The sequence below is a fragment of the Paroedura picta genome, chromosome 2 (genome assembly GCF_049243985.1).
Source record: "Paroedura picta isolate Pp20150507F chromosome 2, Ppicta_v3.0, whole genome shotgun sequence".
In the NCBI taxonomy this organism is placed as follows: Eukaryota; Metazoa; Chordata; class Lepidosauria; order Squamata; family Gekkonidae; genus Paroedura; species Paroedura picta.
The window spans coordinates 183579580-183649748 of NC_135370.1; the positions used below are offsets into that span (position 1 = coordinate 183579580).

At 50.9% G+C, this 70169-nt stretch overlaps 1 protein-coding gene and 1 long non-coding RNA gene across 3 annotated transcripts; both read left to right on the forward strand.

Moving 5' to 3' along the window:
* Positions 1 to 17331: 17331 nt before the first annotated feature.
* On the forward strand, positions 17332 to 24038 carry LOC143830938 (hemojuvelin-like). Of its 2 annotated transcripts, XM_077324135.1 has the most exons (4): positions 17332 to 18266; positions 18514 to 18671; positions 19666 to 20168; positions 22800 to 24038. In XM_077324135.1, the coding sequence occupies exons 2-4, from the start codon at positions 18578 to 18580 to the stop codon at positions 23418 to 23420; spliced, it is 1218 nt and encodes a 405-aa protein (XP_077180250.1). In that variant the 5' UTR covers positions 17332 to 18266; positions 18514 to 18577; the 3' UTR covers positions 23421 to 24038. The 2 variants fall into 2 exon arrangements, with proteins under 2 accessions (XP_077180250.1, XP_077180251.1); XM_077324136.1 differs by lacking the exon at positions 18514 to 18671 and having other exon boundaries at positions 17333 to 18266.
* A 10486-nt stretch (positions 24039 to 34524) lies between these two features.
* Positions 34525 to 36175, forward strand: LOC143828866 (uncharacterized). The gene is made up of 3 exons (XR_013227946.1): positions 34525 to 34619; positions 34735 to 34814; positions 35971 to 36175. It is a non-coding gene; the product is annotated as an uncharacterized LOC143828866 (long non-coding RNA).
* Positions 36176 to 70169: the final 33994 nt, after the last annotated feature.

The window sequence follows — 70169 nt, forward strand, 5'->3', positions numbered from 1 at the left end:
ACGTCAGACACCAAGCAGTAAATGTGGCCGGGGAGCCGGGACATTGCATCCATGCAAACAAGCTGTTTCCCCAAACAGAATTTGGAGACAATGGCCCTTAGATGAATTCGATGGAAAGGTATCTTCATGCATGTGCTACTGTGTTCTGCTGAGTAAATGAATGAATGATGCCACTCAAAAAAAGAAAAGAAAAAAAAAGAGTTGGTTCTTCTATGCTGCTTTTCCCTACCCGAAGGAGGCTCAAAGCGGCTTCCAGTCGCCTTCCCTTTCCTCTCCCAACAACAGACACCCTGTGAGGGAGAAGAGGCTGAGAGAGCCCTGAGATTACTGAAGAAGAAGAGTTGGCTCTTATATGCCACTTTTCTCTACCCGAAGGAGTCTCAAAGCGGCTTTCATTCGCCCTCCTTTTCCTCTCCCCACAACAGACACCCTGCAAGGGAGGGGAGGCTGAGAGAGCCCTGAGATTACTGAAGAAGAAGAAGAAGAATTGGTTCTTATATGCTGCTTTTCTCTACCTGAAGGAGTCTCAAAGCGGCTTCCAATCGCCTTCCTTTCCTCTCCCCACAACAGACACCCTGTGGGGTGGGTGAGGCTGAGAGAGCCCTGAGATTCCTGCTCGGTCAAAGCAGTTTTATCAGTGCCGTGGCGAGCCCAAGGTCACCCAGCTGGTTGCATGTGAAGGAGCGCAGAATCAAACCCAGCTTGACAGATTAGAAGTCTGTACCCCTAACCACTACCCCAAACTGGCTCTCACAAAGCCCACCAAGCAAACATTGCACATCCATATATTATGTACCTGAATGCTGTCTATGGGAAAAGGGATGCCAATTCCTGTTGGATGCCAACCCCAAAGCTACAAATTGTTTGGCGTATTTTGTGCAATTTCTCTGCGACGTGTAAATGGACAAGAGCTGAAAGAGCTGAGTTACGATGCAGCAGACTCCTGCGACGAGGACCTTAATGAAGTGGAGTGCCGGAGAGTTCTCTGCATGGAAGGCTCACTATGGAGCACCTGCAGTCGAGGTCAGGGTGAAGTGCGGGTTGCCAAGGGAACAGGTGTGAGATAAATAAATAAATCACGGCCTGAAATATTCCTGACCATCCAGGCGAATTAGTGGGCCGAAGACAGAATGTGAGCCATGGCCGACGTGGTCAGAGGTCCCCTTTCAGACTTCTTCCACCCAGCCAATGTCTGGCCCCAAGGAGGGGGAAGGTCACCGACTGGCTTTTACATTCTGGTCACTTTTATTTCAGAAAGGACATTGCGCAGAAGAGAGGAGCAAAGGGGACGAGGGGGTTTAGCCCGCCTACTTAAGACTTACGGATCTGTCCAGATTCCTGAATGCTCTGCAGGATCCAGTACCTCTTAGGACCTTGTTGGTGGTGCTGGTGAAGGACTCCCTCCACAAGCAGCTTTCAAAAGAACTGAATTATAAAAAGACTCATTAGGAAATGGGAGGAGGGCCTTAGAACCAAGGAGGAATATAAACAAATAGCCAAGGCTTGTAGGGAGGGTGTTAGGAAAGCTAATGCTCAGTATGAGCTCAGGCTAGCAAGAAATGCTAAAAACAACAAAAATAGTTATCTTCAAAGTAAGGAAAAGAACAGGGACATGGTAGGACCGTTGCGGGGAACAGAGAGTGGCATTGTAACAGGTGATGAAGAGAGGGCTGAATTGCTCAATTCCTTCTTCTCAGTCTTCTCTTGTGAGGGGAATCATGGCTAAACCATTTCATGTGATGAGGGATGGGGGTTGAGGCCTAGGATCATTGTACGGGTTGTCCACAAACACTGGGTTTCTTTGATTTTTTATTTAAAAGCTGCCGTGGAGGACGCTGACTCTTTCAGCCACAGTGCGAACTCTTGCTGCGTATTTAGTGTTCTCAAGATCCTGGTTGGTCGCTTGAGTTAGGCTTGCCAACCTCCCGACCTTCCACCCTGATGGGCTGTTTGCTCCTCAAAGACTGTTTATGCACTGGAGGTTTCATGCCAAGCTGCAGGCTGGAGTTTTAGTTGTGGCAGGTTGCCCCACCTCTTCCTGCACCCACCCGGGGGAGCATTTGGCCTGGGGTGCTTTATCTGCCCCTGATTTGTGCTCCTGCACAGGAGCTGGGGCACTGAAGTTCCCAGTGCATAAACCAGGGCTAGTCAAATTGTGGCCCTCCAGATGTCCATGGACTACAATTCCCATGAGCCCCTGCTGGCAGGGGTTCATGGGGATTGTAGTCCATGGACATCTGGAGGGCCGCAGTTTGACTACCCCAAACAGTCAAAGACAGGATCCGCAGGGCCTATATGCATAATATCCATGCATATAGAAACGTGTGTGCATGCCTCCAGGGCCTATTCTGCACACACAGGATAATGCACTTTCAATGTGCTTTGGCAGCTGGATTTTCCTGTGCGGAACAGGAAAATCTGCTTCGAAAGTGCATTGAAAGTGCATTATCTGTTGTGTGCAGAATAGGGCCAGGAAAGAGAAAGTCCTCTCCAACTGCATTCCATCTGCAAAGATGGCCACACCTCCTGGTGGTGAAGAGATGCCCACAGCACTGGCAGAACAGGAAGCCGGCCTTTCCCTTCAGAACGGGAAAGCAAAAAAGGACACAGATGAAGAAGAAGAAGAGTGGGATTATGAAGAGCCAGGGCTGACTGGGGGCCGAGCATTAACGTTCCTCTTGGTGCCTCCGCCTGAAGAGAAATACAATTGACTTTTATTACCCATAAAAAGAACTCATCCTTTCCAGTCGTCATTTCTCTCCAGCTCAGCTTATCAGTTTGAGAGAATAAGAGGAGCCCTGCTGGGTCAGACCAGGGAGGGTCCATCCAGTCCAGCATCTGGTCTCATTCAGCCAGTTCCTCTGGAGGGCCAACCACAGGGCAGAGAGGTCAGTATGCCTTTTCAAGGGAAGTGTCTGCGATTGTGCCTTCAGTATTTCCCTTTTGAAAAACTCCCAACTTTCTTGGACTTCCATCTCCTTGAGTTTTTTCTGACCACAGGATTCTACCCAATATTAAGTTTGTTAAAATTTGCTCTCCTGAAATCCAGCCTGTATGTGTGACTACGGACAGCTTTTCTCTTTCCCAGGATCATAAAATCCAAGATCACATGGTCACTACTCCCAAGCACACCCACAACGTTTACTTCATCAACCCGTTTTTCCCTATGGGTGAGAATCAAGTCCAAAGCAGCAGACTCCCTGGTTGCCCCTTCCACTTTCTGGCAAATGAAGTTGTCAGCAAGAGAAGTCAAGAATTTATTGGACTTTTCATTTGTAGCAGAGCTGGACTTCCTACAGATATCTGGGTAGAAGAAGAAGAGCTGGTTCTTATATGCCGCTTTTCTCTACCTGAAGGAAGCTCAAAGAGGCTTACAAGTGCTTTCCCTTTCCTCTCCCCACAACAGACACCCTGTGAGGGAGATGAGGCTGAGAGAGCTCTGAGATTACTGGAGAAGAAGAAGAAGAGTTGGTTCTTATATGCCGCTTTTCCCTACCCGAATGAGTCTCAAAGCGGCTTCCATTCGCCTTCCCTTTCCTCTCCCCACAACAGACACCCAGTGGGGTGGGTGAGGCTGAGAGAGCCCTGAGATTACTGAAGAAGAAGAAGAGTTGGTTCTTATATGCCGCTTTTCTCTACCCAAAGGAGGCTCAAAGCAGCTTACAGTCACCTACCCATTCCTCTCCCCACAACAGACACCCTGTGGGGTGGGTGAGGCTGAGAGAGCCCTGATATCACTGCCCGGTCAGAACAGTTTTATCAGTGCCGTGGCGAGCCCAAGGTCACCCAGCTGGCTGCATGTGGAGGAGCACAGAATCAAACCCGACTCGTCAGATTAGAAGTCCCCACTCCTAACTGCTACACCAAACTGGCTCTGTGTCTGGCATGAATCAGAACTCTGTGAGGGTCAGCGAAGGCCCAGGTAAGGCCGTACTGATTGTCTGTCACCACACGGACACAGCAGGGGATGTGCAGAGATGGAAAGGCAGCAGATTTCTCAACGAGGGATCAAAACACGCTTCCCCTCTGTGCTCACGGTCTTCTGCCCGCACTTTCCCATCCGCAGGCATTTCAGGGGCCGGGTAATGGGCACAGCTGTCTCCTCTACTTAGCGTACATCTTGAGGTGCCACAATAGAAAAATAGCCAGGGAGGTGCGCGCCATGAATACCGATGCGCCCGTTTTTAATGTTCCATAACCACATAAAAGAAAATCCTGGCAAAGATATTTAAGAGGTAACATTATAGACAACCTCACGGATTTCATTTCTCTCCCTGCCTTTGATAGCGCCGGGGCCGATAATTCGTGCACAATGATGAGATTTTTGGGGGGCTGGAGGACCTGGATCTCCAGTGGAAAATATTGCCGCCGAAACACAAAATAATATTTTCATAATTACGCTGCCTCCGGAGCCCCCCTGACAGCTGCTGTTTTATCTTTGTCTCGTCTGTTATGGAGTGGGATGAAAAAGCTTTGGGTGAAGCCACGGTCATTACCTCGGTGCTGCGTTTCACTTTGTCCGGATGAATAATTTTTTTTTCAGAACTAGAGCTGATGAGGTGGGGAGTGCGAACAATAACCCAACCCCCCCATACAGCCAGCTGCTGTGCTAGAACAGAAATACTTTCCAGATTTAGCAGCCGATTTCCATTGCTTGCCCCTTGGAGGAGGGATACCCAAGCGGGCCGAAAAAGCGGGAGCAGATTCATTATCGTGTCGTCCAAACAGAACTGGCCAGGTGTAAAGGAAGAGGAGCAGCCCAGCAATGAGGGTAGATGGATGCCTTGAATGAACCTCACGGCCTTCGCAGAGCGCAGGAGGGCTCAAGGCAGCTGTGCAGAATTATTGCGGAATCCGCAGTTCAACTTTGGGGGCCTCCGTCTCCTCGTAGTCCCGGGATCGGACCGTGGTGGAGAGGCGAGAGCTGACTCTCATTTTTCTTTCACTGTCAAGTTGCAGCCGACTTTTCCTGGCTCCCGTCCGGTTTTCAAGGCAAGATATATTTGCCTTTGCAGGCCTCTGTGTGGCCACTGCTGCTTTCCTTGGTCGTCTCTCATCCCAGACTGTTTCCGCACCAGCTATATTGTTTGGATGGGCAATTTAAAAGGGTTGACTTTTTCATCCATTTCTGCGCTAAAATTTGGGTCTTCAGATGCAGACCCGAATTGCCTCCTCGCTTGTCCCGCAGGACTCCCCAGGAAACCGGATTTCATCTTTTCAAATGGGGTCTAATCGGGGCCTGGCCGATGCAGGAATGCAGGCAATTTGGTTTCTCCTGTGCCCATCATTCTGAGTCGTTTGGGAACACCCATTTCCTTGCTGCCGCCTCCCTTCTCCCCTCCCTCTGTTAAAAAAAAATCTGCTTTTTTGTTTTTAAAGAGGGTGGTTGCGTTACAACGCTGATTCTAAGTTAAAAAAAACAGTCTTGCAGAGCACTGTTATAACGTTATAACACCCCATGCATGTTCACGAGGTTCAAACTGATTGGGCCATTTAAATATGAGTATGGGTTCTTCCCCATCCCTGTGTAATCTGGATCTCCCCCCCCCCAGGGGCCAACCATCGTCCCTGGATTTGCAGTTTCTTAGTCACAACTGGGAATGGATGAAACGAGGAATGAGGGCCAATAAGAATGGTGCTGTTGCCCTCTTGATGAGAGCCAGTTCTGTGAGAGCCAGTTTGGTGTAGTGGTTAGGAATGCGGACTTCTAATCTGGCAGGCCGAGTTTGATTCTGCGCTTCCCCACATGCAGCCAGCTGGGTGACCTTGGGCTAGTCACGACACTGATAAAACTGTTCTGACCGAGCAGTGATATCAGAGCCATCTCAGCCTCACCCGCCTCACAGGGTGTCTGTTGTGCGGAGAGGAAGGGAAGGCGACCGGAAGCCGCTTTGAGCCTCCTTTGGGTAGAGAAAAGCAGCATATAAGAACCAACTCTTCTTCTTCTTCAGTAATCTCAGGGTTCTCTCAGCCTCACCCACCTCACAGGGTGTCTGTTGTGGGGAGAGGAAAGGGAAGGCGAATGGAAACCGCCTTGAGACTCATTTGAGTAGAGAAAAGTGGCATATAAGAACCAGCTCTTCTTCTTCTTCTTCTTCTTCTTCTTCTTCTTCTTCTTCTTCTTCTTCTTCTTCTTCCTCTTCCTCTTCCTCTTCCTCTTCCTCTTCCTCTTCCTCTTCCTCTTCCTCTTCCTCTTCCTCTTCCTCTTCCTCTTCCTCTTCTTGCTGTTTTATTTTCTGTTTACATTTAGTATGTTCTGCTGTCGGCAAGAGGGCATAACTTGCCGTCTTATGGGGCTAATGCACTTGAAAGCATGTCCTCGAAAGCTCATGTCTTGAACAAATCTTGGTTGGTCTTAAGCCCAACTCGGCAACCCACTGGAATCTAACTTTAGAAGTAGATTGTCCCGTTTCGCACAGGAAAACCCAGCTGCAAAAGCACATTGCAAGTGCATTAGCCCATGTGTGTCGATGAGTGTCGTCCCCCCCCCCCAGCCGTTCCAGCTAACTGTGGCGAGGGCAGCTCCTCAGGGAAGAGAAGGCAGATCTTTGCACGCCATCTGGCACCCCCCTGATGGCTCTCAAGGCTTTGCTTCGTTGCCTGGATCCGGGCCAGCCCGGCCTGTCTCCCCTAGTTGCTTTTAACAAGCGGCAATTAGAACCTATTATTTAAAATCCGTTTATGTTTAGGGCGCCTGCTTCATAACATTAAAATACAGCTCCTGTGTGCTGTGCGATTACTTACGGCAGCCTGCCCCTCCCCAAAAAACTTTCCCCCACTTGCGTCTAAGTGCTGGGGGGGGGGGGGGAAGGGGATCTTGCTGTCACCAGAACAGGAGCCGAGCAGATGGCTTGCGAACGACCTCATGAAAATATCAAGGGGGGAATTTCCTGTGCTGCAAAGAGTGAGTTTGCCAATTGCAGCTGTTGGGGGGGGGCATGTGGGGTGCAGAGCAACTCCGTTCTCCGAATCCTGCTCCATTTTCCACACAGGGCGAAAATGAGGTGCAGAAAACCAGTGCTGGTGTTCGTTCCTATTCTCAAGTATCAGCTCTGCCCTAAAGACCTCTCCAGATAGTTAGGGTAGGAGAAGACGGAGAGCAGCTTCCAATCACCTTCCCTTCCTCTCCCCGCATCCTATGAGGTGGGGCTGAGAGAGCCCTGAGATGACTGAAGAAGAAGAAGAGTTGGTTCTTATATGCTGCTTTTCTCTGCCTGAAGGAGTCTCCAAGCAGCTTCCAGTCGCCTTCCCTTTCCTCTCCCCACAACAGACACCCTGTGAGGGAGGAGAGGCTGAGAGAGCCTTACCAGAACTGCTCAATATGAACAGCTCTAACAGGACTGTGACTGTCCTAAGGTCACCCAACTGGCTGCATGTGGATGAGGAGCAGGGATTCAAGCCGTGTTCTCCAGATTAGAGGCTGCTGGGGACCCCCTGGATTACAACTAATCTTCAGACTACAGAGATCAGTTCCCCTGGAGAAAATGCTTTGGAGGGCAGACCCCATGACATGTACCCCCACTGAGGTCTCTTCCTTCATGGATGGAAATCTATTTTTTAGGCCTTCCCAAGGGCCATAAAATGCTGTGTAGGCCTTCATGTAGCCCTGTCTTCTCTAAAATCAAGTCCCTTTTTAGCCACTGAGTCACACTTCTGATTCATGTTCAGTGTATGGTCTACTAAGACAATCAGATTCTTTTCACATGTACTACTGTCAAGATATTTATTTGGAGACTTCTATCCTCGCTTGTGAGAGCCTCTTGTGGCACAGAGTAGTAAGGCAGCAGACATGCAGTCTGAATGCTCTGCCCATGGGGCTGGGAGTTCGATCTCAGCAGCTGGCTCAAGGTTGACTCAGCCTTCCATCCTTCCGAGGTCAGTAAAATGAGTACCCAGCTTGCTAAGGGGTAAAATGGTAATGACTGGGGAAGGCACTGGCAAACCACCCCATATTGAGTCTGCCAAGAAAACGCTGGAGGGCGTCACCCCATGGGTCAGACATGACCCGGTTCTTGCACAGGGGATACCTTTACCTTTTACTGCAAAGATAAGTCTCAGCCATCCTACCTACACTTTACATTTTTCATTATTAAAATTCTTTTTATTTATTTTAACCCAGTTTTCCAGCCTGACAAGATCATCCTGTATCCTGATTCTGTCTTCTGCTGTGTTCTCTACCCCTCCCAGTTCAGTATTTTCTGCAGATTTCATAAGCACCCCCTCTATTGCTTCATATAATTCATCATCCATGGTTCCTCTATATACTTGTGAAACGGCCCTGTAGGAGGAGCATGTCTGGGGTGTCTGGCCTGGAATATGGGCCAATCAGGGTGCGGCCAGCACAGATTTCCGCACCTTGATTGGGCCAGCCCCTATGATTGCCTCCCTCACAGGGATCCTATTATGGGGAGAGGAAGGGAAGGCAATTTTAAACTGCTTAGGGCCAGCTGAGGCCTGCTGGGTGCCTGTGGACCATTCCCAGTTCTCTCAGAGCTCTTAGCCCCACTTCCCTCACAGGGTGTCTGTTATGGGGAGAGGAAGGGAAGGCGATTTTAAACTGATTAGAGACACCTGAGACCTGCTGGGTGACTGTGCGCTATACCCAGTTCTCACAGAGCTCTCTCAGCCCGACCTCCCTCACAGGGTATCTATTATGAGGAGAAAAAGGGAATGCAATCAGAAACTTCTTTGAGACACCAGAGGCCTGCTGGGTCACTGCAGCCCATTCCCAGTTCTCTCAGACCTTTTATAGCCCCACATCCCTCAAAGGCTGTCTACAGTGAGGAGATGAAGGGAAAAGGTGTTAGTAAACCGCTTTGAGACTCCTTTTGGTAGTAAACAGCAGGGTACAAAAATCCAGCTCTTCTTCTGGAAGAAGTACAACGATATAAACTAGATATCAGGAAAAAGATTTTCACAGTCAGAGTAGTTCAGCAGTGGAATGGGCTGCCTAAGGAGGTGGTGAGCTCCCCCTCACTGGCAGTCTTCAGGCAAAGGTTGGATGCACACTTTTCTTGGATGCTTTAGGATGCTTAGGGCTAATCCTGCGTTGAGCAGGGGGTTGGACTAGATGGCCTGTATGGCCCCTTCCAACTCTATGATTCTATGATTCTAAGGGGTAACAGTGAAAGAAGCAAGTGGGCACATGACATCATATCAACAGTAAAAAAATGGAGACAGAAGGAGCAGGTGGACAACTGTGTACTGTGACTACCCCATGTGGATTAGGGCAGGGGGACATTTCGCTGTCTGTGGCCTAATTCACACAAGAAGGGTAATGAGGCTGAATGCAGAACTGGGGGGAATTGGTTGCCATGTAATCTCCCCCTAAGAAGAGTCTCCAGTCTGATTTTCCCTTCACATATCTGAAGACATGGCTCTGGAAAGCTCATCTGTAACCACTATGCCACAATTCCCAAAGGTCAGTCCCTTCCCACAGCTCCTTTAGACTGCTTTGGAACTCCCTTCGGTATCGATCCTGGTCCAGATCTCCACTCTGCACTCCTGCCCATTCCACTTGGCGGACTGACTCCTTCTGTTTTTGACCCTTTGGCCTGGTTGGGACTGTTCCCATTCATCCCTTGCCCTGTGGTCAAGATGGAGCCCCTAGCTAAAAGGACAGTCCTTCATGGCTTGTGCCAGTCCACAGAAAAGAGCAAGATGGAAGACAGCTGCTTCTCTCTGTCCAGAGAATTTATAATTTCCCCAAGGAGAGTCTGCCATCCAACCTTCAGATCATCCTGCTGCACAAAGGAATAGAATATATTCTAGCAATTTGTCTGTTTCCCTCTCTGTCCCTTTGCAAGGTGTGAGTTGGTCCACCATTCTTCTATTTGGGCCAAAGCCGTCACAATCAGCAAGCACACAAATATTGTGCAAGTGAAGCTCAATGGCTCAGCCTTTTGACCCTCCTTCCTGCCACTTTGTAGCTGGATTCGAACTCATACACAGAGTGCAGTGGCAAGAAGGGAGAGAAATTGAGAGTATGCTTAGAGAGCCAGTTTGGTGTAGTGGTTAGGAGTGCGGACTTCTAATCTGGCATGCCGGGTTCGATTCTGCACTCCCCCACATGCAGCCAGCTGGGTGACCTTGGGCTTGCCACGGCACTGATAAAACTGTTCTGACTGAGCAGGAATCTCAGGGCTCTCTCAGCCTCACCCACCTCACAGGGTGTCTGTTGTGGGGAGAGGAAAGGAAAGGCGACTGGAAGCCGCTTTGAGCCTCCTTCAGGTAGAGAAAAGCGGCATCTAAGAACCAATTCTTCTTCTTCTTCTTCTTCTTCTTCTTCTTCTTCTTCTTCTTCTTCTTCTTCTTCTTCTTCTTCTTCTTCTTCTTCTTCTTCTTCTTCTTCTTCTTCTTCGTAAGTACTGAAGACAAGGCCCCGCTCCCTGTCATAGAACTTTTCCTCCAAGCTACAGGAATAATCATATTAATGCATAAATGAGTTTGAGTCTGGAGTCGGGTTATTAGGATTGTTTTTAACTTTCTCCGTGTGCTCCTGCCGCCCAAGGCCACTGGGCTGAATATTTATCATTATTTATTATTTATTCTCTCCCTATCTCTGTGGTCTTGGAGCCAAATTAAATCAAGGTAAAACACACACCAAACTAGAATCCACAGACAAAATTAAATATTGAAGAACTGAATAAGTTTTAAGATGGTTAAAAACCCATTTAGACAACCAAGTGTCCCTGCCCACTTGTACCAGCCCTACCAGTTGTTTAAATGTTCAAATTCTTCTATTGGCTGTAGAAGAAGAACAATTTAGGTTTTATACTCCTCTTCTCTCTACCGGAAGGAGGCTCAAAGTGGCTTCCAGTCGCCTTCCCTTTCCTCTCCCCACAAGAGACACCCTGTGAGGGAGGGAGGCTGAGAGAGCCCTGAGATTACTGAAGAAGAAGAAGAAGAGTTGGTTCTTAGATGCCGCTTTTCTCTACCCGAAGGAGGCTCAAAGCGACTTCCAATCACCTTCCCTTCCTCTCCCCACAACAGGTAGAGGAGGCTGAGAGAGCCCTGCGATGCCTGCTCGCTTTGAACTGCACTATCAGGGCTGTGACAAGCCCAAGGTCACCCAGCTGGCAGCACGTGGAGGAGGAGTGAGGAATCAAACCCGGATTGCCAGATTAGAAACCACGGCACCAACCCCCAAGAGGAGGTGAGAGGGTCATATGTACCCTTGATGACCTAATAGTTAAGTATTTAAGGTGCAGTCACAATGGTTGAAATATTTATTTGGAGACTTCTATCCTTGCTTGTGTTCCGACCCCTCGGGGCGGTGTACAACACGGCAATAAATAAGACACCACTACGAGAGCCAAAAGCATACAGTTGTGATAGGAGTCAGTATGATTTAAAATACAGCTAATTTAATATAAATCGGTTAAGAATTAAAACCGCTAATCCCATAAGGGGAGAAGAGGGGGAAGGGGAGAGGAATGTATTTTGATACATTTATTTAATTTGTATACTGCCCTCCCCTGGTTTCTTATATCCCCAAAGCAAGGAGAAACATGCAAAATACTGGATCCCCCTGGCCCCAACTGGGGGCTGGCTACACCAGGAAAGGTCTTGCTGGGGGCCTTCTCATGAGAACTAGACACGTTTTTTATGCGGCAGTAAAGAAGGGAAATGCAGTCTTGGGCGGTACCAACAGAGACATCACACTGAAATTGCAAGATGCAATGTGAATACCACATTGGTGAGACCCCTCCTAGAGCCCTGGGTGCAGTTCTGGAGAAAGTCGAGGAGGATCCAGGGCCTGAGGACTAAGTCCTTGGAAGAAAGGCGGAGGGACTTGGGAACATTCAGCCTGGAAAAGAGGAGGTTGAGAGGGGACAGGAGGGCTCTCCTCTCGCTTGGAGGAGGGCAGGGAAAGGTTCTTGCTGGCAGCAGAGGATAGGGCCTGCAGTAATGGCTTTAAACTACCTGGAGTACAATATCAGCTAAATATCAGGAGAAATTTTTTTCCCAGTCCAAGTAGTTCATCCATAGAAGGGGCTGCCTAAGGAGTTGGGGACTCCCCCTCAATGGCAGTCTTCAAGCAATGGCTGGACAGATCCTTCTCCTGGATGCTTGAGGCTGATCCTGCCTTGAGCAGGGGGTGGGACTAGATGGCCTGCATGGCCCCTTCCCCCTCTAGGAGTCTAAGAGTCTAGTTCAGCAGTGGAAGGGGCTGCCTGAGGAGGTGGGGAGCTCCCCCTCACTGGTGGTCTTCAAGTAGTGGCTGGACAGATCCTTCTCCTGGGTGCTGGAGGCTGATCCTGCACTGAGCAGGGGGTGGGACTAGATGGCCTGCATGGCCCCTTCCCCCTCTAGGATTCTAGGAGTCCAGTTCAGCAGTGGAAGGGGCTGCCTAAGGAGGTGGGGAGCTCCCCCTCACTGGCCGTCTTCAAACAGCGGCTGGACAGATCCTTCTCCTGGATGCTTGAGGCTGATCCTGCACTGAGCAGGGGGGGACTAGATGGCCTCCATGGCCCCTTCCCACTCTAAGATTCTAGGAGTCCAGTTCAGCAGTGGAAGGGGCTGCCTAAGGAGGTGGGGAGCTCCCCCTCACTGGCCATCTTCAAGCAGCGGCTGGACAGATCCTTCTCCTGGATGCTTAGGGCTGATCCTGCCCTGGACAGTGGGTTGGACTAGATGGCTTGGAGGTCCCGTTCCCACTCTGGTTCTATGATTCTGGTCCAGGACTTCTAGAATGGGCACAGCAAGGGGAACCCCTTCTCTATTCTGTAGCGACTGGGTGGGTGGGGAAAGCCTGACCCTACAACATTATCCTCTTCCATGTGGATTCACTCTTCTGACATGATTGCCTGCACGGACATGTCTTTGGACATGTAGGAATGCCTCAGGAATGAAGAGCAGGAGAAAGTCCAGCTGCTGGGCCCACCCATCCCTCGATGTAAACATAACAGAGGTGATCTTTACAATACTGAGCTGTTAGCCCCCATCGCACCACTTGCAACGAACTTGTTTATTTGTTTAATGAACTCCCAGAATGCCTGCCAGAGAAGGGGAAAAGCCAGCAGGGAATGCGATCGCACGCAAATGATGACATTTCTGGACTGAAGAATATCGTAAACATCAGAGACTAACCCCATACCGGGGTTTTCCCATTTTCTACGGATTCATGCCGGACTCAGACCTTTCAAGCACGCACTGGCATTTTAGATGTCAGCAGCAAAACTTGTTGCGTTGGCTCGATTTTGGAAAAGAGCTGCTGTGCTTATAATCTACGGATAGATCGCGTCTGGGGGCTTCTGATAATGGAGAATCTCCCGCGGCAGATGGAAGCGGCAGAAGGGGAGGGGTTTCATCTGAACATAGCCCCCCCAAAAGATGCCCAAATAAAAGCCAGGGGGGTTGCAGCATGGCAGTCTTCAAGCAAAGGTTGGATGCACACATTTCTTGGATGATTTAGGATGCTTTGGGCTGATCCTGCGTTGAGCAGCGGGTTGGACTAGATGGCCTCTATGGCCCCTTCCAACTCTTTGATTCTATGATTCTATGGACTTGCATTGCAAGAGGAAGAGGCGGGGGATCGTTGAGTCTGCGGGCGAAATGCACCGCCAATGGATTTTTTATTGCGATTCGGCAAGCAAATGGGATTTAAAAAAAAGTAATATGTACATATGGCTATCAGTTTTCATTTCATGTTAGTGATAGGCAGAGTCGGCTTATGCTGATGGAAACCTTTTACACGATAGCCATCTGACAGAAGTGCTGATTCGGTGAACTTAGGCAGATGGTGAGTGGGTGGGCAGAAGGGATTGTGTCTGAGCTTGGCTCGTGTGGCCCTTCCTTACATGCCCAGGGAAGTGCCAATCACCAGTTTGGGGTCGTGAGGCAAATTTCCTCCTGGACAGCATGACCAGGGAATATTTGGGTGGGCGGGGCATAATCTGGGCATGGAACTAGGGTCACTCTGGGTGGGCAGGTAGTTGTGAACTTGCATTCTGCAAAGGGGCCGGGCTAGATGACCTTGGAGGGATCTTCCAACTCTAGGATTATATGAGATCTTGATTACTTTATTTGCTTGCAGAAAATAAATAAATAAAAAAAAAGTTTCCCATTGAAAAACTTGCTCATTTGGATGCCTGGAGCATTGTGGGAAATTTGTTTTCTTTTCCAGGCTTCTAGACTTGGGGGTTCCTGGCAATGAGCAGGAAGAGGTGGGTGTTAATGGTGTGGGGAGTGACCGTTCGGCATGCCTAGCATAATGAGATCACTTCTGAAGCAAGCCGGAAGTGACATCAGCACATCAGTGCTGCAGGTGAGGCTGTAGCTGGAGGATGGGCAGAGGAATGAGGAGCTTCTGAAACAGTTTTGGAGTCTAAGCCCTGGTTTGTCTGCAGCTCCATTCCTTTCTGCTGGTCAGAGCTCTCTACCTGTTGAACATCTGGCTGGGCTAAGCCCTCATCCAACTGAATCTCTGGTGAAACTGGTAGTCTCTGGCAAGGCTTTTCTTCCCTAACAGGACCTGGACTTACAACATGTAGCTTCCCTGGCTAAACATTCTCAATCTAACATTTCTTTCCGGCACCCACCTCCATCTCTCACATGTCATCTTTGTTATACACTGGAAAATCAACAAAAGAGGTGCTTCAGCCCCACTGTGGTGGGCGGTGGTGAAGAGGAGACTTGTCTATCTGTTCTAGCCCTTGACCATCTTTATAGGTCAACTGCAAACATATCTCTCCTGCCCTTCAACGAGAGAACAGGGTCCCTGATAAGCAGTCAGAAATATCACTGTACAACCATGCTAATGTTAACACGCAAATCTAATCCGAGAAGAAAAATAAGAGAAACAGTCGCATTCAAGGCCATGCCTGGTGTTTAACAAACACAAATCTCTGAAATGCACCAACACAGTTGACAACAATCAAAACTAATGTTGCATTAAAGGGCGGAGTTTTTACTCTGCCTGGAAGTCCAGAATGTGCAGATATTGTCACAGTTAGTTAGGACAAAAACAAGAGATAAGAGGAAAGTCAACACATCAGCACAGAGTCACGGGACTGAAAGCTCTGTCTGGAAGCATCAAGGAAACAGGAGGGTCTGGAGAACAGGGTTCCAAGCTTAGGAATCAGGACAGGAGGTGGGATTTTGGGCTCTAGCTGAGAAGCAGTCAGCAAGACAGGGTGCAAGGCAGTGCTCTGTTTGCTGAGAGAACCAGCTGACTTATGGGGCAGCTGACTAGCAAGCAAAGAACCAGCTGACTAGCAAGCAAAGTTGCTCCCACGTTGAGCACTGCTCAGTGTGGCCCTTTTATCTGCCTAATTAGCTGACTCCCCCCCTCCCCCAAGGACAGGTGCTGCTTCTCCATGATTTGTTGTTCCTGCTTCAGAAATGACTTTACTCCAGCTTCTGAAACTCCAAGCAAGTGGTGCTGATCACAATTGTGTAATTAAATGGGTGTGTCTCTGTCTTTCCTGAGCTGTCACACACGGCAGAGACTGACACTCTGATTCCTGATCTGCTTCTTTCATCTCCTGTCATAGAATCATAGAATAATAGTTGGAAGGGACCTCATGGGTCATCTAGTCCAACCCTCTGCACTGTCAGAATGACCAACTCTCCTTTCCTCACTCCTCTATTCCCCCCCCCCCCCCCATTTCCTCATCTTCAGAAGAGGAGGCAGCCTTCTGGCTCATGGCAAACAAAAATGTTACACCAAATATTACAAACCCCCGAAACACTGAACTTGGAAAACAGACACCAAGATTGCATTAATGAAGAAGATACATGCAGAAGACAATTAAGATGGTAAGATGTATCTGAAAGGCGGTCTTCTCCCATATGTTCCTGCTCAGGAGCCAAGACCCCAGGGAGGAGCCCTCCTGACTGTCCCATCCATCAAACCAGCTTGTCTGGCAGGTACAGGAGAGAGGGCCTTTTCACTGGCAGCCCCTCAGTGATGGAACAACCTCCCCAGGGAAGAAGCCCTAGCCACCTCACTTTTGATCTTTGGGAAACAACTGAAGATGGTTTGAGATGGGAATGCGTTTGATTAAGGCAGTGGACAGAAGAACACAAAAGAAGCCCTGTTGGATCAGGCCAATGGTCCCTCCAGTCCAGCACTGTGTCACACAGGGGCCAAAACCGGGGGTCCATTAAGAGGTCCACCAGCAGAGCCAGAACTCCGGAAACCCTCCCACTGTGGGCCCCCCAAGCACCAGGAAGACAGAGGCTGAAGAGGGATCTCAGTGGGGTGAAACACCATTGAGTCCACTCTCCCAAGCAGCTGATTTTGGTCATCTGAAGATCAGCAGGAGATCTCCAGGTGGGACCCCCAAGGAAAGCTCACAGCTGATGTTCATAGGAAGGACTCGGCCTCTCTGCCCTGTTGCTGGCCCTCCAGAGGAACTGGCTGGCCCCTGTGTGAGAGAGGAGGCTGGAATGGATGGACCCCTGGTCTGACCCAGCAGGGCTCTCCTGATGTCCTTAGGAAGGCCTCAGCCTCTCTGCCCTGTTGCTGGCCCTCCAGAGGAACTGGCTGGCCCCTGAGTGAGGCAGGAGGCTGGACTGGAGGGACCCCTGGTCTGACCCAGCAGGGCTCTCCTGATGTCCTTAGGAAGGCCTCGGCCTCTCTGCCCTGTTGCTGGCCCTCCAGAGGAACTGGCTGGCCCCTGTGTGAGACAGGAGGCTGGACTGGAGGGACCCCTGGTCTGACCCAGCAGGGCTCTCCTGATGTCCTTAGGAAGGCCTCGGCCTCTCTGCCCTGTTGCTGGCCCTCCAGAGGAACTGGCTGGCCCCTGTGGGAGACAGGAGGCTGGACTGGATGGACCCCTGGTCTGACCCAGCAGGTCTCTCCTGATGTCCTTAGGAAGGCCTCGGCCTCTCTGCCCTGCTGTTGGCCCTCCAGAGGAACTGGCTGGCCCCTGTGTGAGACAGGAGGCTGGACTGGAGGGACCCCTGGTCTGACCCAGCAGGGCTCTCCTGATGTCCTTAGGAAGGCCTCGGCCTCTCTGCCCTGTTGCTGGCCCTCCAGAGGAACTGGCTGGCCCCTGTGTGAGACAGGATGGCCCCTCCCTGGTCTGATCCAGCAGGGCTCTTCTTAGGTTCCTACCTCTGTACACTGGAAATAAGTTCTAATTCTTGGAGTTCTCCAGTGCCCTTTTGGAGGCTGGCAACCTTATTCGTGGCTCTGCTGAGAGGACCTCCCAGTCTTCGTATCGTGGTGCCCACTTTGAAATGGCTCTCAGCTCTGAGCCACCTTGCCCAGGGATCATTGGTTGATCATTAACATCTGTTGCAACTCCTGAAAGAGGGTCAAAGTTTGTGCCCTTATTTATCTACATTGGTGGAGCCCTTGTCAGCCCCCCTGGTCATCAACACACCAATCTGCTAACTGGACAACGGTGACTGGGACACGGACAGCTTAGAAGGTTACTGTAAAGGAAGGAAGGAGGACGAAGGGAAGGAAGAGGAGAGAAAGAGGAAGGAAGGAGGAGAGGGAGGGAGTGAAGGAGAGAGGAAGAAAGGTCAGAGGAGAAGGAGGAAGGAAGGAAGAGGAGAGAAGGAGGAAGGAAGGAAGGAGGAGAATGAGGAAGTGAAGGAGGGAGGAAGAAAGGTCAGAGGAGAAGGAGGAAGGAAGGAAGGAAGGAAGGAAGAGGAGAGAAGGAGGAAGGAAGGAAGGAGGAGAGGGAGGGAGTGAAGGAGGGAGGAAGAAAGGTAAGAGGAGAAGAAGGAAGGAAGGAAGGAAGGAAGGAAGGAAGGAAGGAAGGAAGGAAGGAAGGAAGGAAGGAAGGAAGGAAGGAAGGAGGAAAAAGTTGTAGGGTGAGAGAAGAGAAGAGAGAGAGAGGGAAGGAGGGAGGAAGAGAAGGAAAGAAGTGTCATGCATCTCTGCAGGCTTCCATCCTTCTGATCCTGTTTTCAGTCTGAGTTGGGGGAAAGGCGGGAGCAGAAGATGTCTGGAATCAGGCACTCCACCCCAGTGGTGGGTCTGGGCCTCCTGGTGCAGAAACCTCTCTAACGAATTGCTGAGAAGGTCAAGAGAAGTTTGCCACCCTGAAGCCAGTGCCCAGTCGCCTGCCTCTCCTGCTGGTGGAGGCCCCAAAGGAACTCTTTCTTCCACTTGCCTTTGTGGGGCTGTTGGGGCTCGTGTCTCAAGTGGAACGTGGCCCAGAAGAAACAACCATCTGCTGCCAAAGGCTTCCCGCTTGGCGATGTGTCCCAAGCCACGGAAGAAGACTCCAAAAGGAAGCATCCTGAGCGCCCGGCAGGCCTCTGAATAAGAAATAGCCTCATATTCATCCTGACCATTTCTGGTGAGCGCAGAGACAGGACGGGATGCCCTTTGCTCACTCTGGCCTTATCATGACTGGAAGTGGGTGCCTGGAAGCTGCTAATTTTTGCAAAGGGCCGTAATGCCGAAATGGGCACTGGTGATGATATTCCAAAACCTGAATGGCATGGCGAGTGGGGAGAAAGGGAGCGAATGTCCCCCCCCCTACAGACGCCGGGGAAGTTGGTTTGTTTGTTCCCTGCTGAGCTCTTTCTGTCCTTGAATTCCAGAGAACCGAAAAAGGGAGCTGGAGGACTTTGGTGCCTGGTCTCTGGGCACTTTGGATGGGCCGCGATGGGAACAGCAGCCTGGTTGGTGAAGCCCTGCTGCTCAATCCCTGCCCGTTTCCTCCTGGGTATTGTCTTTCTCGGCCTGTTCTGCAGACACGGTAAAGGCTGGGGGGTGGGAAGGAGAAAGGGAGGGGGGGGGGTCAGCTGGTCAACAGCCGGAGGGCCACCTTGGAAAGAGGGCTGCCCATTTATTAACTTATTTAAGTAGTTATTTTGTATTTGTAGCCCACCCCTCTGGATCCTGACATCTCAGGGTGAGCTACATCATATAAACTGCAACACTATACAAAACATACAATTAACAGATTGTTAAAATTTGATAAAACATTCTCAATATCTATTGGACTAGGGCCAAGCCCGTTGCATTCAGGAATACAGCAAGTGCTAGATTAGGGGGGTGGAGTGGAAGAACTCTACAAATGGTCTCCCCCTCCTCCCAGGACCTGGAAGGCTGCAGGCAGCTGTTGGGGAACTCACCGGCAGGGGCAGCTCTCATGTGGCAGGGATCTGCAGCCTCCGAGCCTCGGAGGGAAGTGGAAGGAGGAGGGGGTGGTCAGGGATGGGGGGATGGAAGGCAATTGGCTGGGCACTGGACAGGCGAGGTGGTTGGAGGAGGAGGCACTCAGGGGCGGGACAGGGACAAACGTGAGCCACTTTCAGACTTCTTCAGGTAGAGAAAACTGGCATCTAAGAACCAACTCTTCTTCTTCAGTAATATCAGGGTTCTCTCAGCCTCCCCTCCCACACAGGGTGTCTGTTGTGGGGGAAGGAAAGGGAAAGCGATTGTCAGCCGCTTTGAGACTCCTTTGGGTAGAGAAAAGTGGCATATAAGGACCAACTCTTCTTCTCCAGTAATATCAGGGCTATCTCAGCCTCACCCACCTCACAGGGTGTCTATTGTGGGGAGAGGAGGGAAAGCCACTTAGAGACGCCTTCTGGTAGAGAAAGGTGGCATATAAGTACCTTCTAGTAGGGAAAAGTGGCATATAAGTACCTTCTGGCAGGGAAAAGTGGCATATAAGTACCTTCCGGCAGAGAAAGTGGCATATAAGTGCCAGCTCTCCTTCTTCTTCTTCCGTTACCCTTCCACAGTTGACTCTCACTGCAAGATCTCGCGCTGCAACTCCGAATACCTGGCTGCCACGCAGAATGTGCATGGCCCTGGCACGAATACTGCCTACTGCACGGCCCTGCGATCGTACTCCAGATGCACCCGCCGTACGGCCCGCACCTGCCGGGGCAACCTGGCCTATCACTCAGCTGTCTACGGCATCGAAGACCTCATGATCCAGAACAACTGCTCCAGGGAGGGCCCGACGTCGCCTCCGTGGCCCCCTGCCCCGGAACCCCACAAGGATAGCTTTGGATCTCTGGATATCTGTGACTATGAGAAGAATTATGCCCACAAGCATGGCCAGCCCCCCGCGTACCAGCACTGCGCCATCTTTGGGGACCCCCACGTGCGGACGTTCAGCGACGAGTTCCACACCTGCCGAGTGGAAGGTTCTTGGCCACTCCTAGACAACCACTACCTGTTTGTGCAGGCCACGAGCCACCCCGTAGTGAAAGGGTCAAACGCCACCTCTATTGGCAAGGTAAGGGCTTCTAACTTCTCATGGTCCCCCCCCCCTCGTGCTTTTCTTTAGGCCAGCCTTTTCCAACATTTTTGCTGTTGGGAACCCCCTGAGGCATTCTTCAGGCTCTGAGAAACCCGATAAATGGCATGATCGTGCAGAATGTGGTTGGGAAGCAGAACTGTGGACATGCGGACCCGGGGCCCCTCTCCTTCCCACCCCCTCCAGGCCCATCATTGGCCATTTTGGGAGGGGTGGGAGGGTTGACATGATCATATTTGGTTATATCCCTTGATAAATGTTGAACAATTAAAAAAAATCTTATTTCCCACTCATTAAAGAAACCCTTCCATGACCATAAAGAATCCCTGGTTGAGAAAGCATGCTTTAGGCAGATCTGGTGGTTTTAGTGGGGGAAAGAGCTGCCAAGTTCTAGCCAACTTATGCTGACCTTGCAGGGCCTGCAAGGCAAGAGATGAACAGAGGGGCTTGGCCATCGCCTGCCTCTGCAGAGCAACCCGGGATTTTCTTTTTGGTCTCCCATCCAAGTATCAACCAGGGCTGAGCCTGCTTAGCTTCCCAGATCTGATGAGCCCAGGTTAGCCTGAGCCATCCAAGTCAAAGCAGGCAGATGGAGCTGGTTGGCCATTGCCTCCCTCCGAACTTCCCTGGTGGTCTCCCATGTTGGACATCCTTGGTGGTCTCCCAATCTAAGCAGGGCTGACCTTGCTTAGCTTCTGAGTTCTGATGAGATCAAACTGATCTGAGCCATCCATGTCTGGGCAGACAAACACAGGTGGTTGACTATTCCTCCCCTGCACAGAGACCCCAGAATTCATCCAAGTACCAACAGGGTTGATCTTGGTTAGCTTTTGAGATCTGATGAGTCCCATCAGGTCACAGCCAACCGAGGGGGTTTCAAGACAGAAGATGAATAGAGGTGGTTGGCCATTGTTGGTCTCCTAGGTGGTCTCCAGCCCAAGAACCAACCAGAGGTGACCCTGATTAGCTTCTGATATCTGACAAATTCAGGCCAGCTTAGACAAACCAGGTCTGGGTTGGCAAACAGAGGTGGCCACCTCTGAGTAGTGAGTCTGGACTTCTTGCTGGTGCCCCCCCCGCAAGTAGTAACAAGGAACAACCCTGATTCTGAGAGCTGATGATATTTTGCTAGCTTGAGCCATGCGGGTCTGCTCTGCAGTTCAACAGGGTGAACTAGAAGAAGGAGAAGAAGATGGCAGTGGCCAGGCCGGACTGGCCAGGGATTCTGGGTTATTTTTTGGGGAGGTATCATTTGGGCATGGAATTGGGATCAATGTGAGTGGGCAGGTAGTTGTGAATTTCCTGCATTCTGCAGGGGGTTGGATTAGATGACCCTGGAGGACCCTTCCAACTCTATGATTCTATGATTCCAAGAAGAGTTGGTTTTTTTACCCCGCTTTTCACTCTCGGAAGGTATCACAAAGTGGCTTCCAATTGCCTTCCCTTCCTCTCCCCACCACAGACGTCCTGTGAGGTAGCTGAGGCTGAGAGAGCTCTGACAGAACTGATCTGTGAGAATAACTCTAACAAGACCGCGACAGGCCCAAGGTCACCCAGCTGGCTGCATGTGGAGGAGGAGTGGGGAATCAAACTCAGCTCTGGAAGCTGCCGCTCTCAGCCACAGTACCAGGCTCGCTCTCGAAACAGGGAGGGAATCCGGTAACTGCTGTGGTGTATGAGGGCAGGATCCCATGCTCCTGGGCGATAGAGCAATTGCTTTGGGTCCCACATCCAATGACCTTGGTGATCAGCCATCAGCACCACGGACAGCACCACAGCAGGCTCAGGCATCCGGATGGAGGCAAGGAAGGTTCATGAGCTCCTTTCACAGCTGTTCATCCCCCTGTGGGAACTGGAGAGCAAGGGGCTAAGCAGTTACTCAGCAATGGCCGGAGGGTGGAGCAGCAAACTGCTTAAAAGAATAAAACAGTTCCACAGTCAAGAGAGAAACAAGGTTGTATACAAAAAAGAGTGAGAGAGTGGAACAGGCTTCCTCCGGAGGTGGTGTTTTTGTTTTAAAGCAGAGGTTAGTCAGCCATCTGATAGAAATGCTGAACTCAGGCAGATTTTGAGTGGGTGGGCAGAAGAGCTTGGCTCTTGTGGCCATTTCCTGCATTCTGCAGGGGGCTGGATGAGATGACCCTGGAGGTCCCTTCCAACTCTATGATTCTATGAACTCAGTGGCATATAAAGCTACGGAGTCCACCCTCCAAAGCAGCCCTTTGCTCCATTTTCTCCAGGAAAACTGATCTCTGTCGCTTGGGAATGAGCTATAATTCAGAGGGGTCTCCAGGTCCTGCCTGGAGGCTGGCATCCCTAAACCTGTTTCTCCAGATTAGAGGTCGCCGTTCTCAGCCTGGTCACCAAGCCGGCTCTCAGCAAGGACAGCAGGGTCGTGGGAGGTCCCCTTTGCTACTTGGACAGTGCTCTGAGCTCCTCTCCTGCCGGGCAGTGATATCAGCGCTCTCTCAGCCTCCCCTCCCTCACAGGGTGTCTGTTGTGGGGAGAGGAATGGGAAGGCGACTGTAAGCCGCTTTGAGCCTCCTTCGGGTAGGGAAAAGCGGCATATAAGAACCAACTCTTCTTCTTCTTCTTCTTCTTTCTTCCCAGTTGACCATCATCTTCAAGGACGTCAAGGAATGCATCGATCAGAAGGTGTACCAGGCTGAGATCGGTGACCTGCCTGCCGCTTTTGTGGACGGTTCGAGGAACGGCGGCGAGAGGCCCGGAGGGAACAGCCTGGCGATCCACGAGCGCTCCCCTGGCCGCCATGTGGAGATCCGAGCCGCGTACATCGGCACCACCATCGCCGTGCGCCAAGCTGGGAAGCAGATCTCCTTCTCCATCCGGGCGGCCGAGGAAGTGGCCTTCTCCTTCACTGAGGAGCAGGACCTGCAGCTGTGTGTGGGGGGCTGCCCGCCCAGCCAGCGCATCTCCCGCAGCCCCTGTGGCCCCAGCGCGGTGGCCCTGGCGGCCGAGAAGGTCCGACGCTTGTGTCGAGGGAAGCTGCCCGCGGAAGACGTCTATTTCCAGTCGTGCGTCTTTGATGTGGTGACTTCGGGGGACGTCAACTTTTCTCTGGCGGCGCATGACGCGTTTGAAGATGCCAGAGCGTTCCAGATGGACTTCAGGAAGCTTCATATCTTCGAGACGGATGCAACCTCCTCTCCCAGAGGGCTACCTCTCCTTCTCCTCCTCCTCCTCCTCCCGGTGGCCATTTCTGGACTTTAGTTGTATCTGGACAAGTTGCTCTTCAATGGCTACTAGGAAGCATGGGCCAGTCCAAGAAGATCATGGGTGACACTCAGGATCACATAGGAAGGGCCATGGCTCAGTGGCAGAGCAACTGCTTGGGATCCTGGAGGTTCTAGGTTCAATCCCTGGCATCTCCAGTTAAAAGGACCAGGCAGGAGGGGATGGGAAAGTCCTTTTTCAGAGACCCTGGAAAGCAGCTGCCAGTCTGAGCAGACAAGACTGTCCTTGATGGACCAACGGCCTGACTCAGTAGCAGCCAGCTTTGTGCGTTCACAGTAAGCACTGCAGAGAGATGAAAGTGGAAGCACTTTTGAATGTACTCTTTTGGAGGAGAGCCTGTAGGCAAGATTGACTTGAATGGAGCAAGGATCAAAATCAGTGTTGTCTACTCAGACTCAGCTGCTTTCCAGGGTCCTGGGCTGAGGTCTTTCCCATCACTCCTTGCTTGATCCTTCTAACTGGACATGCCAGGGATCGAACCCGGGACCTTCTGCATACCAAGCAAGCACTCTGTCACTGAGTCGCAGCCCTTGAGGTGCTTTCCTTGACCAACATCAGAACTATTAAAAGTTATTCCCTTGTCTCAGCTTCTAACTAGCTCTGTTGTCTAGGTTTTTTGGGGGAAATCTGGGGTCTTGTCCTTGGTGAAAACTTGTGCACTTGTAAACTGGACGCTCCCTGCCCATTTCTCAGACCTGCGTACTATTGTCAGTTGCATGCACATGGGAATCTGCAGCAAGGAGAGGTGGGCGTTGAGGGAGAAGCCTGCAAAAGTCTCGACTGTGAGGTTTGAGCATGCTCAGGCGCATCTGTTGACATTGGGGGGCATGGGATACTTGCTCCATTTTCTCTTGGTTTATTGAAAAGGACTATTGCAGTCAGGAAACTGCAATACCCAGGCACCCTACGGGCGATGGAACTGCACCCTGTGTGGCCACTAGTTACAGAACTCTCCAAGGGAGACCTGGATTCAGGGAACGCTCAAGGACTGGTTATCTTTACCCTTTCTACCCATGACATCTGGCCAACTTAAAACAAACCTCTGGACTTGCCCTGCCTGGGGAAAGTATGACAAAGTCTATCTGTAGCTTTTTCCCACCTGGACTTACTTTGAGTTCAGGAAAATTTCCTCCGTCCAGCTCCACAGCCTGGATCGAAGCCTCTGGCTGCTATGGATCACGAACGAGGCTGAGGAGATCCAGTCGGGATCTTGCACTACAGTCTTTGGAAGCAGACGGAGGATGGGAAGGGGTTGCACAGTTGTGTAGTTCGGAAAAGAGCTTTTGCAGGTTTTTGCTCTATGCCGAAATCCTGTTTGACCACTAGGAAGGCAACCTGTGAGGTCAGTGAGGCTGAGAGACCTCTGAGAGAACAGCTCTAAGAGGACTGTGACTGGCCCAAGGTCACCCAATTGGCTGTATGTGGAGGAACAGGGAATCAAACCCGGCTTGCCAGATCAGAAGCCACCGCTCTTAACCACGGAACCACGCTGTGGTTGAATCTAGACAGGGCCAGACGATTTGAGATGTAATCTCTCCTCTGTTTCCTTCTAAAAGCAGCCAGAGTGGGAGGAATCCAGGAAATGGTGGTGGTGGAGTTTATCCCTTTTCCCTTCCCTTTTCATGAACTAGTCCCCCCCTCTCCAAACTGCTCTTTGCCCTGCTAAGTCAAACAACAGGTTTCCTCAACAAAGCAAACAAAAGCGGCGGGGGGGGGGGGGCAGGATGGACCTACGGGAAAAGGTGCAGGGAGGGAATCAAGCCCTCTGGTTCCAGTCCAGCTGGAGGTCCCCTCTGCTTTGAAGCGGCTGCTGTGAAAGAGGGCTGGCCAGTCACTGCTCCTGTCGCAGGTCTGGCCCTAAGTGGGGCCGGCTTGGAGGACTGGCAAATGAGAAAATCTCTTCCCGGGAAGAGAAAGGGCATTGAGCAGGGGGGTGGCCTGTCTGGCCCCTTCCAACTCTATGATTCTATGATTCTAGGGCAAGATGTCTGCAGCTGTGCTGAACCCCTAGAATCATAGAATCATAGAGTTGGAAGGGGCCATGCAGGCCATCTAGTCCAACCCCCTGCTCAACGCAGGATCAGCCCTCTCACCATCTACAAAACATGAAGGGGGCACTTGCAGGGCCAGAGTCACAAAGGATAGGGTTGTGAGTGTCCTGCACAGTGCAGGGGGCTGGACTAGATGACCCAGGAGGTCCCTTCCAACTCTAGGATTCTAGGTCCTCAAAATCTAGGGGCCTCCAGTTTTGACACTATCCCAGGCCTTCCTTACACGTGCTGCTCTCAGGAACCCTTTAGGAATTTTCCTTGCATCCCGTTTCCAAATAATCCTGTCCTCGGCTTCACTCAATATTGTTTCAGACGTTCTTGACTCTTCCATCTCCCTTTGGTTGAGAGGGCAGGCAGGGGATTGGGGGGGCTCACAAGTGAAATAGCCCAGGGCCTGCACCGAAATCCGGCACTGGGCACTTGTGCTGCCTCCATTTGCCTTGGGTCTGTGCAGGGAAGTGGGTTTAACCCTTGCACCTCCACTCAGATTGGCTCATTGAAAGCAAGCACTTGTGCAAGCCATAAGGTCGCACAGTAGACAAGGCTTTGCAGAGTTACTTGGATAACTTTTTGAATGTTCTATTGGGGACTTGCTGTGGGTTGGTGTAATTAATATTGCATCATTTAACCTGCATTGGTAACACTTACCGGTGTGGGGTAGGGCTTAATGTGTGATGACTTCTAATTTGGCGAACCAGGTTTGATTCCCCACTCCTCCTCCACAAGCAGCCAGCTGAGTGACCTTGGTCCACTCACAGTTCTCTTAGAGCTGTTCTCACAGAGCAGTTCTCTCAGCACTCTCTCAGCCCTACCTACCTCACAGGGGTTGTGGGGGGAGAAAGTGAAGGTGATTGTATACCATTTTGGATTCCTTCAGGCAGTGAAAAGCAGAGTATAAAAAACAACTGTTTGTCTTGTGCATCATCCTAAGGGGTCCCCTACCTTTAGGTGGGAAAAAAAAGAAAGGGGAATGTGCAGATAGAAGACAAAAATCAGAAAGTACCCTAAGGTCACCTCGAGTATTATATCCCACTGAGGTCCCTCCTCTCTGCAAATGCTGCCCTCCCCAGGCTCCAACCCCAAATCTCCAGGAATTTTCCAGCCAGAGTTAGCAACCACCACTGGAACATATAATCTGCTTTCTCTGCAGGTTCTGCTGGCAGAGTTTAAATCTGCAAAGAGGATTGAAGCCCCAGGCTGCTTAAAAGAATAAAATAGTTTTCATTAAGAAGAGAAATAACTTGGTATAGAAAGATGAGAGAAGAGAACTAATTGTTCTATTTGGATAGATTGAAATGGGTCACCGTGTTGGTCTAAAGTAGCACAATAAAATCAGAGTCCAGCAAGCACTCGAAAGCTCACGCCTTGAATAAATCTTTGTTGGTCTTAAAGGTGCTACTGGACTCTGATTTTATTGTTCTATTTGGTCATTCTTCCGTTGGTTCAGGGGACCAGCAGGGAGGAAGTGGGCTCCAAGGGGGAGGAAGGCTCCAGTGAGCCAATAAGGACACAGGAAGAGAGAATTTGAAAACATCAGGAAGTTTCTGATCTAACTATGCTAAATACACACCTCTTCCAACACCCCCTACAGGACACTCCTTATATTCTTTTCAAGCAGGTAGCCTGCAGATCTTTGCATATTTCAGCACATTCTCCCTATCTCTTCTGTGCCCTTCAACCTCTGGAGACTGGGTAGGGTTTTGCTCCTCTGGGTTTTTTGGGTGCCTGTCTCAATCTCTGAAATCGAGCCAGAGGCAAGAGAAGAGAGCTGTATTTTAAAGGCCCCGGAGATGATTCAGCGGCTGTCGCAGGAACACGGATCTTGGTTGGGCCCGGGGAAGGCGGGTGCCAGATCGCAGCTGCAGAAGACAATTTGGAATCGACTCCACGAGGCCTCAATTTGGCCGAAGGCGGATCGAAGCCCCGACGTGTCTGTTTTGTTCCTCCGCCCGACAGCAAGCTGACCCTTGCTAAAGTGAAATCCAATTTCCTGGGAAGTGTTCATTTGGGGCGATGAGGGGGTTGGAGCCCCCAGGAGGAAAGGCGGAGGAGTCCTAGGCTGTTCAATTTAGAAAAGAGACAAGGAAGGTGTGTGTGTGTATGTGGGGAGGAGGGGCATAATAAAGGCTTAGAAAATTGGGCATGGGGAAAGAACTGCCCCCAAAGGATTTTTCTCCCTCTTCCAAAATGCTAGAGCTTGTGGGCCTCCAACAAAACTGACGGGAAGAAGATTCTGGGCAGCCCAAAGGCACTGGTCTTCATGCAGGGTGTGATTCAAAGGTGCAGTTCACGGTCAGAGGAGGCCATGATGGCTACAGGATGGAACACCGGAATGACACATTCAGGGGCTACTAGCCATGGTGACAGATTTTATTTTCCTGGGCTCCAAGATCACTGCAGATGGGGACTGTTGGTGGTGTTTGAGGGGAGCCTCCTTATGCAGGCATTAAAATTCTGAATCCCAGAGCCAGGAGGAAACATAGGGAAGCTAGGCTCCAGGTGAGACCTGGGGATCCCCTGGAAATGTAGCACATCTCCGGGCTAAAGAGGTCTGTCCCCCTGGAGAAGATAGCTGCTTTGGAGGGTGGACTCCGTAGCTTTATATTCCACTGAGGTTCCTCCCTGTCCTCAAATCCTGCCCACTACCAGCTCCACCCCCAAAGTCCCCATGTATTTCCCAGGCTAGATACCAGCTACCACCTAGAACAGGGTCAGTCAGAATACGGCCCTCCAGACGTACATGGACTACAATTCCCATGAGCCCCTGCCAGCAAATGCGATTATATTAGCCACGTTTTCAATGCTTTCCTCGGAGGCAGCTACAAGAACAAACGACACAACGTCACACAAGGAACTAGAAAAGTACCCAAAAGGCCGCTGTCTAGACCAGAACCTTTGGGAAAGCGTAATTACTTACTCTGTACAAAACATCTGGTGTTTGTACAATGTGTAGTTGTGAATTTCCTGCATTCTGCAGGGGGGCTGGACTGGAGGACCCTGGAGGTCCCCTTCCAACTCTAGGATTCTATGAGTTGTGCCTATGAAAAATCTGCCAGGAGCGCTCAATAAATAAAAATACAAGTAACAGTCATTTTGCAATATTCAAACCGGAAGCTTTATAGGCACAGCCCCAAAGTATCCCCGGCAGAGAAACAGAATTGTAATATGTACGTATTCATAAGGAGTTCCTTCGCTCAACAAATACAGTGGGGGACAGAATGCCTCCAATATCCTCCAAAATGCTGCACTCAACCACGTCTTAAGTATGAAAATCAAGCTTCCTGCTGAATCATTCCTCAAGCGATGCTGGATATTTGCAGTCATTGTTTGCCCTGTGAGAAGTGCAAGTAAAGAAACAAGATTTGCACTATACAAGTTTCCTCGCTTCTTGGCCGCAGGTTCCACTGACAGGTTGTTCTCATTTTGCCCCCACCTGAAAGTTGACACCCTGAACATGGCCTGGTCTCCTAACCTCGCTCTCATGGCTCGGGTGAAGGACTGGAGACCCCAGGCTTGCAAAAAAAAAATCTACCAACAAGAGCTTGTGTCCTTTATGTGGAACATGTCCACATAAGAGAGGGAGGGAGGCACATATTCCTTCCCCCCACTCCCCCATGCCTCTCCCACCTAACTCTCCTCCTTGGTTCTCCTTTCCCTCTGTCTCTCTCTCTCACACACTTCCTCCCCCTCCCTCCCTCCCTCCCTTCCAGGCAGCATCTCCCCTCTACCCAGGGGGTCCCACTTTCTCAAGGCACAGCCCCTAGGCCAAGCTCTGGGCCTCGTAGCTCTGCCACCGCCATATCCTGCCCGGCTCCCTAAGGCGGGACATCACTTCCGTTTCAGGGAATGTGGCAGTAGATGTGTTCCACATCAATAGGTGTTCTGCATTTCCAGACTTCTCCTGCTCTAAATCAGTGACAGATTAATTTCTGGCTTTGTGAAATCTGGAGCAATGCGACATCCCCAGCACTGGCTGACCTTTGACGAGCAAATGGAGCTGCTTGAGAGGGCAATTTAGGAGGCCTGTTCAAACACGATATTTGGATATGATCAAGGCTTCCCTGTGAAATTACAGATTTAATGCTTGCCTGGCTGCTAAATGGGACTCAGCGCACAGCTTGAGAAAAGGCTGCGCATCACACCAGGGACACATCGTGGAAAGGAACCCTCAGAAGGTGTAATTTTTCTGTCCTTCCGTCCCTCCCCCCTCCCTGCCGTATTTCATGTATCTGGCTTGACACCCAGGTTTGGGGAGACAAAAATATATTCCTTGAGAGCCAGCATGGTGAGGTGGTTAAAACTAACGGCCTCTAATCTGGAGAACCGGGTTTGATCCCCTTTTCCTCTTCCACAAGAAGCTACCTGGGTGACCTTGGGTCAGGCATAGTTCCCTTCAGAGCTGTTTTCTTAGAGCTGCCTCACAGGGTGTCTGTGGTGGGGAGAGGAGATTGTAAGAAGTGTAGTGACATCTTTGGGTGGAGAAAAGCGGGGTATAAAACCTGGCACCAGGTTTGATTATCTACTTCTTTTCCACTTGAAGCTTGTTGGGTGATCTTGGATCAGTTCTCTTCAAACTCTCTCAGCCTCCCCTCCCTCACAGGGTGTCTCTTGTGGGGAGAGGAAAGGGAAGGCAACTGGAAGCTGCTTTGAGACTCCTTCGGGTAGGGAAAAGCAAGGTTCAAAACCCAATATTTCTTCCTTGATTGAATCCAAAGTTATTTGGATTGATGGGAGCTCCTGAAGAGCTGTGGAGAAGATGTGATTACTGCACACATCAAACAGCCGTCTACTGTGTTGGACTGTCCGTCCGTCACAATCATGACTGTCTCCTCAGTCTGGCAGTGACATCACCCTGACAGTCCTACTGGATGTGACATCATGCTCCATCTCCCCCCCCCCCCAATGACAGGAACTGCCCAGCAGCCTACTCCGCAGGGCCAGAAACAGGCTTTGGGCAGGCATCTGCCAATCCGTCCCCCAAGACAGTCACATTAAAATGAGAGTACTTACCTCTCTAGATGCCAGGCACTATTGCACGCGAGGAGACTCATTCAGGGAGGATCTTTATGACCAGGGCCCCTCCTCTGCCCACCCCCCCTCCAGGCCCATCTTTGGCCATTTTGGGAAGGGGGGGCAGGTCGACTTGACCATAGCTGGTCATATTGCTCGAAATATTTTTTTTAGAAATTCAAACATGTATAAAACATTAATTAGCCCCCACCGATTTGGGAAATCCTTGAGGTGGGAAATGGAGGAGGAAGCTCACTTAGATCTTGAGCTTCCTCACTGAGTAAACACACATGTCCTCCCAGGGAAGAGGGAGGCATCTGGTCCTGAGAGGGATCGCATTCGGATCTGCCCCTGAATAGCGTAAAAGGCTGGTGGTTCTGCGGGACATTGAGGCAGCTACTGGGCCCTCGTTAGTGGGTGTGGAAACAATCTTATATTTTTCTTAATATGGCGGCAAAGTTAATATTTCTTCCCCGTAACCGTCCCCATTGAGGCATAGGTATTTGCTCTCTGTTTTGTCCCTTGTTCTTCTTCTGTTTCCAGCTGAAGTGATAGCTGAGGATCGCCCCCAGCAGTTCATCTCATTCTCTTCTCCCCCAGTCTGTGCTCACAACAGTCCTGCGAGGGAGGTTAGGCTAAGAACCCCAGGGCACCTGGTAAGCATCCATGGCACAGTGGAAATCTGAACCTGGGTCTTCCAGATTCGATTCCAAGCGCCACACCTTGCCGCTGCACCTCTGCGAGCACAGATTGCACCACGTCTGTGACGTGTCGGATGTCCAGTTGCTCAAAACAGACGCTGCCCTCCAGCGCTCGATTGAGGAGGAAAAAGCTGGCGGGCTGGAAAACTTTCCCCGGGCCAACCGCGAGCCCGCCTTTCTCTCCTGCCATCCCAGCCAGCTTTTCCACTTACGGGGGGAGAAAAAAAAAGTCATTTAATTAAACATATTTCCAAGCCCACAGCTGTATAATTTTCGGTTGTTATTTAATTGCTTCAAATAAACCCCCTTTTATGCATGTTGGTAATAAGCTATTTGCTTTGAGAAATGAACCGCTCTAGCAGATGGCTGGGAGAAGCTGCTGGCTGGAAAAAGTGTCGGGTTTTTTTAATTAAAAAAAAAAGGGGGGGGGGGGGGAGAAAAGCTTCCTCTGCCTTGAACTGCCGTCTCTCGGTATCACGAGAGCCTCAGAGCTTTTGCCGCATCTGAGATGCCGGTCCCCAGGTGAGTCCTCATCTCGGTGTGCGCGCGGCATAAACAGCTCTGGAAGTTTATAAGAAAAAGGATGCAGGAATCTGTTTGTGCGATGAGGAAAAGCCCTGAGTAAATATCAATATTAACAATCTGCAGCTGACTTCCTCCGCCCTGCAAAGAAGAGATCTATGATGCGGGTCAGGATTACCATTTTGGCACTCCTTCCGTGTGGCCTGTGAGCGCCTCTCATTTCCGCCTGGGCTTCATCTGCTGTCCAGTCCTGCTTTGTACCGTGGGCTGTCTTTTAGGGAAGAAGAAGAAAGAAGAAGAAAGAAGAGGTTGGTTCTTATATGCCGCTTTTCTCTACCCAAAGGAAGCTCAAAGTGGTTTCCAATCTCCTTCCCTTTCCTCTCCCCACAACAGACACCCTGAGAGGGAGGGGAGGCTGAGAGAGCCCTGAGATTACTGAAGAAGAAAAAGAAGAGTTGGTTCTTAGATGCCACTTTCTCTACCTGAAGGAGTCTCAAAGCGGCTTACAGTTGCCTTCCCTTTCCTCTCCCCACAACAGACACCCTGTGGGATGGGTGAGGCTGAGAGAGCCCTGATATCACTGCCCGGTCAGAACAGTTTTATCAGTGCCGTGGCGAGCCCAAGGTCACCCAGCCAGCTGCATGTGGGGGAGTGCAGAATCGAACCCGGCATGCCAGATTAGAAGTCCGCACTCCTAACCACTACACCAAACTGGCTCTCAGGCCTTTCAACTGGGAACTTGAGGGCCATGTGAGAACTGGGTGACTTGGGTCCCAATCCAGTAGCCTAACCACTACACACAGGGCATTACTCGAATTGAAGAAGAGCGGGCTTTTTATACCCTGCTTTTTACGACCCGAAGGAGTCCCAAAGTGGAGTATAAACAAGTTTCCCTTCCTCGCCTCAGAAAGGACACATTGTGAGGGAGGTGGGGCTAAGAGAGCTCTGAAAGAACTGCTCTGTGAGAACAGCTGTAAGAGGACTGTGACTGGCCTAAGATCACCCAGCTGGCTGCATATAGAGGAGTGGCAATGGGGAATAAAACCTGGTTCTCCAGATCAGAGGCCGCCTTTTGTAACCATGATACCATGATGGCTTTCAAGTGGACCTAAAGCAGGGGAAAAGTGAATATTACAGGGTTGCAGGGAGGAATAATGCAAGGCCTTGTAGTATTTGTGGACCTCAGTATGGATATGCTACAATAAAACTCCAAAAGAGAGGGAGATAAATAACTTTACTACATACAAATAAAACTAAAAAGTACTAAGAACCTAAATGAGCATCCGAGAGCTGATTTTGTAAACATTCACACACGCATACTCCAACAAGAGGGTAGCTGCTTTCGGGAGAAGTGGAAGAACGAAGTTTGAGTTCTGGGGATGATGATGATGATGAAATTTATTCCTTGCCACTCCCAAGACTGGCTCGCGGCAGGTTACAAACATCCAATTAAAAATCCCATTAAACCCCCCATTAAAATGGACACAAAAGCACACAGGAACAGACAAAATGGCAGAATACCACCCCCCACCCATCCCTACTTTGAAGGGGGGGGAAGGAGGGTCAAGATAACACAGGTTGCTGCTTAACACCAGCCCCTCCTGCCCCCGTCGATCTGCCTCATGGCCTCCAGCCTCAACCACAGACCTGGCGGAAGAGCTCCGTCTTGCAGGCCCTGCGAAATGCCAAAAGTCCCCGCGGGGCCTGCAGCTCATGGAATGCACACAAAAGCTTATCCCCTAGCCTGAAATCTTGTTCTACCAACAAGAGGGTGCTATTTTTTAGAGGAAAAAAGGAAGAAATTGGGTAGCTTTAGGAACGGGCATGGAACATTAAATCTGGGGCTTCCAGTCTGAAGACATTCAGGAGTATATAATGGAGTGAGGAGACCTGGCACCTAATCCATTTTAATTCTAGCAACACCAATTCATGTCCCTGGGACTCTTTGGCTTTGCAGATTAAGCTAGGTGCCTTTTCTGATGCTCCCTGCGTTTCAGATTTCACTTTGTTGGGAGAGGTTAAATATGCAAGAGGGCAAAGCACTCGCTGCCTCAAAGAATAAAGCAGTATACATTGAGAAGAGGAAGAAACTGTGAGTAAGAGAGGAGAGAGATAGTCCTAACAGTCTAACTGACTAATGTTCAGGAGCAAAAGGCAGCAGGAAGTGTACTTAAAGGAGCAGAAAGTCTCCAAGTGAAGAAAAAGGAGAGTTGGTTTTTACACCCTGCTTTTTCACTGCCCAAAGTGGCTTACAAACACCTTCCCAGACACCCTGTGTGGCAGGTGGGTCTGAGAGAGCGCTGAGAGAACTGTGACAGATACAAGATGGCGTGTGGAGGAGACAGGCTTTTTTCTGTGGCTCTGACCACATAACCCAGACACGCAGGAAGAAATGGGGAGCAAAAGAGCAGCTATCCGGGAGCTGCAAGCATTTCTGCATCATTCCTGGCACGGCTGCCAGCGGCAGCTGGAGAGACTTCACTGTTGTGTAAACAGCTGCATTTGACCGAGCAAGAACTGCAGCTGTGCACCTGCCTGCCTGCTTCTTTTTTTTAAAAAAGCACTGGACTATTTCTGCTTGCTTAAATGACAGGCGATGGATTAGGTCAATGTGCTTTAAAAAAAAAAATCTAAATCATAGCGTGTAAATGTTAGCCGAGGGGGCGCAAAATGCTTTCCCCTCCCACCGGAGCCAGGAGACATTCTGGTAGCAATCGGCGTGTCCTAATTAGCATTTCACTGACAACGGAATCTTTTAATAAGCTCTCGCTGGAGTCTCCGGCCAGAATTCTCCAGCTGCCCGTTTCAGAGCTACAAAGATCAGCAGCTGGCGCAGAGGTTTTGATTGGGAACAGAAACAGGCCGGACGAGGCGAGGAGGAGGTGGTGGTTGTGAGTCAATTTAATAGAGACTGGAGGGGTAGAAATGGGCCCTGGAAGCTTTTCCATGCAGGGAGAAAAAACCTGCCATTAACCTCTCAACAGGGTTGATTTTTTTCCCCTCCAGGCCTGTTGGCAACCCTACGGTGAGATGCCCAGATTCTGTCTAGCATATCTGAAACCTGCTCTTTGGCTGAATTGGAATGCGTGAGTCTCTGTTCTCGATTTTAGCAACACATCGATCCAGTGGGGTAAGACAGCTTCACGGGACAAAAGTGGATCAAGAATGTTTGTGAGTCGTAGGGGTGCCAGGCGGGTGCCTGGAAGATTTGGGCTGGGAGGGGGGAGGGGGAAAGGGACAGGCACAGCGGTGTCATACTGGCACGCAAGGTCGTTTTCGGAGAAAGACTGGAAGTGATGTCTAGATTCGGGCGGGTGATAAGGTAGGATTTGACAAAGTAATGTGGCTAAACCATAGAGCAAATCTTGGAATAACCTCTGGAAGAAAGGGAACCTCCCCCTCCTTTATGACATAAAACCATAAAACCATAAGACAAGCTATTTGGGATCCAGCCAATCACCTATCCAGTACAACAGTCCATCACACAGTGGCCAAAACCCCGTGGACATCAGGAAGTCCACTGGGGGGCAGGGCAGAACTCCAGAAACCCTCCTGCTTTCAGTCCCCAAGCATAAAGAATTCAGAAAATAAGAAAGTAAGTGAAATCAAGTTGGATCACGCCCAATGGCCCACCCAGTCCAGCCCTCTGTGTCACACAGTGGCCAAAACCCAGGGGCCCTCAGAAGGTCCACCAGCAGGGCTAGAACTCCAGAAGCCCTCCCACTGTGGCCCCCCAAGCACCAAGGAGACAGCCCGAGAGATAAGAATGTAAGAGAAGCCATGTTGGATCAGGCCAGTGGCCCCTCCAGTCCAACACTCGGAGTCACATGATGGCCAAAACCCAGGTGACATCCGGAGGTCTACCAGCGGGACCAGGATCAGAAGCCCTCTCAGTGTTGCTCCCCAGCTCCAGGAACTTCATCCTCAAGAATAGGGCATCACTGTCCCAGACACAGAATCATAGAATCATAGAGTTGGAAAAGTCCTCCAGAGTCATCTAGTCCAAACCTCACAACTCACAACAACCTGCCCACCCCTAGTGGTCCCAATTCCAAGCCCAGATCATGCCCCACCCCCCAAATCCCCCCCAGAATCTCTGGCCAGTCTGGCCTGGAGGAAATGCGCCTCTCAACCCTTAAGTGGTGTTCTGAATTTCCCTGGGCATGCAAGAAAGGGCCACAAGAGCCAAGCACCAGCAAAATCCCTTCTGCCCAGCCACTCACCATCTGCTCACGTTCACAGAATCAGCATTTCTGTCAGATGACTATCCAGCCTCTGCTTCAAAACTTCTGAAGACGGAGAACCCACCACCTCCTGAGGAAGCCTGTTCCACTGAGGAACCACTCTAACTGTCAGGAACTTCTTCCGGAGGTTGAGACGGAATTTCTTTTGAATTAATTCCAACCCATTGGTTCTGGTCCGACTCTCTGTGGCAACAGGCATCAACTGTGCATAAGAACATAAATAAAATAATGAATCTTTCTTTTTGTCGCCTGCCTTTCCTGGGAAGCCCAGGGTGGGTAAAAAAGAAGTTATGCTGGATCCAGGCAAAGGCACATCGAGTCAGGAGGGGAAAGCTTGGAGGATCGGAATTCCTGCGTAAAATTTCTGTGCTTCCAAAGCAAAACATATTGTTTGCATTTAAGCCAAGAGAAATTCCCTCTGGAAAGTATTTGGAAGAGCGCAGAGACGTTTAGGCCAAAGTGTTCATGAGAGCCTAATGCAGAAATATCTGGAAAATTGGGCGGGAGGGGGAATAATTTGCACAGAGTAATCAATTTGTGCACACATGTGCATGCCAGTCCTAAGTCCAGGTAAATGGGGAGGGTTCAGGAAAGACCTGGCAACCTACCTTGTAAAAACGTTGCCAAGGAAATCAGATGGTAAAGGAAGTTCAATGTAAATAAAATTCCTCTCACATATGCAATGGAAGTGAAAAAGTGGTTTCCACTACCGGATGCAACAGAGAAGATGCCTGATGAACTGTGGCAGGATATTCAATCGACTGCTGTTCAACACATGCTGCAAAAGAAGCCAGAAAAAAAGATCAAAATGGCTCTTAGATGAAACTATAAGAAAAGCTGAATGTAGAAAAGCAGCAAAAGCTGCAGGCAAAAGGGAGGAAACTAAACAGAGAAGTATATCTGCCCCTTAGGCTTACAATAAAGTAAAAATATCAATATTTTTACAAAATATAAGTATGACTTTTTCAATGAATGTTAACAAATTAAGCTATACAAATTGAGAAAAGGGAGGAAGGAGGAAAATTAGAGCAGCAAAAATAGACAGCAAAACTCACTGGAATCAGAAATGCAAGCAGATAGAAGATTACAAAAATCTACACACGAGAAATGCTTTGGTACAAATAAAAAGGTTATGAATGTCATTTGCTGCTCACAAAAGCATTATCAAAGATAAATGAAGGAAAGAACTGACTGACTGACAGAGCATCAAGAACAGGAGATGGGAATGCACAGAAGAACTGGACGCATGAAGAACGGAAGTTCACTCTCTTCAAAATGAAAAAGAAACTGAAAGAGAACTTGAACTGGCTATTTTTTAACAGGAAGTTGAATGAGCCCTGAGTCGCCAAACAACAAGGCCCCAGGCATTGACCTCATACCCATGGAATTGCTGACATGTGTACCAATCAAATGCATGACCATTTTGTGCCACAAAATCTGAGAACCTAATAACTGGCCAGAGGAGTGGAAACGATCTTTGTTCATCTCACTATAAAAAAAGGGTGACCCCACAAGAAACCCCCTGTGAGGGAGGAGAGGCTGAGAGAGCCCTGAGATTACTGAAGAAGAAGAAGAAGAGTTGGTTCTTATATGCCGCTTTTCTCTGCCCGAAGGAGTCTCAAAGCGGCTTCCAATCGCCTTCCCTTTCCTCTCCCCACAACAGACACCCTGTGAGGTGGGTGAGGCTGAGAGAGCCCTGAGATTACTGAAGAAGAAGAAGAATTGGTTCTTAGATGCCGCTTTTCCCTACCCAAAGGAGGCTCAAAGCGGCTTACAGTCGCCTTCCCATTCCTCCCCCCACAACAGACACCCTGTGAGGGACGGGAGGCTGAGAGAGCCCTGAGATTATTGAAGAAGAAGAAGAGTTGGTTCTTCTATGCCGCCTTTCTCTACCCAAAGGAGCCTCAAAGCAGCTTCCATTCGCCTTCCCTTCCTCTCCCCACAACAGACACCCTGTGAGGGAGGGGAGGCTGAGAGAGCCCTGAGATTACTGAAGAAGAAGAAGAAGAGTTGGTCCTTATATGCTGCTTTTCTCTACCCGAAGGAGGCTCATAGCGGCTTCCAGTCGCCTTCCCTTTCCTCTCCCCACAACAGACACCCTGTGGAGTGGGTGAGGCTGAGAGAGCCCTGAGATTACTGAAGAAGAAGAAGAAGAAGAAGAAGAAGAAGAAGAAGAGTTGGTTCTTAGATTCCGCTTTTCTCTACTCAAATGAGTCTCAAGGCGGCTTCCAATCGCCTTCCCTTTCGTCTCCCCACAACAGACACCCTGTGAGGGAGGGGAGGCTGAGAGAGCCCTGAGATTACTGAAGAAGAAGATGAAGAGTTGGTTCTTAGATGCCGCTTTTCTCTACCTGAAGGAGGCTCAAAGCGGCTTACAGTCGCCTTCCCTTTCCTCTCCCCACAACAGACACCCTGTGGGGTGGGTGAGGCTGAGAGAGCTCTGATGTCACTGCTCATTCAGAACAGCTTTATCAGTGCCGTGGGGAGCCCAAGGTCACCCAGCTGGCTGCATGTGGGGGAGGAATGGGGAATCAAACCCGTCTCCCCAGATTAGAAGAATAGATGGTTCTTATATGCCGCTTTACTCTACCAGAAAGAGTCCCGAAGCAGCTTACAATCTCTGTGAGGGAGGTGCAGCACTGACTGCTAAAAGAACAAATCGCCTTATTGAGAAGAGAAACAACCTTGTAAAGAGGAGAAGACTAATTGTTGTTCGGGAGGCCATGGGGAAGGAGGTGAGCTCAGAAGAGCTGCTACTTCGGACATTCTGCCTTCGGCATCACCCGGATCTTTTCTCCTGGGTCCTTGAAGCCCTGGCTGTGGAAAGAGCCATGTCCCTGACAATGTGACGCTTAGAACTGGGTTATTGAAGGACAACTATCTGGCCTTTTGCCTGTTCCTGCCTCCTGCCAGCAGGCTGGGCCAGCAGACCAGATCCGCATTCAGCCAGCTGGCCATCACGGTGCCCACGCCCGCCCTCTGGCCACCCCTTGGGACCTTTCTTTAGAGTTGCCAGCTCTGCGTTTGGAAATTCTTGGAGATTTTGGGGGTGGATTGTGCGGAGGGTGAGGTTTGGGGAGGGACCTCGACTACGTATATGATCATTCCGTTCACCCTCCAAAGCAACCTATTTTTCTTAATTAATTAATTATTATTTCTATACCGCCCATTTCTTTGCAGTTCTGGGCGGTTTACATTGAACGATAAATAACTTACATGGAACGTTAAACAGACTGTAACATCAAAGCAACTTCCAATAAAACATTAAACGATTACAATATCCTAACCCCGCCCGCGGCGCTGCGGGCTAAATAAAGCCGTAAGGACTTAGGGGGAGGAGTTAGGGCAGGGCTCTGTCCGGGATGAGGAAGGGTGCTGATTGGCCCCTTCCTCCGGACAGACCATCGGCGGGGCCAATCAGCAGGCGCGAAGCGAAGCGCCTGCCGATTGGCTACTTCGATTCCCGCCCTGCCGTGGCTCACAGTTGCTCCCTGCCCAGCGGCCTGACGCGGCGAAAGGCGCGAAGCATCTCCGCCGCGTCAGGCCGCCGGCAAGGGAGCCCCTGCCAGCCGCGCGCAGCACCGGGTCTCCTATCACGGGTCCTTGATGGTTCAGCACTGCTTGCATTTTGCCGACCCCTCCGTCCTGCTGCGCAGTTTGGCCGCCACAACCCCCCAGGACCTGGTCACGCTGGCCTGCGACCCGCCAGGCAGCCACGTCTTCGGCGCCCTCCGTGCCCGAGAAGCACAGGCCCAAAGTCCTGCGCCAGCTGAAGGTAAGGGCTGCCACACTGGGGCCGGCACCGAGACCATGATCTAGCGCCCGCTGTATTGTCAGTACAGCGGGCTTGATTACTAGTCACATCTTTAAACGCCCCGTGGCGCCCTGTCGGGGAGAAAGCCCTGTCGGGGAGGAGTGTGGGCGGGCCCTGTCTGGGATAAAAACTCGGAGGGACCAATCAGGAGCCGCGAAGAGGCTCCTGATTGGTCCCTCCGAGTGTCCATCCAGGGCCGGCCGGTCGCAAACTCACCTCGCAGATCGCGCTTGCAGCCCACGGGGTAAGTCCTCCGGCCCTGCCACTCCGCCATCTTCAGCAAGGAGCAGGGGCGTCGCGTCAAAGATGCGGCGTCCCTGTTCCTTTTCCACGCCAGGGACCCTGGCCGCTCCCGCCCACCCCCGCCGTTCTCCTGGGCCCTTTTCCTCCCGGATCCTCTTGCAAGCAGAGTTAAAGTAACCCAGGCTCTTTGCATCTCCCACTTCTGTTTTTTGCCCATCAAAAAGAAGTTGACACTTCCAGAGAGCTCATTTGCATTTTTACGGGGGACAAAGCTGCTTTGGCATGCCAGCCAGCCCTTTTGGAGCCAGCCCACCAGATATTTTTTTGAAAAAGGCGTTCAGACATAATGATGGACAGATTGCTGGATATTAAAGCGCCAGAGCTTGGCAGGGAAGCATCAGGGAAGCAGTGTGGGCCGCTGGCCTACCCAGAGGAGCTCCACAGAGCACCCCTTCCCTTCCTCCTTCTTCCCCCCCTCCCCTGTCCGACTTAAGTGCTCCTTGCTTTTATTTCGGGTGCCGAAATAGAGGCGATTATGTGCAGAGACCAAGGCGGAGACGGGGCCCAAAAGCTCTCAAGCACAAAAGGAGGGTGGCCATTTAGATGCTAAATCAGCCAAGAAAGCCACAGGGGAGGGGGGAGGGGGGATTGGCCTGCAGTCTTTCTGAGGAAAATGTGAATATTTCGATCCCTCTGAAACCCGGGCTTGGATTCGGTTCTTGGCCGTATCAGAGAAAATAGGCCGTTTCTCCTTCTTTGGTGTCTCTCTCCAAATTGGTCCTGACAGCAGCTTCTCATCTCAGTGGATGAAACGAGAAACAAAGTGATCATATTAGAACCTGAACTGATGATTTCTCTTTGAAACCTCCACGGACTATTCCCTGAGCGTTCCCTCTTGATTCTTCTCTGACGTCTCCGGGTCCAAAGCGGCCTGGCTTTTATTCTTCTCCACTGATGTCGGCGGATGTTACTACTTGCCTGGAACTGATCCCTGCTCTCGAAAACTTTCAGCACCAAAAACCTGATTTGTTTGTTTTGAAAACCGTATGGCCACCTCTCCAGGGAATAAACCAGGGTAAAAACATCACACCCCAAGCAGCAAAATGGGAAAACCCATTTTAGATCAGGTGAATGCTGTGGATGAAGTTTACCTTGATTTCAGTAAGGCTTTTGATAAGGTTCCACATGATATTCTTGTTGACAAATTGGGGAAATGCTGTATGGATCCTATTACTGTTAGGTGGATCAAGAACTGGTTGACAGATTGCACCCACAGGCTGCTTGTGAATGGTTTGTCATCTCCTTGGACAAGAGTGACAAGTGGAGTCCCCCAAGGATCTGTCCTGGGGCCTGTGTTGTTCAACATCTTTATAAATTATTTGGATGAGGGATTAGAGGGGATACTTATTAAATTTGCAGATGATACTAAACTGGGAGGGGGAACAAACACAACTGAAGACAGCAACAGAATACAGGATGATCTTGATAGGCTCAAGAAGTGGGCTAAACTGAATAAAATGAAGTTCAATAGGGACAAATGTAAAGTTCTGCATTTAGGTAGGAAAAACCAAATGCACCAATATAAGATGGGGGAGACTTGTCTTGGCAGTAGCATGTGTGAAAAGGATCTAGGAGTCTTAGTAGACCATACATTGAACAGGAGTCAGCAGTGTGACTCGGTGGCTAACAAGGCAAATGGGATTTTGGGCTGTATCAAACAGAGTCTCGTGTCCAGATCACGGGAGGTGAGGGTACCGCTTCACTCTGCTCTGGTTCGGCCTCATTTGGAGTCCTGAGTTCAGTTTTGGGCACCCCAGTTGAAGAGGGATGAAGACAAACTGGAGCGTGTCCAGAGGAGGGCAACAAAGATGGTGAGGGGTTTGGAGACCAAGACGTATGAAGAAACGTTGGGGGAGCTTGGTCTGTTTAGCCTGGAGAGGAGACAACTGAGAGGGGATCTGATAACCATCTTCAAATATTTAAAAGGCTGCCATATGGAGGATGGAGCAGAATTGTTCTCTCTTGCCCTGGAGGGAAAGACCAGAACGAATGGGATGGCATTAATTCAAAATTCCATCTAAACTTCCGGAAGAAGTTCCTGACAGTCAGAGCGGTTCCTCAGTGGAATAGGCTTCCTCGGGAGGTGGTGGGTTCTCCATCTTTGGAGGTTTTTAAACAGAGGCTGGATAGCCATCTGACTGAGAGGCTGATTCTGTGAAGGCTCAAGGGGGTGGGCAGGTGACAGTGGGTGAGCGAGAGGGTTGTGAGTGTCCTACATAGTACAAGGGTTGGACTAGATGACCCAGGAGGTCCCTTCCAACTCTATGGTTCTATGATTCTAAATTCCGTCTAAACATTCGGAAGAAGTTCCTGACAGTCAGAGCGGTTTCTCAGTGGAATAGGCTTCCTCGGGAGGTGGTGGGTTCTCCATCTTTGGAGATTTTTAAGCAGAGCCTAGATAGCCATCTGACTGAGAGGCTGATTCTGTGAAGGCTCAAGGGGGTGGCAGGTGACAGTGGGTGAGCGATTGGGATATGAGTGTCCTGCGTAGTGCAGGGGTTGGACTAGAGGACCCAGGAGGTCACTCAAGCAGCCACATGTGGAGAAGTAGGGAACTAAACCCGGCCGCTCTTTCTCCACGTTGCCACGTTGGCTCTTGAGACAAAACGAGGCCTCCCATCCCCCCAATCTTCCAGTGATTGTTTGAGGATATATCCTGTGATATACTTTCGGTCAAGGCCTGACCTGAGTGAAACCATTACAGAGAGGTTTGAAAACTTTCCCTCTCTGGGCGGAGAACAGGCAGGGAAGGGGGAAGCCTGCTCAGGTTGCTTTCCAAGTGCGGGGAGAGAGTTCCCTGGCCCTTCGTCAACCCAACCTTGACTGCGCCTCTTCCACTTCAGTGCATGCGAGGAAAATTGATGCCTGCAAGGGACGGCCAAGCCCGTTAATGATATGGCGCCTTGGAGCAAAGGTGGCCGCTTCTCCCTGACCTCTGCTAAAAGCCCACTTAGTGGAGAAGAGGTTCTTGCTGGACAGGGGCCAAAGCCGTGACCTTCGTCCCTGTGGGGAAAGCCGGGGCACACGTCTCATTCCCTTGTCCTCAGAATGGAGCATGGAGAAGCAGGCAAGCAAGACAGGGAGCTTAAAGAGGCCATGCCAATTGGCTCGTTCCTCGGGCTTGTTGGCTGCTCTGGCATCTCTGGGCGTGCAGAAGCCGGGACCCGGGGAAATAGCTATTCAGAGCTTTATTAGCTGCCTCTCACAGGATTAGAGGGATTCACAGGGGGATTTGCCGATCCATCTCAACTAGCCCTGGTGGCTGAGGAGAAACTCCACATTCAGAGACACTAAACCTATGAATCCCAGCACAATCGGGAAGGTCCTGGCTTCAATGTCCTGTTGGGGGCCATTTGGAAGAGCTGGTTGGCCCCTGTGTGAGACCGGAGGCTGGACTGGAGGGACCCCTGGTCTGACCCAGCAGGGCTCTCCTGATGTCCTTAGGAAGGCCTCGGCCTCTCTGCCCTGTTGCTGGCCCTCCAGAGGAACTGGCTGGCCCCTGTGTGAGACAGGAGGCTGGACTGGAGGGACCCCTGGTCTGACCCAGCAGGGCTCTTCTGATGTCCTTAGGAAGGCCTCGGCCTCTCTGCCCTGTTGCTGGCCCTCCAGAGGAACTGGCTGGCCCCTGTGTGAGGCAGGAGGCTGGACTGGATGGACCCCTGGTCTGACCCAGCAGGGCTCTCCTGATGTCCTTAGGAAGGCCTCGGCCTCTCTGCCCTGTTGCTGGCCCTCCAGAGGAACTGGCTGGCCCCTGTGTGAGACAGGAGGCTGGACTGGATGGACCCCTGGTCTGACCCAGCAGGGCTCTCCTGATGTCCTTAGGTAGGCCTCGGCCTCTCTGCCCTGTTGCTGGCCCTCCAGAGGAACTGGCTGGCCCCTGTGTGAGGCAGGAGGCTGGACTGGATGGACCCCTGGTCTGACCCAGCAGGGCTCTCCTGATGTCCTTAGGAAGGCCTCGGCCTCTCTGCCCTGTTGCTGGCCCTCCAGAGGAACTGGCTGGCCCCTGTGTGAGACAGGAGGCTGGACTGGAGGGACCCCTGGTCTGACCCAGCAGGGCTCCTCTGATGTCCTTAGGAAGGCCTCGGCCTCCCTGCCCTGTTGCTGGCCCTCCAGAGGAACTGGCTGGCCCCTGTGTGAGACAGGAGGCTGGACTGGATGGACCCCTGGTCTGACCCAGCAGGGCTCTCCTGATGTCCTTAGGAAGGCCTCGGCCTCGGCCTCTCTGCCCTGTTGCTGGCCCTCCAGAGGGACTGGCTGGCCCCTGTGTGAGACTGGAGGCTGGACTGGAGGGACCCCTGGTCTGATCCAGCAGGGCTCTCCTGATGTCCTTAGGAAGGCCTCGGCCTCTCTGCCCTGTTGCTGGCCCTCCAGAGGAACTGGCTGGCCCCTGTGTGAGACAGGAGGCTGGACTGGATGGTCTGACCCAGCAGGGCTCTCCTGATGTCCTTAGGAAGGCCTCGGCCTCTCTGCCCTGTTGCTGGCCCTCCAGAGGAACTGGCTGGCCCCTGTGTGAGACAGGAGGCTGGACTGGAGGGACCCCTGGTCTGACCCAGCAGGGCTCTCCTGATGCTCTTAGGGAGGCCTCGGCCTCTCTGCCCTGTTGCTGACCCTCCAGAGGAACTGGCTGGCCCCTGTGTGAGACAGGAGGCTGGACTGGATGGACCCCTGGTCTGACCCAGCAGGGCTCTTCTGATGTTCTTAGGGAGGCCTCGGCCCCAGAAGTGGGATCTTCAGGTCCCAGCTGGAGGCTGGCTTCTCTGCCACTGTTCATTGCATTCTGTCTGTCGCTTGGCATTCTGTTTTTGGAATTCTAATTATCTCTGCCTGCCTTGTAGCTCCTCTGTGTTACCTTCCAGCAGGGAGCTGAAACCTGAGACCAAAACAGGAGGCAAAGGACGCAGCTGGCTTCCCTCCCTTGCCTGGGGAAGATGGAGGGCGGGAAGAGGCTGAAAATGGAACAACTTACCAGCAGAAGTGCTTTTAAGGGAGCCCAACACATCTTCCACCCAGCAAGCATCAGGAAGAGGAAGAGTAAGCCCCATTGGCCTTCATTGGAAGAGTGCTCTCTCCCTGTTGGTGGCACACCCCCAGGAAGGGCTAATTACTTGTCTACCTGCAATTTAAACTAATTGGGCCTCATTGGCAGAATTGAACTTATTGGTCCTTATTGGCAGAGTGTTCTCTCCCTATTGGCTGTATACTACCCGGGAGGGCCAATCAGTTAGGGATTTAGTTGTCTGCATCCAATTTGAACTGATTGGCCATGATTGGCTGATTGCAATTTAAGATGCTTGGCCATAATTGGCAGAGGGCAATTTGCACTGATTGCCTCTCACTGGCAGAGTGCAATTTGAACTGATTGGCTCTCATTGGCAATTTGAACTTTGGCCCTCATTAGCAGAGCACTCTCTCCCTATTGGCAGCACATCCCCAGGACCACTCAGGTAGGGAGTGAGTTGGCTGCAGGCAACTTCAACCTTATAATGTTTAGTTATGCTGCTGCTGGTATTAATTCATTGTTGCTTATTAATTGTATTATATACAGTGCTCAGAACCATTTTGGAAGGATGGTCTGTCTGTCTGTCTAATCATCATCATCATCATCATCATCATCAAAATCAACAACAAAAATGTCTTCAAGATGGGCTGGGAATGGATTCTGACATGCCCTGTGTGTGTGGAACCCCCTGGCAATTCTGGGATAGTGTCCGGGGGAAGATTCCATAACTCTGCCCTTCAAAGTAGCCCTTTTCTGTATGTAAGTCTCTGTCTGGAGCTCAAGTGGGAGAGCAGGATTAGAGGGGGTACTTATTAAATTTGCAGAGGATACTAAACTGGGAGGGGTAGCAAACACAACCGAAGACAGCAACAGAATACAGGATGATCTTGATAGGCTCGAGAAGTGGGCTAAACTGAATTGAATGAAAAACCAATTACACCAATATAAGATGGGGGAGACTTGTCTTGGCAGTAGCATGTGCGAAAAGGATCTAGTAGTAGACCATACATTGGACATGAGTCAGCAGTGTGACTCGGTGGCTAAAAAGGCAAATGGGATTTTGGGCTGTATCAAACGGAGTATCGTGTCCAGATCACGGGAGGTGATGGTACCACTTTGCTCTGGTTCGGCCTCACTTGGAGTCCTGTGTTCAGTTTTGGGCACCCAGTTGAAGAGGGATGTAGACAAACTGGAGCGTGTCCAGAGGAGGGCAACAAAGATGGTGAGGGGTTTGGAGACCAAGACGTAGGAGGAAAGGTTGGGGGAGCTTGGTCTGTTTAGACTGGAGAGGATGTTTAGCCTGGAGAGGAGATGACTGAGGGGGGATCTGATAGCCATCTTAAAGTATTTAAAAGGGTGCCATATGTAGGATGGAGCAGAGTTGTTGTCTCTTGCCCCGGAGGGATGGAACAGAACCAATGGGATGAAATTAATTCAAAAGAAATTCCATCTAAACATCCAGAAGAAGTTCTTGACAGTTAGAGTGGTTCCTCAGTGGAACAGGCTTCCTCGGGAGGTGGTGGGTTCTCCACCTTTGGAGATTTTTAAGCAGAGGCTGGAGAGCCATCTGACAGAGAGGCTGATTCTGTGAAGGCTCAAGGGGGTGGCTGGTGACAATGGATGAGTGATAGGGTTGGGAGTGTCCTGCATAGTGCAGGGGGTTGGACTAGATGACCCATGAGGTCCCTTCCAACTCTTTTATTCTATTATTCTATGATTCTAGGAGATCCCACATCTTCCCTGAAATTACACACAATGCCGAGTTCTCGGGGAACGTGCTCTTGGCCCCTTTTGCAAACACTTTGTCTGCCCAGCAAGGGCCAGATCGTGCCAGAAAGAAAATGTGGTCGTTAAGAGCAATTTGATTATTTTCTGAGATTGAGTTTTTGCTTCCCAAATTGCATCAGGCCAGAGAGGGGAATAAACATTGCCGCCGGGAGCTTCAGTTCCTGAGGAATTATTAAAAATTGCCAAGTGAACAATCTGCATCGCTGGCCAACCCTCTTTTGGAGCCCGGAGACGGTGTTGGAGCCTTTGTGAAGTCGCACAGAAGCCCGAGCCGTCCAAAGAAAGCGATTCTTTCACAAGAAATCTTGGAGACAAATGCGCAAACATGCCCAGGCCTTGCTTTTTATTTCTTTTTATTAACGTGTTGTGAAGAGAGAGACGGTGAGGCAGGGAGACTGGCTGATTTCATAGCTTCTCATAAAGATCAACCAAAAGATAACGGCTGCCTCCCTGGGAGAAAGGAAACAATTGGGGAGAGGGGGGGGGAGAGGGTTTCTGCAGCCAACGAAGGCTGCAGAGGAGCCGGTGGGAAGGGGAGGGAAGTGGCTAACTAGAATGATTTTCTTTTGTCCCTAGCTGGCACCTCAGTGGCGGGGGGGGGGGGGGGAATAAGGATTCACATGTCTGAAAGTGGTTTCATCACGTAGGCATGGCACTGTTCACAGAAAACTCTGGGTAAATCATAGTGTTTGGGGTGGATCCTAGAGTGTCAGGCCAATGTGGTGACATCACTTCCAGTTTTGCCCTGGAAGTGACATTATCTGTTGGATTGATGCCAGATTTCTCCTCCCCCCCTCCCCGGTTCCTCCGCCCCCCTTCATGTGATGTCAGGGAACAGGAGGCCAGGAGGTTGTTCGCTGCCCAGTGGAGAGAGAGAGAGATCCAGTGTGGTATAGTGGTTAAGAGCAGCAGCCATTAATCTGGAGAACTGGATTTGATTCTCCACCTCCTCCCAGTCCCAGTTCTCTCAGGGGTCTCTCTCTCAAAGGAGGAGTAGAGTGCCGGCTGCTTAAAGAATGAAATAGTTTTAATAAGAAGAAAAACAACCATGTAAAAAAGAGGGGAACTAAAAAAGAGAAATGCAAAAGAGAGAGGCACTCTAATGGCAGAAAGCGAAGAGGAACTGAAGAGCCTGTTGAGGCGGGTGAAGGAGGAGAGTGCAAAAGTTGGCTTGAAACTCAACATCAAGAGAACAAAGATCATGGCATCTGGCCCTCTCCTTTCCTGGCAAATACATGGGGAAGAAATGGAGATAGTGACAGATTTTATTTTCCTGGGCTCCAAGATCACTGCAGACGGGGACTGCAGCAAAGAAATTAAAAGACGCTTGCTCCTGAGGAGGAAAGCTATGGCAAATCTAGACAGCATCCTAAAAAGCACAGACATCACCCTGCCAACAAAAGTGCGTCTAGTCAAGGCTTCCCAGTCTTCCCAGTTGCAATGTATGGCTGTGAAAGTTGGACCATAAGGAAGGCCGAGCGTCAAAGAATTGAGGCTTTTGAACTCTGGTGCTGGAGAAGACTCTTGCGAGTCCCTTGGACTGCAAGGCGAACAAACCGGTCAGTCCTAGAGGAGATCAACCCTGACTGCTCTTTAGAAGGCCAGATCCTGAAGATGAAACTCAAATACTTTGGCCACCTCATGAGAAGGAAGGACTCCCTGGAGAAGAGCCTGATGCTGGGAGCGATTGAGGGCAAAAGAAGAAGGGGGCGACAGAGAATGAGGTGGTTGGATGGAGTCACTGAAGCAGTCGGTGCAAACTTAAATGGACTCTGGGGAATGGTAGAGGACAGGAAGACCTGGAGGATCATTGTCCATGGGGTCGCGATGGGTCGGACACGACTTCACACCTAACAACAACAACAAAAAGAGAAAGGATAGAGATGGGTCTACCGGTGTAACTGACTAATTAAACAGAAATTTACATGAAAGCTCATATTTTTGTCCCCTTCTTCTTTTGCCCTCGATCGCTCCCAGCATTAGGCTTTTCTCCTGGGAGTCCTTCCTTCTCATGAGGTGGCCAAAGTATTTGAGTAAATGTTTAACATTTTTTAAAAAATACATAAAAATTCAGGAATTTCATTCAGGAAACCCTTCCAGGCCCGTCAAGAAACTCCTGGGTTTCACCGAACCCTGGTTGAGAAAGACTGTCTCGGACACTGGAGGGAACCTTCACAAGGTCGATGTTTTTCCATTCTGTACAACAAAATTTGGTGCCTTCCATGGAGATGAATCCAGAGGAATGGCCCTGGGAGTCTGTCTGCAGCAGGAGGAAAGAGCCGGAATCCAGGAGCCCCTTCAGGACTGGTGACATTTGTAGCCAGGTGGAGCTTTCTTGAGTCCAGGCTCACTTCTGCAGATATTGCTAGAATGAGAGTCCACCGGTCCTTCTGTCTTGTAGACTGGAGTGATTTCAGATGCCGAATGACAATCGCAGGCAAATGACAATCGCAGGCGTGATTGGATTAGGTGTGATGTGCGGAGGAGTCGTAGGCAGGGAGAAACCAGCTCCGGTAATGAGGCAGGAAGCCTTGGTGTCCTGCCTCATCACTCATTCTTTTTTCCCCCTGCCTGTGACCCCTCCGCACACCACGCCGGATCCAATCACGCCTGCTTTGTCATTTGCCTGCTGTTGTCTTTCGGCATCTGAAGTCACTCCAGTCCCCGAGACAGAAGGCCAGTTGGACTCACAGTCTCGCAGTATCCTAAGAAGTGAGTCCAGACTCACGAATGCTCATTCCTGCCACTTATTTTCTCAGACTTTAAGGCGCTCCTGGACGCTGGCTTTCGTCTGTGTTCAGGAGAATCAACAGGTCATACTCCCATGTCTGCTCCCAGGCAAGCCCCCCTAAGAAGCCCAGTTAGGGAACCCGGTTGCTTCCACGGTCAGCCAGATCCCATCTCTGCCCCTCGGGGACTCCGCACTGCTCTGCCTTTCCTCTCCAACTTTGTCTCCCAGAGTACAGTTCATTACGTTTTGCGCTAATGAGACATCTCTGTCTGAAACGAGGAAACTCCTGGCCATCTTGCGTCTGACAGCGCCTGTTTTGCTCCGCATGGAATATGAGCCGCTGATGTTGTGTGTCATTTTTTCTGACAACGCACCCCCCAAACAAGAATTCCAATTACATTGGGGGAAAGCCAGCCACTGCCCATGAAGAGGCATTCGTCTGCCAGGGTACAAATTGTGCTTGGGGTGACAGCATAATTAGGAGCGGCTCGACGGTAGTCGGAAAGTGGTGTGTCACGCAGGTCGGCACGTTCAGGTCTGTGCAAGGGTCTTGAGAGCACCCCCAGGGAATCTGCTGTCCCACCTTGCAGTTTGTCTGGGCGGAAGCTACTGGCAAAAAATGTGCAAGGAAGTGGGCGCCTGAGTGAACATTGGCATTGGGGCCAGAGCCAGAGATGCAGGGGGACGAGGAGCCGAAATTGGGGAGGGTGACTGAGTTTGCAGAGAATGTAAGAACCTAAGAAGAGCCCTGCTTGGACCAAGCCAGTGAGGCTCCATCTAGTCCAGCCTCCTGTGTCACAGAGTGGTCAGCCAGATCCTCTCCAGGGCCAACAATAGGGCAGAGAGGCCGGGGCCTTCTTAAGAGCTTCAGAAATGGCCTGCTGGATCACACCACTGAAGGTCCTCTAGTCCAGCTTCCTGTCTTGCCAAATGGCAATCCAGTTCCTCTGGAGGGTCAACATTCTTCTTCTTCTCCTTTTCCTCCTCCTTTTCCTCCTCCTCTTCCTCCTCCTCTTCCTCCTTCCTTCCTTCCTTCCTTCCTTCCTTCCTTCCTTCCTTCCTTCCTTCCTTCCTTCCTTCCTTCTTCCTCCTCCTCCTCCTCCTCCTCCTCCTCCTCCTCCTCCTCCTCCTCCTCCTCCTCCTCCTCCTCCTCCTTCTTCTTCTTCTTCTTCTTCTTCTTCTTCTTCTTCTTCTTCTTCTTCTTCTTCTTCTTCTTCTTCTTCTTCTTCTTCTTCTTCTTCTTCTTCGTGTAGCAGAAGCACCCCAAATTGAAGCACCGCATTATTTTTGGATAATGTTGTTTAGCATGCATATTTTCGCTGCTACATTCTTAAGAAGTCCCAGGTCATGCCAAGGGATTTAGATGCATGGCCTTGTGCCTATTGGGTGCCCTAGGTGCAGCATACGGTTGGCAGAATTGTTATTGAGGTGGAAGCGGGAGCAATCTGTTTTTCTTGGGATCAGCCCATTTATAGCCGTGGTCAGCCAAAATGTCAAGGTCCCTGGCCAGTCAGTATTTTCTCAGTCCTTTGAATTGATGTGAGCCTTCCAGATATCACCTGGTCACCGGCACAAGCAAACCTCCTGTACCTCGTCTCAGGGACATCAGAGATGTGTCGCTTGAAAAGAACAGGAGTGAGGACCAAGCCCTGGGGTAGACCGGAATTCGGTTTCTTCTGCTGGCTGATTGACCAGCCTACAATTACTTGGCAAGTTCTATAAAATCAGAGTCCAATTGGGAACCTTTAAGACCAACAAAGATTTATTCAAGGTATGAGCTTTCGTGGGCAAGCACTCTTCGTCATACTAAGAACTGACCATCATAACAGTAGGGATATATAAGCAAAAGTTAATCCAAGATCTGTTGCTCAGCACGTTATTTAGTGGGGTCAGCAACAGATTACAGTGGTTGAGGCCAGTTCCTCCGGATGGCCAACAGCAGGGTATACAGGCTGAGGTCCTGCCCTCCTGGCTCTGGGATTCAGAAGATGACTGCCCCTGAATGTGGAGGTTCCCCTCAGTCTCCATTGTGAGTAGCTACTGACACACCGATCTTCCTTGAACGCCTTTGAAAGCTGCCTGTTCCTGTGGCCATCTTGACATCGTCTGGCAGCAAATGTCACATGCTGGAATTTGTGTAAATTAGCGTTTATCGGTCTATCCTGGGCAGTAGGCCCATTAGCTTTGTTGGATGATTTTGATGTTGAGCATTTTCAGAGAGGGAGGAACAGTTCTTTGCCATCTTTCTCCGCCCCACACATGCTTTTATCAGCCCCTATCACCCTCCCAGTTGTCTCTTTTCTAAAGGGAATAAGAACCATGTTCTCCGGCCTTTCCTCCTGGGGAAGGCACTCCAACCCCCTCATGAATCATAGAATCATAGAATCCTAGAGTTGGAAGGGGCCACACAGGCCATCTAGTCCAACCCCCTGCTCAACGCAGGATCATAGAATCCTAGAGTTGGAAGGGGCCACACAGCCCATCTAGTCCAACCCCCTGCTCAACGCAGGATCAGCCCAGAGCATCCTAAAGCATCCAAGAAAAGTGTGTATCCAACCTTGGCTTGAAGACTGCCAGTGAGGGGGAGCTCACCACCTCCTTAGGCAGCCTATTCATAGAATCATAGACTCCTAGAATCACAGAGTTGGAAGGGGCCATACAGGCCATCTAGTCCAACCCCCTGCTCAACGCAGGATCAGCCCTAAGCATCCTAAAGCATCCAAGAAAAGTGTGCATCCAACCTTTGCTTGAAGACTGCCAGTGAATCATAGAATCATAGAATCATAGAATCATAGAATCATAGAATCATAGAGTTGGAAGGGGCCATACAGGCCATCTAGTCCAACCCCCTGCTCAACGCAGGATTAGCCCTAAGCATCCTAAAGCATCCAAGAAAAGTGTGTATCCAACCTTTGCTTGAAGACTGCCAGTGAGGGGAAGCTCACCACCTCCTTAGGCAGCCTATTCCACTGCTGAACTACTCTGACTGAGAAAAACTTTTTCCTGATATCTAGCCTATATCGTTGTACTTGAAGTTTAAACCCATTACTGCGTGTCCTCTCCTCTGCAGCCAGCAGAAACAGCATCCTGCCCTCCTCCAAGTGACAACCTTTCAAATACTTAAAGAGGGCTATCATGTCCCCTCTCAACCTCCTTTTCTCCAGGCTGAACATTCCCAAGTCCCTCAACCTATCTTCATAGGGCTTGGTCCCTTGGCCCCAGATCATCTTCGTCGCTCTCCTCTGTACCCTTTCAATTTTATCAATGTCCTTCTTGAAGTGAGGCCTCCAGAACTGCACACAGTACTCCAGGTGTGGTCTGACCAGTGCCGTATACAATGGGACTATGACATCTTGTGATTTTGATGTGATGCCTCTGTTGATACAGCCCAAAATGGCATTTGCCTTTTTTACCGCTGCATCACACTGCCTGCTCATGTTTAGTTTACAATCCACAAGTACCCCAAGGTCTCGTTCACACACAGTGCTACCTAGAAGCGTATCCCCCATCCAGTAGGCATGCTTTTCATTTTTCTGACCCAGATGCAGAACTTTACACTTATCTTTATTGAATTGCATCTTGTTCTCATTTGCCCATTTTTCCATTGTGTTCAGATCTCGTTGAACTCTGTCTCTATCTTCCGGAGTATTTGCCAGTCCTCCCAATTTGGTGTCATCTGCAAACTTGATGAGTAGTCCCTCCACCTCCTCATCTAGATCATTAATAAATATGTTAAAAAGTACCGGGCCGAGCACTGAACCCTGAGGTACCCCGCTACTCACCTCTCTCCAGTCTGATGAAACACTTCCAGTCTGAAGCTTGATGCCCCTCCTTGACATCTTTCCCAGCTCTGCGATGTCTTTTCTGAGAATGGGGGCCAGAACTGTACATACCTAGCTCTGGATCCTGCCAAGGATCTCCAGTGTGGGTCAGTCCCCGAGATGAAGGAGAGTCCGGGACATTCCGACACAAAGCCCACACCGGAAACCTCGATTTGAGATACGCAGTCCTAAGAATGTTTTCCTGGGATGGGGATCCTTTGAACAGAGTGGGGCTGACTTCTTGTAAGAGAGGTGGGGCTGCGAGAGCTCTGAGAGAACTGCTCTGTGAGAACAGCTCTAAACATTTTTAGAGAGTTAATAGATCTCGGTTTCGCTATGGCTGGGCTGAGAGGGGCAGTCCTACAAATAGTTCAAAATATAAATAAATAAATAAATAAATAAATAAATGAATAAATGAATAAATGAATAAATGAATGAATGAAGGAAGGAAGGAAGGACAGGACTGTGACTAGCCTAAGGTTGCCCAAATTAGAGGCTGCCACTCTTTGTTATTGTTAACAAAGAGTGGCAGCCTCTAATTACCTGTATTGTTGCTGATTTATGTGACCCCCCCCGAGCCTTCGGGGAGGGCGGTAAATAAATGTAATAAATAAATAAACAAACAAACCAGTATCCCATGCTACAGAGGGCATCAGAGGAGATGTGTAGCATATTTAGATTAGGAATTTCCTAGTCTTTTTCATATAATCGTCTCCTGTGTCCCGATTGGCTCCTTGGGAGACCTCCTGCTCCCTTGAGCACAATTCCTCCCGGATAGTGTCCCAAACAATAGTCAGTTAGACTGTTAGGACTACCTCTCTCCTCTCTTCCTTACAAAGTTGTTTCTCTTCTCCATGAAACTCTTTATTCTTGGAGCAGGCTCCACCCGTTCTGAGCTCTGCCAATAAGAGCAGTGGGGGTCTTGAAGCATTTTAGGGACAGATCGCAGTTCTTATTCTAGCCCAGGGGTGGGCAAACTGTGGCCTTCCAGAGGTCCAATGGCCTACAATTCCCATGAGCCCCTGCTGGCAGGGGCTCATGGGAATTGTAGTCCATGGACCTCTGGAGGGCCGCAGTTTGCTCACCCCTGTCCTAGCCTAAGCTTCTGCACCTTAGAAGGAGCCATTCTTTGTAAAAAACGGAGAGTAGGAGAACACTCGACCGGTGACTTAATTAGATTTCACGCTTCTGGAATCTATTAGCGCCCAATCAATGACATCGATCGGTTGTGATCATGACCCATCCCACTCCTTCGCGGGCTGGGAGAAGACGACTTTCCCAAGAGCCCGTGGAGCCGAGGGTGAATTATTTAAAAAGCAGATTATAAATTATCCCTGCCGGTTTCTGCCGGTGGCTTTGGGGCTATTAAGCGGCTAATTTTCATTCGGCACGGGAAGCTGCCCAGTGACGCCGGCTGCTTTGCCCCTCTTCTCTGACCCCCGTGTACTTTCCATTAAGTGGAATGAGGATATATTGACCCACGTGGGGGGAGTAAGAGAGTCTCTGGGAGGTCATGGGCTCCTTAAGAGAGCCAGTTTGGTGTAGTGGTTAGGAGTGCGGACTTGTAATCTGGCATGCCAGGTTCGATTCTGCGCTCCCCCACATGCAACCAGCTGGGTGACCTTGGGCTCGCCACGGCACTGATAAAACTGTTCTGACCGGGCAGTGATATCAGGGCTCTCTCAGCCTCACCCACCCCACAGGGTGTCTGTTGTGGGGAGAGGAAAGGGAAGGAGATTGGAAGCCGCTTTGAGCCTCCTTCAGGTAGGGAAAAGTGGCATATAAGAACCAACTCTTCTTCTTCTTCTTCTTAAAACCTCCCCTGGCCCGGCCTGGGTCCGCGGGGGACATGGCGGTGGCTGAGAGGATGGTCATTCCTAATGGAAGCATGGCCATGTTGACCATTATCCAGAGTGCAGGATGCGGAGATGAGCAAAACAGATCTCGCACTCAGCTCCAAACTCGGAGCAATGCTCTCTAAAGATTGCAACTCGAAGATGTCCTGGGGGAGCGTTCGCTCTGCTCCAAACCCAACAGAATGTAATCACAAAAGCACACCAATGGCAAACTCACAATTGCCGGTGCTCATGGCACAAAAGGGAGGGTGTGTTTCGTTATAAGAGTAGCTGCTCTTTGGCTGGCCCCAAAAGGAGCATGAGCACCTCGAAGGGGCTTCCCCCAAACCAGCCACATCACCGTGGAGAAGGAGTAAGGAAATTGTTCGATCTGTGGGTTCAGAGCTGGACACGGACACAGGGGCTCTTCATTAGGAACCCAGCATGGGACAAGAAGTTCTGAACTGATGAACAAGGATTATCTGGGAGCAAGGCTTGTGAGGAAAGGCGGAAGGACTTGAGAAGGGTCTGCCTGGGGAAGGGGAGGTTGAGAGGGGACAGGGGGGCTCCCCTGAAGGATCTGAAAGGTTGTCGCTTGGAGGAGGGCAGGGAAAGGCTCCTGGGGGCAGCGGACGAGAAGACCTGCAGCAATTGGTTTAAACTACAAGTGGAACGAGACCAGCTAGATATCAGGGGGGAAAATTCACCGTCAGGATACTTCAAAAGTGGGATGGGCTGCCTAAGGAGGTGGGGAGCTCCCCCTCACTGGGGTCTTCAAGCAGCAGCTGGACAGATCCTACTCCTGGATGCTTGAGGCTGATCCTGCACTGAGCAGGGGGTGGACTAGATGGCCTCCATGGCCCCTTCCCACTCTGGGATTCTATGAGTCTACTTCAGCAGTGGAAGGGGCTGCCCAAGGAGGTGGGGAGCTCTCCCTCACTGGCCTTCTTCAAGCAGCGGCTGGACAGATCCTACTCCTGGAGGCTTCAAGCTGATCCTGCACTGAGCAGGGGGTGGGACTGGATGGCCTGCATGGCTCCTTCCCACTCTAGGAGTCTATGAGTCTAGTTCAGCAGTGGAAGGGGCTGCCTAAGGAGGTGGGGAGCTCCCCCTCACTGGATGTCTTGAAGCAGCAGCTGGACAGATCCTTCTCCTGGATGCTAGAGGCTGATCCTGCACTGAGCAGGGGGTGGGACTGGATGGCCTGCATGGCCCCTTCCCACTCTAGGATTCTAGCAGTCTAGTTCAGCAGTGGAAGGGGCTGCCTAAGGAGGTGGGGAGCTCCCCCTCACTGGCGGTCTTCAAGCAGTGGCTGGACAGATCCTTCTCCTGGATGCTGGAGGCTGATCCTGCACTGAGCAGGGGGTGGGACTAGATGGCCTCTATGGATACTTCCCACTCTGGGATTCTAGGAGTCTAGTTCAGCAGTGGAAGGGGCTGCCTAAGGAGGTGGGGAGCTCCCCCTCACTGGCGGTCTTCAAGCAGCGACTGGACAGATCCTTCTCCTGGATGCTGGAGGCTGATCCTGCACTGAGCAGGGGGTGGGACTGGATGGCCTGCATGGCCCCTTCCCACTCTAGGATTCTGTGGGTCTAGTTCAGCAGTGGAAGAGGCTGCCTGAGGAGGTGGGGAGCTCCCCTCACTGGCCGTCTTCAAGCAGCGGCTGGACAGATCCTTCTCCTGGATGCTGGAGGCTGATCCGGCACTGAGCAGGGGGTGGGACTAGATGGCCTGCATGGCCCCTTCCCACTCTGGGATTCTAGGAGTCTAGTTCAGCAGTGGAATGGGCTGCCTAAGGAGGCGGGGAGCTCCCCCTCACTGGCCGTCTTCAAGCAGCGGCTGGACAGATCCATCTCCTGGATGCCTGAGGCTGATCCTGGAAACAAACTTTCAGGCTTTGCAGAGGTCCGTTTCCTTTGCATGCTCTGTCCGGGCTCTTTAGCAGTGGTGTCTTGCCCTGTTTCCGCAGCCCACCTTGAAAGCCTCTTATTTAAGGAAATGAACAGGCCTTCATGGGAGCGTTTCCCCAGCCCTGTTCCTGCCGCACGACCCCTCTGGCAGGTGAGCAACGGCATTCTGATGATCCGGGCTGCACATCGCTCATCCCTGAGTGACACTCGGATGATGCATGACACGAGAGCCTCACCGGAGACGCAGCCAGCTGATCGGTGGCCCTTTGATGATGTATTTGTTTAAGTGCTAATCCAAAGGGCATTGCTCCGGTGATGGATATCCAGGCATCGCTGAACCTGGGCTTGCCAAGGAAGCACGCAGAAGGGGGGTGAAACCACAAACAGGGGATGCTGGCTGTGCACATCTCCTCCCCGGAATCATGTGGGGCTGAAGGGGGCCCTGGGGCCATTGAAGCCGCTCTGTGATGTGACGCCCTTTGACTTTTGCCCTTTGACTTTTGCCCTTTGACTTTTGACTGTGGGCACCGCAGCTGTGGTCCGTGCAAGCAGGCCAGGGGCCCTAAAGCACGGCTGAGGCACGGTGCCCCCCAAAACAGTCCCCCACCGTGCTACAGACTACTTCTTCCCCCAAAGGGTAATGGACACGTGGAACTCCCTGACACAGGACGGAGGGCAGCTTCACCCACAGGCAGCTTCACCCACAGGGATAACTGTGTGGAACAGAGGTGGGTAATATTAGTGGGTATTCGCCCTAAGGTCTAGATCAGGGGTAGTCAAACTGCGGCCCTCCAGATGTCCACGGACTGGCTCATGGGAATTGTAGTGCATGGACGTCTGGAGGGCCGCATTCTGACTGCCCCTGCTGTAGGTGGTAGCTGGTTACTAGCCTGGGAAATACCTGGGGACTTTGGGGGTGGAGCTGGTAGTGGGCAGCATTTGAGGACAGGGAGGAACCTCAGTGGAATATAAAGCTACGGAGTCCACTGTCCAAAGGTGCTATTTTCTCCAGGGGGACAGACCTCTTTGGTCCGGAGATGTGCTACATTTCCAGGGGATCCCCAGGTCCCACCTGGAGATTGGCTTCCCTATGTTGCCTCTTGGCTCTGGGATTCAGGATTTTGGTCCCTGCATATGGAGGTTCTCCTCAATCGCCAGGGCTAATAGCTGCTGAAAGCCACATGGGCATCTGTCATTCTGGTGATCGTTCCTGTAGCCATCACGGCCCCCTCTGGCAGTGAATTGCACCTTTGAATCACAGGCAGGTAGTAATGTAGAGAGCCGTGGTCTGGAAAACAGCATCACATCCCCCAAAGTAAAACTCCATGCCGTTAGAGACCTCCCTCATCCCAAGTTCCTGCTTCAAGGTGTTGTGACTTTTGGACTTTGCTTGGTCCTGAGCCCTTCCAGAGAAATCAGAGCTGCAGAGTAACAGAGCATTTGAAAGAACGTAGTTCTTAGTTACTTTTGTGGATGACGCACAGATCCAGACTCACAGCACTATGAGGTTTAAAAGAGAGCAATCTTTACTAGGAAAGATTATTTACAAATATATATCATATTAATCTCCTTCAGTCTCTTTACTGAAGCAGAGTTCGAAAGCTTAAAAAGTAGCTACAAAACCAGGATCTTGCAAGCCTCTGTGGCTAGAGTGCAAACAGACTACTCAGGCAGCCTCAACTACTTGCTTCAAAGAACACACCGATCTTCTTCCTGAAGAAGCAAAAAGCAGATGGGAGCCCACCTTAAACAAAGGAGTCTCTCAGACCATGTGCTCAGGTCGAAGACTTTTCCATCCTCTCTTGCCTGGTTCCTTTAACTGGAGATGAGAGGGATTGAACCTGGGACCTTCTGCATACCGAGCAGAGGCTCTGCTACTCAGCCAGGTTCTTAGATCATCTTTCTGCCTGGTTCTTTTAACTGGAGATGCCGGAGATTGAACCTGGGACCTTCTGCCTGCCAAGCAGAGGTTCTGCCACTGAGTCAGGGTCTCAGGGCAAGGTCTTTCCCACCCCTCCTGCCTGGTCCCTTTAACTGGAGATGCTGGGGATTGACCCGGGGATCCCCTGCCTGCCCAGCAGAGGCTCTGCCCCTGAGCTCTGGCCCCTCCCCAGGGCTCTACAGGGTCTCAGGCAGAGAAAGGTCTTCCCCATCCCCTCCTGCCTGGCCCTTTCAGCTGGAGATGCTGCCTGGGATTGAACCGGGGACCTCCTGCCTGCCCAGCAGAGGCTCTGCCCCTGAGCTCTGGCCCCTCCCCAGGGCTCTACAGGGTCTCAGGCAGAGAAAGGTCTTCCCCATCCCCTCCTGCCTGGCCCTTTCAGCTGGAGATGCTGCCTGGGATTGAACCGGGGACCTCCTGCCTGCCCAGCAGAGGCTCTGCCCCTGAGCTCTGGCCCCTCCCCAGGGCTCTCCAGGGTCTCAGGCAGAGAAAGGTCTTCCCCATCCCCTCCTGCCTGGCCCTTTCAGCTGGAGATGCTGCCTGGGATTGAACCGGGGACCTCCTGCCTGCCCAGCAGAGGCTCTGCCCCTGAGCTCTGGCCCCTCCCCAGGGCTCTCCAGGGTCTCAGGCAGAGAAAGGTCTTCCCCATCCCCTCCTGCCTGGCCCTTTCAGCTGGAGATGCTGCCTGGGATTGAACCGGGGACCTCCTGCCTGCCCAGCAGAGGCTCTGCCCCTGAGCTCTGGCCCCTCCCCAGGGCTCTCCAGGGTCTCAGGCAGAGAAAGGTCTTCCCCATCCCCTCCTGCCTGGTCCTTTCAGCTGGAGATGCTGCCTGGGATTGAACCGGGGACCTCCTGCCTGCCCAGCAGAGGCTCTGCCCCTGAGCTCTGGCCCCTCCCCAGGGCTCTCCAGGGTCTCAGGCAGAGAAAGGTCTTCCCCATCCCATCCTGCCTGGTCCTTTCAGCTGGAGATGCTGCCTGGGATTGACCCGGGGACCTCCTGCCTGCCCAGCAGAGGCTCTGCCCCTGAGCTCTGGCCCCTCCCCAGGGCTCACCAGGGTCTCAGGCAGAGAAAGATCTTCCCCATCCCCTCCTGCCTGGCCATTTCAGCTGGAGATGCTGCCTGGGATTGAACCGGGGACCTCCTGCCTGCCCAGCAGAGGCTCTGCCCCTGAGCTCTGGCCCCTCCCCAGGGCTCTCCAGGGTCTCAGGCAGAGAAAGATCTTTCCCACCCCCTCCTGCCTGGTTCCTTTAACTGGAGATGCTGGGGATTGAACTGGGGACCTTCTGCCTGCCAAGCAGAGGCTCTGCCCCTGAGCTCTGGCCCCTCCCCAGGGCTCTCCAGGGTCTCAGGCAGAGAAAGGTCTTTCCCACCCCCTCCTGCCTGGTTCCTTTAACTGGAGATGCTGGGGATTGAACTGGGGACCTTCTGCCTGCCCAGCAGAGGCTCTGCCCCTGAGCTCTGGCCCCTCCCCAGGGCTCTCCAGGGTCTCAGGCAGAGAAAGGTCTTTCCCACCCCCTCCTGCCTGGTTCCTTTAACTGGAGATGCTGGGGATTGAACTGGGGACCTTCTGCCTGCCAAGCAGAGGCTCTGCCACTGAGCCAGGGTTTCAGGTCAAGGTCTTTCCCACCCCTCCTGCCTGGTCCCTTAAACTGGAGATGCTGGGGATTGACCCGGGGACCTCCTGCCTGCCCAGCAGAGGCTCTGCCCCTGAGCTCTGGCCCCTCCCCAGGGCCCTCCAGGGTCTCAGGCAGAGAAAGGTCTTCCCCATCCCCTCCTGCCTGGTCCTTTCGACTAGAGATGCTGCCTGGGATTGAACCGGGGGACCTTCGGCATGCCAAGCGGATGCTCTGCCCCTCAACCACGGCCCCCTCCCCACAATATTGTCTCATTTAATAGTTGTTCAGCTGCCCTGAATCCTGCGGTTCCTTGTCTGCCTCTGTCAAAATAATTGAATAAATAGAGATAACAAACCCACTGCCAGTTGTGACTGACGGGAGGGTGTCGAGGCACAGCTCTGAAATGGGGGTGTCAACAGTTTTGTCGCGTCGAGGTTCTTGGATTTGAGCTGCCACGTATTCCCCAGGCGAAGCCGATAACAACACTCACCCCCCCTCCCCTGTCTTCATGCGGCCTCCTTTCTCCCCAAGAGTGTGTTGTGCCAACTTGTTTACTGCCAGCCCTTCTTCGCTCCTCCTTCAGATATGTAATTTCCTTATCTGTCAAGCTGCCAGCAATTAATGCCGATTACGGGAGACGGCTTTGCTTTACAGGCCTGGGAAAGGGAGCGCACGCCTGACGGAAGTGTTGCCGCAGATATTAGCATCCGTACCGCTAAATGTTGTCCTTTGGTGTTTGCTCAATGATTATACTTTTCAAACGCCTCCTTCCACTCGGATGACTTTGAAAACTCCGCTCGGGGCCTTCGCACCGGGGAAGGGACGACGTCAATCCGGATGCTACCTGGGGAAACCGAATGCGTCTTTCTTGTTCAGATGCCTGCATGGCTGGAATCGGGAACTGCAGAACGGGGAGTCCCCAAAGGCGGCAACCGGAAATCCAAAAAGCTGGACTCAGAGGATAGGAGGCAGTTCAGGATAAGTTGCCGGGATTTGCTTTAAAAATAGGTATGAAAGAAAATTGTAGCCGTTTGGTTCAAATGTTCAGAATGGTCTGATGGGGAATCCACTTAGCTAGCTCTTCTAAAAAACAAAAAAACACCAGAGAAATCTGCTCCCTGAGGCCGGACGTAGGTTGCCAACTGAAGGAATGGAAATCCCTGGAGATTTGGAAGTGGAATCTGTAGATGGAGAGTTTTGGGGAGAGACGGGATTTCTGCAGCGTTGGGATGCTGATTCCAAAGTTTTCCCCAGGGGAATTGATCTCCGTGGTCTGGGGTTCAGTCGGAATTCTGGGAAGCACTCCAGGACCTACCTGGAGGTTGGGAAGCCCAGCTCTGACCCACAGCACCGTCTCTTGGAGGGCCTGGGACCCTTGATCCTCTGCTCACTCACTCCCCCCACCCTGGATCGAGATACATAGAAGAAGAGTTGTTTTTTATGCTCCACTTTTCACCACCTGAAGGAGTCTCAAAGCAGCTTCCAATCAACTTCCCTTCCTCTCCCCACTACAGATGCCTTGTAAGGTGGGTGGGATTGAGAGAGCTGACAGAACTGTGCTGTAATTGAGTTGCCCGCTACAAGTTAGGAAATTCCTGGAGATTTGGGATGCAGCCAGGGGAGGTCAGGGATCTCAGTGGGGAGCAATGCCCCAGAATCCACCCTTCAAAGGTGGGTTCACCCTTTTCTCCAGGGGAAATTATCTCTGTGGTCTGGAAATGAGCTATAACTCCCAGATCCCCCCTGGAGGCTGCCATTCCTACTTTGCTTTGGGACATAACCTCCCGAGCCGGTTCCTCCCTCGGATGGACTAGCAGCCTGACTCCGGAGTCGGATGATTTCTGCCATCCGCCAGAAATGCAGATTCTGTGAATTTAGGCAGACTGTGAGTGGGCGGGCAGGAGGGACTGTGTCTGAGCCTGGCTCTTGTGTAAGGTGATCAGATTGTCCCACTTTTGGAGGGACATCTGGGGGCACCTGGCAAATTATACTTATGTTTAAATTAAATATATATATATTACAATACTATTTTTGCGTTCTATGCGTTCTATGAAACTTTTTGTTGCTCCATGTAGACCAAATTTTTAATCAACCCCCCCTCCCCCACCGGTCAATGGTGTCCCACTTTAGCAATGTTAAAATCTGGTCACCTTACTCTTGTGGCCCTTCCTTGCCTGCCCAGGGAAATGCCCATTGCCACTTTGGGGACAGGAGGTGAATATCCTGCAGGCCAGACTGGCCAGGGAGTCTGGTTTTCTTGGGGGTGGGGTCATCATCTGGACATGAAATTGAGGTCCCTTCCAGCTCCATGATTCTCTGTGGTTATAAGCCACTGTGCAGACGGAACCCCAGACGCAGGGATGCAAACCGCACACACACACACATGCACACACAAACACACACACGCACACACAAACACACACACACACACGCACCAATCCATTATCGGATTTTGATTGAGTGCTCTGTTGGCGAGGAAGCTCAATGCCCAGAGTTAGATCTATACTTCTAAATCTTCCAGGGGAGTTCATGCCCTGGGCTTCCTGAGCCGGCTGTAAATAATCTAGTTGCAGGAGGAGAGCTGAGCTCTTTCTCTCCCCCCCCCCCCGCCCTCCACATCTTCCCTTCTTCCGCGAACCACTTTGCCGTTTTCATTGGGGTGTAAAAAGAACAATAAGTCGGTGGGGAACGGAAACACAAATGGAGAACAGCTAGATTCGAATCCAGGAGCACCTTCAAGACAGCATTTCGCTTGTCTTCAGGGTAAAGCTCATCCCAGGCATAGTTTTAAGACGGACAAAGCTTAATTGTGAGTGTAAGCTTTTGGGTACACACACACCGTCAGCTGCTTGAACCATACAAGTCCTAAAGGTGCTGCTGGACTCCAACTTTGTTCTGTTGTTTCAGGTCAGGGGTGGCCAACCTGTGGCTCTCCAGAGGTCCATGGACTACAATTCCCATGAGCCCCTGCCAGCTGGCAGGGGCTCATGGGAATTGTAGTCCATGGACCTCTGGAGAGCCACAGGTTGGCCACCCATGCATGGCAGTGAAGTTACCACTGGGGACACTGTCTCTGACAACTAGTGTTGCCAGCCTCCAGGTGGTGGCTGGAGATTTGTTCTCTAAGAGACAGAAAGCAGGTCACCTGGAGACGCTGAGCCCTACAGAATGGAAACCGTGGTGAATAAACGTGGCCAGGTACCATCTTTACCACCCAGTGCAGAAGACCTAATAACATACCTAGGGGGACTGAGAATTTACAAAATAAAGAAAAATCTGCTACCATCCACAAGGTGTCTGCAGAAGTGAGCAGTGACCCATGAAAGCTCCTCCCCGGCCCCAAATTCGGTGAGTGTTTCAGGTGCTCCTGGACTCTGACTCTCTTTCGAGAGGACTGTGAATGCAGGAAGCAGGCTCCTTCTGCCTTAGGCCGCCCAAACCAGCAGCGTCTGCTCAGACAGGCAGCACCCCTGCACTGGTTCCTGGGTCTTGATCCTTTCACCTGGAGATGCTGGGGATTGAACCTGGGTCCTTCGGCCTGCCAAGCAGAGGCTCTGCCACTAAGCCATGCCACCCCCCTCTGGAGCCATGTCATTGTCGTTGTTGTCTCCCAGCATTAGGCTCTTCTCCAGGGAGTCCTTCCTTCTCATGAGGTGGCCAAAGTATTTGAGTTTCATCTTCAGGATCTGGCCTTCTAAAGAGCAGTCAGGGCTGATCTCCTCTAGGACTGACCGGTTTGTTCACCTTGCAGTCCAAGGGACTCGCAAGAGTCTTCTCCAGCACCAGAGTTCAAAAGCCTCAATTCTTTGACGCTCGGCCTTCCTTACGGTCCAACTTTCGCAGCCATACATTGCAACTGGGAATACCATAGCCTTGACTAAACGCACTTTTGTTGGCAGGGTGATCTCTCTGCTTTTTAGGATGCTGTCTAGATTTGCCATAGCTTTCCTCCCCAGGAGCAAGCGTCTTTTAATTTCTTTGCTGCAGTCCCCATCTGCAGTGATCTTGGAGCCCAGGAAAATAAAATCTGTCACTATCTCCATTTCTTCCCCATCTATTTGCCAGGAATTGAGAGGGCCGGATGCCATGATCTTTGTTTTCTTGATGTTGAGTTTCAAGCCAACTTTTGCACTCTCCTCCTTCACCCGCATCAACAGGCTCTTTAGTTCCTCTTCACTTTCTGCCATTAGAGTGGTATCATCTGCATATCTGAGGTTGTTGATATTTCTCCCTGCAATCTTGATCCCAATTTGTGACTCCTCTAATCCCGCCTTTCTCATGATGTGCTCCGCATACAAGTTAAATAGGCAAGGCGACAGTATACAGCCTTGCCGAACTCCTTTCTCAATTTTGAACCAATCAGTGATTCCATGTTCAGTTCTCACTGTTGCTTCTTGACCTGCATATAGGTTTCTCAAGAGACAGATAAGATGCTCTGGTATTCCCATCTCTTTAAGAACTTGCCGCAGTTTGTTGTGTTCCACACAATCAAAGGCTTTAGCATAGTCAATGAAGGATTAAGGATGCATAATTCCAGGAGAACTCCAGGTCCCACCTGGAAGCTGGCAGCCATAAAGGAAGGGGTTGGAAGGGGTTAGCTACCTGGATGATTAAGAGGTATGCCTTCTAGAACCCACCAGCCTTTCCGTGTACGTTCCTTTTCCAGAAATGGCTGATTTGTGGGGGATGCTGACTGTCTCTGCTTCTTACCTGAATAAACAGGTGCTGATACAATGACCTGCCCTCGGACTACCTGTGGCTTAATACACCTCATCAGCCAGATAAAATGTGTTAACAAACAAAGGATATGAGATAAAATACAAACATCGGGCTGTATGCTAGGGAAGAGCAGCAACAATTGTTTTGGTACTGACCTTTAAGGCCTTACGCGGTCTGGGACCCATGTATTTCGAGACCGCCTGTCGCCCTGTGCCCCCCCGCAGGGCCTTGCACACTGCAGGTTCCAACTTACTGGTCATCCCCAGCCCCAAGGAGGCTCGCCTGGCCTCAGCTAGGGCCAGGGCCTTTTCAGTCCTGGCCCCTACCTGGTGGAATGAGCTCTTGGAGGAGCTGCAAGCCCTGCGGGAGATTCTGGCTGTTCGCAGGGCCTGCAAAACGGAGCTCTTCCACCAGGTCTATGTTTGAGGCCAGGGCAAAGAGAAGGTCTGTGGGCCCCCCAAAGAGAGGAGGAAGGAGGGGAGGTATTGCACCATGTTCTATCTATGGTGACCAGCCGTCTTCCCCTGGTTTCCAGCAGGGGTAGGTCTACCTACTTGGGGTTGGTCTGCCATCGTGTTCTTGCCATATTGTATTTTATTAACTGCTGTGTTTTAAGGGGATTTTTAGGGGATTGTATTTATTAATTTTATCTTTTAACCTGCCATGAGCTGGCTCTGTCGAGAGTGGCGGGCAATAAATTCAAATGATAAATAATAAATAAATAATAATGCCACCTTCTTTAGATACATGCACATACCAGAATTGACACTGTTTTGATCTTAAAGGTACTACTAGACTCAGACCTTGTTCTATTGCTTCAGACCCCAAATCTACCAGCATGAATGTGTCATGTAAGATATGCATCTATTTTTTGTAAGTAAAATTTCTTTCCCATGTTACCATTGGAATCAGATCATCTTTGCAATTTGTTTGAGCAAATTTTCCCTGGTGGATCAGGGACACAGCATAAAGCTTCTATACTTCCAAGGCAAATTATCTTCTTTTTTTTAACGTTCACCCAATCGTTTTATAGCCTGCTTCTGGCCTGAGAATTGTTTTGCCTCCATCATTTGAAGATGCTGGGTTAGTGGTTCATGCCACACCTACACAAGTGGCCGTTCTTTTAATAGCTTGTTTTAATTGCTTGCACTTTTCTTTATTGGCCTGCGTAAATGGCCTTGTTTATCTTTTTAACGTCTGTGGTTTAAATGGTTTTGTTTTATGGTTTCGGTGGCCAACAGGTCTCTGGAGGGGTGGCAGACAATTTCTCTAAATACCAAATTAATGAACAAATTAGCAGTACCCTACCACATCCCAGTCGGTAGCACATGGCATCCACCATGGGGAAGCCGGACAGTCCAGTCCAGCGGCACTGCCTGGCACCTCGAAACAGAGCCGGACTGGTGAAATGGCTCATGGGTGGGCCTTGCCGTGCTTATCATCATTTAGCAAAATCTATGACCCTTATGAGAAGGAAGGACTCCTTGGAGAAGAGCCTAATGCTGGGAGCGATCGAGGGCAAAAGAAGAAGGGGACGACAGAGAATGAGGTGGCTGGATGGAGTCACTGAAGCAGTCGGTGCAAACTTAAATGGACTCTGGGGAATGGTAGAGGACAGGAAGGCCTGGAGGATCATTGTCCATGGGGTCGCGATGGGTCGGACACGACTTCACACCTAACAACAACAAAGTAATCCTTACACCTCTACTGGTCATCTAATAATGCCATTTATAATTATCCCCTTGCCCAAAAGGGTGCAGGGCTAGGCTGTAACCACGATCTCCTCCTATACAGACAATAAATAGAGAATAAACTGAAGACCTTCCATTGAGGAAGACAGTGGTATCTGAAAATGATGTATACCGGATCTTGTTCTGGCATGATTAAAAATTGAATAAACTTCTGCCATAGCAGCCAGCTTGATATTGCTTCATTTGCCTGGATTTTGGGCCACTTGGTCTTTGTGCTAGAATATCTGTGGGGGGCAATGGGGGAGATCGTTAGAATGGGAACTTCCTTGCACTTATCAACTAATCTCCTCCAGAGACCTGCGTGGCTCACTGGGAGATTTCCTGCTCCTTTGAGCTCACTTCCTCCCTGCTTGCCTCCAGGACCAACAGAAGAAAACAGTCAGTTAGACTGTTAGGACTCTTTCTCTCTCTCCTCTCTCTCTTTACAAAGTTGTTTCTTGTCACAATAATTCTTTAAGATGCAGGTGTGCTCTGCCCCTTTGCTTATTTAAATCCCGGCAACAACAACAGACCCCCCCCCCACCTCTTGCAGGAGAGGAATGTCCCAGTCCGCTGAGCCATACGCCAGTGATTGCAACCTTGTGCTTGCAGCAAGCATCTCTTGCTGGTGAATTTTTGGTTTAAGAAAAGAGAACAAGGAGTGGACCAATTCATCCACCTGGTTGCCCAGTCAGTGTCTCCCTCCTAGCCAGTCTTTGATGAGATTTGGCAATGAAGGGTCAGGCGAAACACGTCAGAATCATGACGGGAAAGCCTGAGCACAAAGAGAAGCCATCCCCAATGGAAAAAATGTCGGTTTGTGGATCGGGCAGGTGAATTGCCATGATGGCCTGCTCCATCTTTTCTAGGAACGAGGGCCGTGGCCAGACTATAAAAGGACAGTCGTTCCAACACAGCCGGTGGAGATAATTTTTAAAAATAAGCCCCGTATGTGTTTTATAGGCTTATAAAACGGGGCTTAGTTTCAAGGTCATCTCCTGGGCAACTGTACTGGCTCCTTATTAACTTCTGGACGCCGTTCAATGGAACTTTACAATCTCAAGTTTACAATCTAAGAAAAATCACCCAGGAAAATCGGGCCAGGAAGATTCCTCCAGAAGGGTCTTGTGAAGGCCAATTGCTGCTGGTGCTCTGGATCTTGTATTCAGAGCTGGACTGCCTCAGAACATGCAGGTTCCACATAACTGTGAGCCACTGGCAGCGGTTAAGAGTAATGTTTTCTAATCTGGAAAACCGGGCTTGCCAGCTGGGTCACCTTGGGGGCAATGCCAGTTCTCTCCGAGCTCTTTCATCCCTACCAGCTTCAGAGGGTGCCTGTTGTGGGGAGAGGAAGGTGTTTGTAGGCCGCCGTGAGACTCCTTTGGTTAGAGAAAAGTGGGACTTAAAAACCGATTCTTCCTCTTCTTTCCAAAAAGCCAAAACGGCCCACACTAAGGAGCATATCCTTCTCGAGGTTGATGTAGCAGAATCTAGGCTGAGAAGGAATCCAGAGATGTGTTCAGCTCTGAAATGTTCGTCCTCCCTGATCATCAGAGGGCCAGTCAGATTCGGCTCAGACATTTGCCTGGTTTACATCATGCAGGACAGCATGATTTCCATTTTCACTTCCAGACGGTAACTGGGTTGGTTTACTGCAAAACGCCTAGACCAGAGGTGTCGGCCTCATTTTTCGTGAGGGCTGGTTCTTCCGGCCTGGCTTTTTTTGGTGTGTAAGGATGCCTGCCTCCATGTAGACCCAGGGATGGTTGGGATGACAGCTCCTCTCTGGGCAACAGAGATCAGTCCCTGTGGAGACAATGGCTGCTGGGAAGGTAGACTCTGGCATTATAAGCCACTGAAATCTCTCCCTTCCTCCAAGCCCTGCCCTCTTGTTAAGTCTGCAGGTTCGGCAAATACAGACTTGGTAGTTCTTTGAAAACAGCTTTTTGGATTATAAGCAGCATCCAGCAACGCCAACGCTACAGAGAAGAGAACGATAGAACAACCGCCTCTTATATACACTTTGGACAGCCCACCGAAGGACCTGATTGGTCCTAAGCCCAGGCTCCAATTGGTCCGTAAGTCCTGCTCAAGTAGAGTTTGTGATTGGTGAATTGACAATACCCTCATTTGCATGTCAACCAAAACAGTTCCCACCCACTGAAGGGGTTAAATTGGAGTCGTGAATGGAAAAAAGCAGGAGTATCCTAGGGGTAGTCAAACTGCGGCCCTCCAGATGTCCATGGACTACAATTCCCATAAGCCCCTGCCAGCGTTTGCAAACACTGGCAGGGACTCATGGGAATTGTAGTCCCTGGACATCTGGAGGGCCGCAGGTTGACTACCCCTGACTTACAACATTTGTGTCAGCAGAGGAGCTTGTGGGAGTCACTGTGCACTTGGACTGATACGGCTGGGACGTGAGTCTGTCTGAAATCACTCCACTTTCCAATACATAAAAACAGACCGAATGGCAGGAGTGGGGAAAAGAGACGAGCAGGAAAATGACAACAGCAGGCATGACTGGATCAGGAGTGGGATGCTGAGGATAATGGCTGTGGAGAAATCAGATCTGGAAACAGGAGAGCTGAGTGGACTCCTAGAATCCCAGAGTGGGAAGGTGCCAAAGAGGCCATCTAGTCCACCCCCTACTCAGGGCAGGATCAGCCTCCAGCATCCAGGAGAAGGATCTGTCCAGCCGCTGCTTGAAGATGGCCAGTGAGGGGGAGCTCCCCACCTCCTTAGGCAGCCCCTTCCACTGCTGAACTGGACTCCTAGAATCCTAGAGTGGGAAGGGGCCATGGAGGCCATCTAGTCCCACCCCCCGCTCAGGGCAGGATCAGCCTCAAGCATCTAGGAGAAGGATCTGTCCAGCCACTGCTTGAAGACGGCCAGTGAGGGGGACCTCCCCACCTCCTTATGCAGCCCCTTCCACGGCTGAACTAGACTCCTAGAATCCCAGAGTGGGAAGGGGCCATGCAGTCCATCTAG

What these genes read in the sequence shown, in the direction of transcription:
- LOC143830938 (XM_077324135.1), top strand. Translation starts at nt 18,578, where the DNA reads ATGGGAACAGCAGCCTGGTTGGTGAAGCCCTGCTGCTCAATCCCTGCC. An exon ending in CGGCCTGTTCTGCAGACACG is followed by an intron (nt 18,672 to 19,665) that starts GTAAAGGCTGGG and finishes ACCCTTCCACAG; the next exon opens with TTGACTCTCACTGCAAGATC. An exon ending in ACGCCACCTCTATTGGCAAG is followed by an intron (nt 20,169 to 22,799) that starts GTAAGGGCTTCT and finishes CTTTCTTCCCAG; the next exon opens with TTGACCATCATCTTCAAGGA.